Here is a 72089-nt window from a genome sequence, read left to right on the forward strand (position 1 = left end):
TTCTGTTTTACAGTGACTGTTTCCACAGTCCTCCATCGATCTGCAGCACTCAGTTTGGCTAGTTGGTCAAAAGTAAATTTTTCAAGCCATTTATGTCCTTGTAAATGGTAGCTCTGGGAGAAAAAAAGTATTTCTCTGGATAAAATACTTGAAATTAAGATACGAGGACACTAGTTTAGCACAGAGGGTTTTGTTGAGGAAAGGAATAGACTGTGAAAAGTTAACGTTATAGTTTTCAAAAAAAGATATCATTTAAGAAAATGTGTTTGTAAGTATGTACTTTACACATTCAAGTTTGGAATAAAATAAATAACAAAAGTTATGATTTTACTAGCACTAAACATTTGCTGTGGATGAATTTGAATCTAAGAAGTAATATTGAGTAGAATGTGGGTTCATTTTCTTCATCGGTTCCTGCATTTTGTAGCTCTGTTACAAGGTCTGGAAAAGCTGATGCACTCTAGGACTGGCTTCTAAAAAACCAGGGACATTAAAAACCTCAAGCCTGCAGACTGTGGTGGCACTGGATACCTCTAATCCCACCACTCTAATCCCAGGAAGAAGGGAGATTGATAATTAAAGTCATCCTGAATCAAATAACTATGTCCTGTTTCAAAGAGTTTGAAAAACACCATGTCTAATTTGGAGTTACATTCCCCCCTTTATGGAGAATATCAATATTGGAATTGTTTGTTAAAGAGATAAAAATAGAATGTTTCTATAAAATACAACTTAACTATATGGATATATAGAGAATGACTTCAAAAATGGTTGGCTGGTTAATTCTTTTTCAGATCTTCACTTAAGAAGGCTAGCATTGATAGAATTTAGAGGCAAGTCTAAGGAGGTAGAAGGTGTCAGTGACTGCCACCTCTTTTAAAGCTCGACTACTTTCTTATCCACCAACATTTGCTAAATTACCTGCTGAATTGGACAACTATGAACATTGGTCTAGCAAGAAGTAGAATGCTTGCAACAAAAATATAGAAAAGTGTTTGACAGGGATGTTGCAGTGTTGCAGTGTATATATGATGATAAAATGTCAGTGCTCATCCATTGACAAACATTTAGGTAGATACCCGAGGTCTTGTTATTGTGAGGACTGCATCTTTAAACTTGGCATCATGTGAGTTTGTATTATCTGTTGATTTCATTTCCTCAAAATAAATCCCAGCAGTGAATTTCAGGAGCAAATGGAAATGCTAGCTTTAAGTTTTTGACAAGCTTCCCTTCTGTATCTTATAATGACTGATGTAGTTTTCATTCTTATCAGTGGTAAACAAAAGTTCAGTTAACTTTACCTTTCTTGCATTATCTTCTTGTCTTCTTCATAATGACCAGCCTAGTCTAAATCAGATAAATAGCACTGCCATATTGAGTCTCTTTCCCTGTTGTTAAATATACCTATCAACTATTACATATCTTTGTCTATGCATTATCTATTTAGATCTTTTGTCTATACTAAATTTGACCATTTGTTTTTTCACTATTGAGTGCTTTGAGTCCTAATTTTATGTGAATTATATAATTCACTGTTCATCAGGTGTACAATTTTTAGATATTTTCTCCCATTTCTTAGTCGTCTATGCCATTTTTATTTTTATTTTTTACTAATGTAAGTGGTATTGGCAAGGTTAAGGGTTTGGGATATATATTCATAAATATATAGATACAACTTGGTTAGTCCTTTTAATATTACTAGTTTGTATGTTATTTAAGGCTTACCATTTGGTATTTAATACCAATTATAGCTCACCTCTTGCTAAGCCTAGTTTTCCTGCCTTCAGCATTTCTTGGTTTCCTGTAGTTCTTTTCCTAGGGGTGCATCCCTGTGAGATCCCCCCTTTTGTATTTGTATATTTGTTGATGTTGTACTAGTTGAGGCAGCCATATTGTGCTATCAGGGGAATAGCTTTCCAGGATCCACATCTTAAGTATACTTCCTGGTCCTCTGGCTCTTATAATCTTTCCATACAGTGGCCATGCTGTTCCCTAAGCCTTGGGCAAAGGAGTTTGTGTTGTGTATGTAGTCCTTTGGCCTTGATGCTCCACGACTAGTTGTTCTCTTTATTTTGATGAGGTGTGGTTTTCTGTAATGATTCCCATCCATTGCAAGGAGAAATTTCTTCGATGAGAGGTTGGAAATACACACCTGAAGGTTTGGTGCCAGGCTTCACAAATAAGAGGGAACATGTGGCATATTTCTGTTTGGGTTTGGTGTACCTTCATTAGTATATTTTTCAGTTCCATCCATTTAAATGCTCATTTCCAGTTGAGAGGAATTCTACTATATCTTTTTGCCACAGATTTATCACCCAATTATCGTAGTATGGCTTTTATGTTGCCTCCTTTCCTACCTATTAGAGTGGCAGTGGACATGGTCACGGGGGTCAAATATCAAATATGATATTTGAGTACTTTGAGCACGTGCCATGGAGTAGTATACCTGTGTCCAATGAAAGATTTATTAGTTTTTTTTTTCTTTTGAGAGTTCTCTACACTGAATTCCAGAGTGTCTTCGCCAGTTTTCATTCCTGTCAACAAAGAATAATAGTTGTTCCATCACCACATCCTCTCCAGCATTTCTCTTCATTTATTTTGTTGATCTTAGCCACTCTCAGTGGATTAAAAAGAAATCTCGAAGTTCTTTTGATTGTCATTCCCTTAATTGCTACCAAAGACAAGCAACATGCTTTGAATTATTTCTTGGCCATTTTTATTCCTTTCTGTGGAGAACAACTCTCTGCAACTTTCTGTTTAGATCTCTCTCTCTCTCTCTCTCTCTCTCTCTCTCTCTCTCTCTCTCTCATAGTGCTTTCATTCATTCTTTCTCACTTCATTTTTAGCTCTTAATACATTCTGTTTGTTACTTCTGTATCACATATACAACTAAAAATGGTTCTGTAAGCTTCCTCCTCACTCAGCTAATTGCTCAGTGGAACTTTTGATAGCTAGAGATTTCTTTTAGAGAGAATAGGACTCATTGTGGCAGAATTACATGACCTGGAGAGAGGTTAAATTTGAATATATTTTCCAAATGAAAGGGTCAAGTTTAGAGAATTAATTGGTGGTTGCGTAAGGAAAATGTTCGCTGCAGAATGAGAACAAGCTCTTTGACTTATGTATGTCCATCTGACTACGTAGGCAGCTCATATTTGCTTTTATCAAAACATGTTCCTTTGGTCCAGTAAACATTATTGTGCTTATTTGAGTAAATTTCAAGGAAATCAGCACCTACAGATCAAGTAATGTCATTTTACGGGAGTGTTTATGTAATGCACACATATTTAAAATAAACTGTCCTGTGTGAATAATCAGTGGACTTGTTGGGTTTCTCTGACAGTAAAATCTCATTTTTTCACGTGTCTGCCTACTGAGGTATTATTATAAACTGTATCAAAAGCTACCCAACTACTTGGAACTAAATTGATTCCTATGCCCCTCAAATAAGCAATCTTGAAGCAAAATCAGCAAGGTGGCAGGAAGAGCTTAAATTCTTAAATGAAAGTCTCAAACAATACAATCTGAACTGCAGACCTCCAAAGCTCTCTCAGGAGTTTTAATTAAGGATAATGCTCTTCTCTTCAGGAAAGAGACACTTTAAAACTTTATGGGGGGAAAAAAAGCAATAGATCTTAAATCCATGTGAGGACTCAGAGAGAAACAGCACATACTAATCCTGCTGCTATAATTGAAGCTATTTCAAAGATTTAATTCTCATCCCTTCCTTTTTTGCCAAAGGCTAATGCTTTGCGTGCAGTAATAAGGTTCAATACCTACACAAGCTCAGGGATGTTTTCCGTGGGGCTTAGGAAACATTGCTGTTGATGAAGATAGAATTGCCTCTTTTTTTAAGGGAAGGAATTATTTATGCACTATAGTGTTTTTTCCTTTTAATTATCCCTTTGCTTTATATTCATAAGCCAATGAGGTTTCTCTCAAAGAACTACTAATCTACCTTAGACCTGTGTATCCTCATATGCTCTAATCCATTTAGTATAGTGCCAAATTTAAAAAAAGTTCTTCTCCATATGCAGTATAAATGACTAGACCCCATTCATAGTTATATGATGTAGAATTTAGAGTACATACAGCATTATGATTTAAAAATAACTTGAAAGTCTTTAAAATGGAGCATGCTATACTTTAGAAGTCTCGATTTCTAGTGCGTCCTTGAAAAAACTTACCTGCTAATATTCAATGTGCATCCTTTTATGGCTTGTGTGACAGTAGGTCCCACATTTGGCTGCCCTGTTGTCACTTTAATTCAAACAATTCAGACAGATCTATACAAGGTTCATCTTTCAGATCTGCAATAAAAATAAGTCATGGTGATGCTCATAGTTTTCTTATCAGCAGGAAAAATTTAAGTTCTGGTACATGAAACAAAATGACACCATAGAGAACCATTCTACCATCATGTCTACTGTACGATACTGTATCAACACAGATTATTAGATGAGACTACAAACAGCCCATTCTTCTTTCAGACAAATACTTTCCTTTACCAAGCCATCCTATGTAAAATAATCCAAAACATAAAAATAAGTGAAAATAAGCAATAGATACAATGGTATTTTTTTTACTTTTAAAAATGACACCAAAAACAAATTCAAACTTAACAGAAAAGATGAGATAGAGCAAACATATCTAGAAAGTGATGTGTTTAATTATGAAAACTTACTTTCATTACTGAGTTAGATTTATGTGATAATAAAAGTACTGTGATATTTTATTTTTAAAAATGAATAGTACAACCAAAGAAAAGTGCTTCATCAAATGAAAGAGAAACTCTACCTGGGAATTTACATTCTTGGGATGTACAACACTCTCAGAAATGTAGCTACAAAGAAAGTATAATAGATTGTAAAATACTTTATCAATAAATGGGACATAAATATAACTGTTGGGACTGTATTTAAAATATAATTTATCTGCAAAATTTATGAAATGTATTCTTTGAATAATCCACTTCTGTTGCTCACAGATATTTATGGTTACTAGATGGCTAAATTTTTTCTTTGTTCTAGTGATTCTTCCACTCTTTTATGTGTTCAGGGAAGTATGAACCATGAGTCATCAATTATACCAATAATATAAATTATACTGAAACTCATTGGCTATTGGGAGATGGAGTAGAAAGATGGTGGGAACTACTTCCTGTGTTTTTTTGTGATATGATGTGAATATTATGCTTAGTAGTCATGGTTGAACAATGTTGCACATTAAAATATCTATATCCACCACCTATATCTATCTTTTAATATATGCATCTATATTATATATTTGATATCAACTATATCTTAGGAAGATGTTTGTTAGGGTGAAAAAAAGAAGACAGATTAGAGCAATCTGCAATTCACTCCAGAACTTTGGGAACTGAGACAAGAGGAATGTGAGTCTGAGGCCAGGTAAAACTTGTAACAGGGACTCTGTAACTCACACAATTGCCACAATTATAATTCTGTAGTTCAAAATTGACCCTCTGGTAATATTTACTAATTTTGTGTTGTCTGTGAGGGTCCAATTTTTCCAATTGGATTTCTGCATCACCATCATGTGCCTTGCTAAAAATGGCTGCCTGTACACTTAACACATCTGCTCTCTTAAACCGCCAAAGTCATTCATGCCTTAATAACTTCTTTCCTAGAAACCATTGCTCAAGTGCAGATGTTGGATATCCCCAAATTTCGAAGTGTAAAGGCTGTGTTCTCTATGTAATGCTAATTAGAAATAGGGGAACATTTGGAGGTGCTCTCCAGTGGGTTGTCCTTAGGTCACCTAAGAGAATATACTAATCAAGTGATCATGAAACACTCTCCTGCATCTCTCTTTGCTCCCTATCCATGCATGGAGCACTTGCACTTTTTTTCAAGCTTTCAACTCAGGACAGCTTTCCTGGCCACAAACTCAGAAAAATGTTGCTGCATGATACACAGAAAATTACAAAACTGAGCAAGAACAACGTTTTTATTTTTTGTGTATAAATGTATTATTTCTTTTTGTTATGCAGGTGGAAAAAATTACAAATATTCTTGTAATCAGATATTTCCATAATTACTCTTATCTCTCAATAATTCATTTTTTCTTTCTCTCTGCTGTCTCTGGCTCTGTCTACCTCCCTCCCTCCCTCCCTCCTTCCCTTCCTCCCTCCTTTCCTTCCTCCCTCTTTCCCTTCCTCCATCCCTCTCCTCTCTCCTCCCCGTCCCCTCCCCCCCCTTTTCCTTCCCTTCCCTTCCCTTCCCCTCCTCTCTCTCTCTCTCTCTCTCTCTCTCTCTCTCTCTCTCTCTCTCTCTCTCTCCTTCCTCTTTCCCTCTCTGACAGTGCTACATGTATCCAAGTCTGTCTTCACATTGTTTTGCCAGTCCCTCTCAGATGGTGGTATTGTAAGTATGAGCCAGAACTCAAGTTGTATGTATTTGTGCATGGGCAAGTGTAAGTATGTATGCATGTATGTATGTATGTATGTATGCATGTATTGTGTGCGCGTGTGTATGTATGGGTATGTATGCATGTACATATGTGTATGCATGTAAATGTGTGTATGTATGTGTGCGCATACATACATATGTGTATGTATATACATGCATGCATGCATGTATGTATGTATGTATGTATGTACATACCTGTGTGTAAATGCATGTATGTATGTGCCTGTGTGTATGTATGTATGTGCATATGTATGTACCTGTGTGTGTATGTATGTATGTGTATGTGTGTATGTATGTATGTATCTATGTATGTACATATGTATGTGTTTATGCATGTGTGTATGTATGTATGTGTATGTATGTACGTATGTATGTGTGTATGTACATGTGTATATGTATTATGTATGTACATACATATGTGTGTATGTATGAATGTATGTACATGTGTGTATGTATGTTTGAATATATGTATGTGTGTATGCATGTTTGAATGTATGTACGTGTGTGTATGTATGTGTGTACATATGTATGTGTGTATGCATATATTATGTACATGTGTGTATGTATGTATGTGTATGCATATATTATGTACATGTGTGTATGTATGTGTATGTATATATGTATGTACATACATGTGTGTATGTATGAGTGTATGTATGTACATGTGTGTCTGTCTATATGTATATATGTACGTGTGTGTATGTATATATGTATGTATGTACACATGTGTGTATGTATGTATATATGTATGTTTATAGTACAAATATCTGTCTCAATGCAAAAGAATTAGTGATGATGCTTGTTCTGAACACAATATAAAATACCTCTCTTGCTACTTTCAGCTACTGAACTATCTATATGATTTACAGGTCTCAGCATTTCTTAATGTTTCTTGCCAAATGCTTTGTACAACATTATACTCATTCTCCTTTAAAATAGAAACATAACCTGATATTATTTGTGTCTATTTAATTTCTCTGGATATATATTGCTATGTTGCCCATGCTTCCTTTTTCCTCAATTTTCAAAGAACTTAGACGACAGATGCACATAACCAAGTCTTTGAACATCCTACATTTTATTTATTTTTATAGTTCAGCACTTCATGGGAGTTAATGGAAAAATAAATGGGTGAAATAGAGTATATAAAATAAAATATGTTGACTGTCCCAGTTTCATTTTTTGTTGCTGGGATATAGTACTCCAATTAAGAAAAAGTTATGGGGGGTTGGGGATTTAGCTCAGTGGTAGAGCACTTGCCTAGCAAGCTCAAGGCCCTGGTTCGGTCCCCCAGCTCCAAAAAAAAAAAAAAAAAAAAAAAAAAAAAAAAGAAAAAGTTATGGGATAAAAAGTTTAGTTTCACCTCGTGATTTCCGGTAACAGCACATAATTGAAGAAGGTTAAGACAGGGACATAAAGTAGCTTGTCATATCCACAGTTAAGGGCATTTAAAGAGTGAATGTATGCATGCCCCTTAGTAGTCAGTTAGTTTTCAATACTGTTACAAACTAGCATTCCCTGCCTAGGGAATGCTGCCACCTAAAGTGGTCTGGATCTTCCACATCAATTAATACAATTAATAAAAATTTCAACATATTTGAGAATAGAGTTCCTCATTGAAAGCCCTTTCCCAGAATTGTCTAGGTTGTGTCAAGTTGACAATATAATAATCATCATTGTTATCTCCAAGCCTTAAGTATTAGTTTTGTCTTATATAAAATACAAAATATAGGGTTGAATGCAAACATGTCAAAATGCCTGTAACATTTTCTGCTTTACTCATATTGGAAGATTGAGTAAGCCAACGTAATCAGAGGTCATGGTCTTCCTTTTTCTTTCATGAACAAAATTGCACCCACCAAGAAAAGCGTGATTTAACCTCACTCTATCCTGAAAGCATTCATGCTTAAATGCTAAGAAATGAAAGGATATTAAAAAAATAAAGAGAGAAGGGGGTAGTAAGAAGAAAGCATTCGGGGTTTAAATACAAGATGCTTGGAGATCTTAAAAATGGGTATTGTGAGTGATTTCTTGAATTGCCTCACTTAATGTCACAAAAACCCCTGGAGTAATTGGAATACTTGTCCCACAGTACTAGCTAAAGGAGAAAGAAATTATTCAGCCTGCTGATTTATCCATAGAAATAATCTGCAGAAAGAAGACTTGAGTGCTGAACCAATTTTACGCTGTCAACATCTGAAAAGAGTATTGCCCAGAGGAAAGCATAAAAGCGCCGAGGATCTGGAAATTCTGCAAGTTTTCTTGCTTTTTATTAAAACGATAGCTTTGGTACTGTGCTACTTTTTCTCCACAAGAACAAAGTTTTAAAAATTATTTTGAAAACTCAATTTGCACTAAGGAACATCAAGTAGAGAAGCATGGAACATACACTTAAAAGGACTATCTGAAGTGCCCATCATCTAGTCCAGATTTGTATGATGAGTGTCTAATGGTTTCGTGGGTTTGCCTGCCCTATGAACTCCAGGAGAAAGCAGAATAAATTCATTAATGACTTCTTGGATATTAAAGTGTTATGGTGAATATATGTATTAAACAGACTAGCAACAAGTATAAAAGTGAATCTCTATCTATCTATCTATCTATCTATCTATCTATCTATCTATCTATCTATCCATCCATCCATCCATCCACTTTTCTATCTATCTATCTATCTATCTATCTATCTATCTATCTATCTATCTATCTATCTATCTATCTATCTATCTATCTATCTATCTTTTTTATCTAATATATATATATATGTATATATATTCACATGTAATAAAGGTTAGGAAGAAATGGTATGTAGAAAATCCAAAGAATACTAGTGAATTATTTTGACAGGTATTCAGATTCACAGATTGACAGGTATTCAAGAATCACAGATTCCTTTGACTGAAGGACTTGTCCTATGGATATAGTGGAAGGACTCATATCTAAGACATGTAGCATATGTACTTTCCTAAGAGGCGTTCAGCTGAGCCTACTTAAAGAGATAAAGGGGATGTGTTTTGGCAAAGGTATAAAATGGGCATGGTTTTAATGATGCTGCTAGAGGGATAAGCAACTATGGTCTTCAAGAAATGTCATTGTTTTTACTAATTGTATTACTGAAAAATAATTTTAACTGTTAAATTAAAAAAAATAAGATTCAGCTGAGAAGGATGCTTACCTAGCATGCACAGGGCCTTGGGTTCAGTTTCTAGTGCCCAAATAAAAAATTAAATGCATGAATAATCAATATACTGTGTAAATTGTGTAGCAGAGAATTCACTCAGCTGCTCAAAGCCTGTAGCACATGCTCTTCTTGTGCAGAATTTGGTTGCCAATGCCCACCTAGGCAGCTCACAACCACTCCAACTCTAGGGGATTCTTCATTCTCTTACAGTTGCCATAGGCACTGCCCTCATACAAATATAGAGGCTCACAGACATATACATATACACGCGATTAAAAATAAAAATAATATATTTTTAAAAGTGAGATTTACTTTCCTTCCTTTTCCTTCCTTCGTTCCTTCCTTCCCCCTTCTTTTCTTTATTTTCCTCTCTCTCTCTCTCTCTCTCTCTCTCTCTCTCTCTCTCTCTCTCTCTCCCTCTTTTTCACTTTTCTTTCTTTCTCTTTTCTTTCTTCCTTTCTAATTTTTTTGTTTTGGTAAAGTCTAATCTGTACCAGGCTAGTCCATAAATATATTACTTCTCATATAGCTGAACGTGACTTTGTCTTTTATTTCTCAAGTACTAGAATCAAAGATATGCTCTACCTACAATACCAGATTCTTAAGGTGCTAGGCACGAAACACAGGTGTTTGTCCTCGTTAGGCACTAACGGAGAGCTCTTTTGCTTTTCCTGAGGGTTTTATTTCTTCCTCGAAACCATTTGAAAAAATATTCCAAATTTTTAACGCCGCATTAACACAAGCCTTATCTATGGTGTTAATTAAAAAGGTACACTGTGGGGTCCCAATCCCAGTTTTTGAAAATTATAAGAATGAATTTGAGCACAGGATTATGTTGCACAAATGATTTTATACATTTATAAAGTACAAAGTCTGGTAAATCTTCTTTAGAATTAAAGGTTTGCAATCTACAATTCTGAGATATACCACATTTGACCTTAAAAGCTGCTAATCCCTTGCTGGCTTAGGATATGATGCATGTGAGCCTCTACAACTTGCATAATTTTTTCAATATTTTTCCTCTTCTAATTAAAATATAACTATATCATTCTTACCCTACTTTTTCTCCCTCCAAGTCCTTTCATGTCCATCTACTCCCTCTCTACCAATGGTCTCTTTTCCTTTAATTCTAGCTGTTTTACATATACATATGTGCATAAGTATGTAAATTACTTTTTTAACAAGTTTGGCTTGTGTTTATATGGTTTCATGGTTGAGGTCTTAATATTAGTGTCTAATATTTGTCCTCTCAGATATCTTACGTTGCCACCTCTTGTTCTCTGTCTACAGAGATGTTCTTCCTAGCATATATATTTGTGTTGTTATCTGTCAGGTCTTGTTTAGGAAGTACTATAAATGTAGCCTTTCTGTCATTTCAAGAAGGCACAATCTCACAATAGACTTACTGGTCCTCTTACTCTTAAAATACTTCTGCCTCTTCTTCGTTGATGTTTCGGGGGGGGTCTCAGGTAGAGGAGCTCATTACAGATGTATTTATCAGGAATGGGTATCCAACAATTAGTTGTTCTCACATTTTGACTATTTGTGGTTTACTCTGATGGTGGAATCTGATGCAAAGATAAGTTTCTTAAATGAAGGATGAGAGCTACATTTAGCTTGGGCAATAAAGATATGTATTTAGAGTCCAGTTAGAAATTATGCTGCTGTAGTAAAATTGCAGTAGTAGATTCTCCTTGAAGATCCACAACTTCACTAAACTTCAGGTATTTGGCTAGGTTTTAATACTAGGGAAGATTTATCTCCTGTTCAGCCAAGCCTAACTCCAATTAGACAGCTATTGGTTGCAACCACAATATGATTGTCAATGTTTCATCTTTAGTAATATCTTACCATGATAGTTATTGTTGTGGTCCATAGGCAGCATAGCTAGACAGGATAATTGATTGATTCCCTAATATAGCAACCTGAATAGCACCTTCTGGTACTATGAAAAAGTAGACCTTAGAAAGAACACTTCCAGGTAGTTGTATCCAGTTCAAATGTTCTGAGTCCTGAGTATGAAATACATAGCATCTTCAGCAACAAGAGCTTACATTAAGCTAAGGAAGGCAATCAAGCATGGCAAGAATTCTGATTTGTGAATATCTTGGGCTACACTAATGTTAACAAAGGGTTAACATTCTCATGGCTGGTACTAAAATTTTTCTACATATCTATGACTCTTTTGAAGAGCATTGACTACTCAAGTGGCATAATTATCTATCTGTCTGTCTGTCTGTCTATCTATCTATCTATCTATCTATCTATCTATCTATCTATCTATCTATCTGATTTACTTTTTAGCCTCTAATCTCAAGAATTATATCAGTCCACAAGCAACTGGGAAACTGTTAAGGCAGTATAAGATTCAGCATTCAGTTTTTACATTCATTGATTTTTCTAGAAGGTATGTTGTTGCCTGTTGAGACAGAGCTGGTTTGAAAGCAGTGGGAAGACAAGTGGAATCCCAGGACTGTGTTAGAAAGAATATCTTTCAAATAATCAATAGCTACATGAAGTAGATATGGGAAATAAATTCCACCTTTGAATACTATTGTCAGCACACTTTTCTGCTTTGAAATGTGCCCTCAACCTCACACCCAGGAGCTCTCTTTCCTGTAATTTGTGATACAATCTAGCACAATTGTAACATACACTCCTGCCATCCACTTCTCAAGCTCGATGAAACTTTTCATTTCTTTGACATATAGGTAATAAAAATGGTCGCTGGTAATAATAAATGATGTATGAAATGTTCTTACGCTGGAAACTATAATCAATAACTTTCCAGAATAGCATGAGTCAGATGACAGGCTCATTCCTCGCTTGTATCATTCCCTCACCTTAAATCCAAGGTCCCACCCGTTATTGTAATTACTAACATCTCTAGAACCATATAAGATGACAAAAAGGACAGTTTAGATTCGAGAAATATACAACTAAATATATTAATTTTCGTGAACATCTAGACTCTTTCAATGTTTTTCCATGTCTTTGATTATTTATATAACACTTAAATGCTAAAGTAGTAACTACCAAAAAAGAATAAAATGGAACATGAGTTATTATTTATGTACATATTATTATAACTTTTAACTCTCTTATCAAATAGAAAAGATCAGAGGGTTTGCTCTGAGACTGTGTCTCCTAGAGATGTCAGAAGCTAGACTTATAAAGTCTTATGAACACTCCTCTCTAAATAAATATAAACAGCATAATAACAATAATGAGAAAATTGGGGGGCAAATATATATATATATATATATATATATATATATATATATATAAAAAAACAAGTAATGAAAAAAATCATAAATTTGAAATGTAACTGTCATCTTAGTTAATGTTCTATTATTGTGAAGGGATGGTATGAGTACAGCAACTCTTAAAAAGGAAAGCATTCCATTGGCGCTTACAGTTTCAAAGGTTTAGTCCATCATTAGCATGTTTTGAAACATGGCAGCTTTCACAAAGACATGGTACTGGAGAAGGAGCTGAGACTTACTCATCTGGATCCACAGGCAGCTAGAAAAAAGACAGCCACTGAGTATGACTTGAGCTTCTGAAACCCCAAAGCACACCCCAGTGGCACACTTCCTCAAACGGGGCCACACCTACCACAATAAAATCCTACCTCCTAATTTCTCTTAAGTGGTGTCACTTCTTGATGATTAAGTATTCAAAGTCCGAGCCTATGGACGCCATTCTTATTCAACCTCCACTGCTATATTTAAAGTAGTAATACAATGCAAAATGAGATAGAACAACTAAAATAAGATACTGTAATAAAATGCTAGACAAATGGGTGTTTTTCTCCAAACAAATTATAATGCAGTATTTACTCTGTGTGGTGATATAATACCGCTGTACTGAATCTGGTAAATTTTGGAAGGACTTTGGAATAGTATTAGTCGATTACGTATAGTTGACTTAAAAAACACAGACATTAAAATTCTAGAAAAACAGAATTGATAATAAAAATAACTTCTAAAAACAAGCATATATGTAGAGTGTTCAAACTGAATGTACTGGACAAAGCAAGATTGGCATTCCATGCAGGAAGGAAAATGGTGATATGAGGTTTATCACATTTCTTAGAATGATACAATATTTAAATTTATGGGGTTTTCTGGGATTTATCATTTAACATTGCAGACTGAACTTGACTTTGGGTTCATAAAACTGTTTCATTTATACTCACAGGTATTTTGAAAGGCTTTTTATCAATTTGGTTTTCAATGATCAGGGAAGTCTTACAATGCTCATTAATCAAAATGCACAACAGGACTATGGATCATAGCCTTTACAATTGGCAAGTGCCTGTTTCAAGACAGTTTCCTCCTTTTATGTAACAAGTACTTGGAAGAAATATCTGTTACTGCAAATGTGGCTGCGAGGAACAGTTTAAACTATTAGCAATCTTATCATTTGAAGCAATGAAATTTTACTGAAAATTCTGTGCAAAAGAGAACATTATAAAAATATTAAGAAAGTTGCCTTCAGCTCTAATGACGATACATGCAGAAGTGATGCTACCAGCACCATTGTGTAAAAAGCCTGCATAATATACAACATTGACAGTCTTAGAGACTGCTAGTATTCCTGGGATATAAGCTATTCATTTATGAGCACTGACCTTTGACAGACAGTGAGTGACATTTCATTTAATAAAACCGACACTACAAGTATATCTTCAGCCTTCATGCAATTTGTCAGTGTTTCAGGCCATGGTTACGGCTATTGATACTATTCCTTCTCCTACAGTTAAGAAAAGATGCAAAACATCTCAAGCAATTTCAACTTGAAGAAGGCTAAACTTGTAAAAACCGTTATTTTTTTTTTTTGAGAGAGAGAGAGAGAGAAAAGGTCACTGGTTTTCTAAATACAAAGCCTTAGTACCACCATAAAAGAGAATTTATTTTATTAAATGAATGATGAGCCAAGAAGGTCACGGTAGCTCGAAAAGAACAATAGCAGGTCATGAGCACATAAATCCTGAAAGAAGCTTCTTTCATTTAAGAGGGCAGGATTATTATACTATTTGGTAAAAGTGCAAGAAGCAATAGGAAGTTATTCATGCGGTACAAGTACCAATTAAGACTTTTAAAAACCTGAGTGAAATCTTACTAAGTCTGGACTTGATAATGTGTATAAATAAGACAAAGTTTATCATATATATTGATTTGCAGACATAATACACAACAGAAAATAATGAATGTATAATCATCCAATAATGTGCTTGCTTTTTAACCCATATAAAAATAACTTCTATTTCACTTTGGTTGCTTTATCTATTTGCTTGTTCTGTTTGTTTGCTAGTTCTCTTGTGTAATAACTTAAACTACCCAGATTTCAATAAAACTAATGAGAAATATAAACATGTTATTAAAATAATGCCTACATATTTTCATAAAAATCGTTGATAGTATCATTGGAGGAATACTTCATTACTGCAAGTTGTATCACAAAACATGAACTTGTGCCTCTGTAATATTTCTTAAAAGTTCACCATATTTTAAACAAGTCTTTATATATATATATATATATATATATATATGTGTGTGTGTGTGTGTGTGTGTGTGTGTGTGTGTATGTGTGTGAGTGAGTGTGAATATATATACTCTATTTGCATATATGCCTGCATGACAGATGACTGTATTAGACAGAAGAGGATGAAAGATTCCATTATAGGTGTATATAGAATTCAGGACCTCTGGATAAACAGTCAGTGTTCTTATCCACTGATCCATTTCTCCACCCTGTCTCTGTAATAATTTATCGACAAATTATCTAAATTATGAAATAAAATTTTAATAAAATACAGGAGAGAGATTTCATATTAGTTAGATTTTTCACTAGCCATAGAATTAAAGGCTGTGAACATATTACCTACCACAAAATCACTTGTAAATTAGTGAATAGGAATCAACTTCGTTAGTGCGGTCATTACATAAAATACTGTTCTTTGGAGTTCACCATAGTGATGTGATTTTTCCCTGCCATGTGTATTGAAAATGATCTAATCCCAGTTCTGACACATAAAGAGTTTGATGCCCAGCATTTTTTTATCTTACACAAAATAAGCTAAGCATACAAAAACCTGACTTTTTCAACCGGTTATAAAATTCTTGTTTATGGGCAACTGAAAATGCATTATGTCTCATGATAGTTGAATTTAGACAGAATTACACAGAAACAGACTTACTGGGAGCACCACTGCTGGAGTATTAAGTGGGAGAAATAATAATTTGATTAATTGCTAGAAGTAAACAATCTTTTGTAAAAGTGAGATCCTTACCCAGATCAATTACAGAATTTGTAGTTACAAACACTCTTTCAGCTTTCAATGATTATCTATAGATGAGAATTACCTATCATACACAGGAGGAGAAAGAAGATAATCACAGTAGAGTACTTCTATGATTTACATAAATAGGAATATTGAAAATATGAGATAGGAAATATAAGATTATGTATGTATGTATTCATGCGTGCATGCATGGCTATACATATTTCAAATTAAGTGTTGTAGAGGATGAAAGTAAGCGACATGGAAAAATAACTGGACTGGACTGGACTGGACTGGACTGGACTGGACTGGACTAATAAAAACTGAGACAACTTCAATACTGAGCGGAAATGAAAACAATGAAGAAAATAAAAGGAAAGGAAAGAGAATGGAATATTTAAATATTTAGAATCATTAGAAAATCATAAAATAAAATAACAACATAATCTGACACAAGAGCACCAGAGGCAAAATCAGGAAACGCATTTGGCATAGTGAGTGTTGAGAACATACAGCATTCCCTGTAGACATAAAATGTCAGAAGACTGAGAACTCAAGGAGCATATTGTATTAAAAACATCAACATCCATACACGTACTCAGCTGTAAAAGCCATGCACATGGAGAATATGAAGTCAATAACATGAAGAGATAACACAAAGAAAACAAATTTCCTGTCTTGTCAAAGAAAAATACTAAACCAGATTCTGAGGAGAAAACACATAAGCACAGTGATAATAGACTAATCCACCAATGTGTAGAAGTACAAATCCATGAGATTTGAGCTTTTGGTGACTATATATATATATATATATATATATATATATATATATTATTGGATATTTTTTATTTACATATTAAATGTTATCCCCCTTTCTGGCTTCACCTCCAGAAAGCCACTATGATATCTCCCCTACCCCCTGCTTCTATAAGAGTGCTTTAACACCCAGCCACTACACCACTCCTCTGGCATTCCTCTACACTGGGGCATTGATCCTTGAGAGGACCAAGGGCCTCTCCTCCCATTGATGCCAGATAAGATCATCCTCTGCTACATGTGTAGATGGAGCCGTGGGTCCATCCCCATATACTCTTGGGATGGTGGTTTAGTTCCTCGTATCTCTGAAGGCTCTGGTTGGTTGATATTTTTGTTCTTGTAGGATTGCAAAACCTTTCAGCTCTTCCAGTCCTTTTTCTAACTCCTCCATTTGGGACCGAGTTCTCAGTACAATGGTTCACTACAAGCCACAGCCTCTATATTTGTAGTCTCTGGCAGAGCCTCTCAGGAGATAGCTATATCAGGCTCCTGTCAGCATGTACTTCTTGGCATCCTCAATATTGTCTGAGCTTGGTGGCCATATGTGGGATGAATCCCCAGGTGGGGCACTCTCTGTGTGCCTTTCCTTCATTCCATGCTCCACATATTGTCTCCAAATTTCCTCCTGTGAGTATTTTGTTCCCCTTTCTAAGAAGGACTGACACATCCACACTTTGGTCTTCCTTCTTCTTGAGCTCCATGTGTTCTATAAATTGTATAATGTGTTTTCCAAGCTTTTGGGCTAACATTCACTAATCAGTGAGTGCATACCATGTGTATTCTTTTCTGATTTAGTTACCTCACTCAGGATGATATTTTCTAGTTCCATCCATTTGTCTCAGCATTTCATGAAGTCATTGTTTTTAATTGCTGAGTAGCACTACATTGTGTAAGGGACCTCATAAAACTTCAAAGCTTCTGTAAGGCAAAAGACGCTTTTATTTTTTTGCATTTTATTTATTTATTTTTATTGGATATATTTCCTTATTTACATTTCAAATGCTATTCCCTTTCCTTGTTTCCTGTCCATAAGCCCAGTATCCACTCCCCTCCCCCATAATGGTGTTCTTCCTCCCTATCCACCTCTCCTTATAACCCTGCCTCTAACATTCCCCTGCACTGGGGGTTCAACCTTGACAGGACCAAGGGCTTCCCCTTCCACTGGTGCCCCAACAAGGCTATTCTCTGCTACATATGCTCCAGCCCTGGGACAGTCCATGTATAGACTTTGGGTAGTGGTTTAGTGCCCAGAAGCTCTGGTTGGTTGGCATTCTTGTTCCTATGGGGTTGCAACCCTTCAGTTCTTTCAATACTTCCTCTAATAAAACAGGAACCAATGGATTGGGAAAAAGTTTTTTTTTTTTTAACCAATCCTACATCCAATAAAGGGCTACTATGCAATATATTCAAGAACTCAAGAAGGTAAACTCCAGATAATCAAATAACCCTATTAAAAATGGGCTACAGGGCTAAACAAAGAATTATCAGCTGAGGAATATTGAATGGCTGAGAAACACCTAAAGAAATGTTCAGCATCCTTAGTCATCAGCAAAATGCAAATCAAAAGAACCCTGAGATTCCACCTCACACCAGTCAGAATGGCTAAGATCAAAAACTCAGGTGACAACAGATGCTGGCGAGGATGTGGAGAAAGAGGAACACTCCTCCATTGTGGTGGGATTGCAAGCTGCTACAACCACTTTAGAAATCAGTCTCAAGGTTCCTCAGAAAATTGGACGTATTACTCCCTGAGAACCTAGCTATACCATTCCTGGACATATACCCAAAGATGCTCCAATGTTTAATAAGAACACATGCTCAACTATGTTCATAGCAGGCTTAGTTATACTATCCAGAAGGTGGAAAGAACCCAGATGTCCTTCAGCAGAAGAATGAATACAGAAAATGTCGTACATTTACACAATGGAAGAATATATATATATTTGTAATTGCAACATTAGGGGAGACGAAACAGAGGAGCCATGAATTCATGTCCACCCTAGGCTACACACACAAATCTTGTTTAAAAACTCAAAATAAAAAAAACTACAAACCTATAAGTACTCAGCCATTCATCTAAATTAATCAGTACAAGTACAGGGGAAATTATTGTCAGAAAATCTGTTCTCAAATAAGATTCAAATAAATTCTATGACAACAATAAAAATAATTGAAATTACACTTACACCCAGCGAAAAGATCTGAAATTATGATAGTAAGAATGTATTATTTTCCTTATGAATATACCTAAATTATGTCTATATTATCAACATCAGTAAATTTGGCAAGTAAAACACTTTACAATGAGATAACACCCACACTATTACAAGAGACTATGATTGGTTTAAATTTTGTTATCTACAACAAAGACAAGTTGGTCTTCCTATAGTAGCATATATTTAAATATTTTTGGAGTACATGACAGTAATATCATGTTAAGTGAAAAAAACCCTACAGCTCTGAACCAATTTACATTAACTTTAAATTATAATATTTGAAACTTTGGAGATGCTTATTTTCATATTTATATAAACAAGCAAATAAATATGTGTATATATCTATATATTTGTATATGTTTATCATCTCTATCATGGTTTCTGTATATTCATATACATCACTTTGAATCACATTTGTCTAGCAGGTACTTATTGTACATCCTATTCACCTCTAATAGAATAGATATCCTCATCATTTTTAAATGAACATACAATCCTATATGGGCATTCTTCAGGTAACATTAAATTTGGAATATTCAAAAATATGTAAAGCATAGTCTTTATGATTTTGATTCTGAATCTAGCCTTTAACAGGTGAGCCATCTCTCCAGCCTGTTAAGTATATCCTGAAACTGCAATGCAATCCAGTTACAAAAACAAGTGAAAAGAGTAAATTAACTACAGATCAAACACATTTTTAAAATTTATTATTTTTAATATGTGCATATGTGTGGGGAAGGGAGAGCTTGTGAATCGAATGCAAGTGTTGGAAAAGACCCAAAGAGTGTCAGATCTTTTGGTTCTGGCATAATAGGAAACAGTTAGCTATCTAACATAGGTACTGTCAAACTTAGATCCCGTGGAAATACAGAAGACATTCTTAATTGCTGAACTGTCTCCTCAGCCTCCAAAATATTCTATACACATAGGACAACCAAAAATGTGTAGAGCATTGAAAATAAAACTAATAATCATGTAGATATTTTCCCATAATTGTTTTTGAGATAGCATGATCATGGGAATACATTTAAAACTGGGCAAGTCCTTGAGACTGATAATAATATATGACATCACTTAAATTCCATCTTGATGAACAAGGGATTAAATTCACCAACACAACCCCAACCAAAGGCAGCATCACTTGGAATAAGATTCTGTTTCCTAAGCACAGGAGAGGATAGAAAGCATAGGTCCTTGCTTTGAACTCCATGTGATCCTTTAGTCTAACGCATGGTAAATCCAAACAAACTCTGAGCTAGACATGATTACATATGTGGCCTAGAGAAGTACATGGGCCCAGATTATCAGATTTCTACTTTAGCCTGTATACTTGTGATTCATTGCATTGGTCATGAGTCCCAAGTCCATGTCAAAGATAGCTAGCCTATATAGCAATAGGATCCTACAATGGTCTGATCTGAAAGATATAATATGGAATTGTAATGTCTATAGTAAGGTGCTTGCAGGACCCTAGGGCTGTCCTAGTCATAAATATTTTGCCTCAAATTGGGCACCATGCTACAATACTTGACAGTAAGCCATGGACTCCAGATTAGACACTTGGGCCTGCCCCAGGCTGTGGAAGGAATTGCTCTTTTTATCTTTTCCTCCAAATCATACTGTACAACACAGCAAACACTGATTTGGGACAACTCTGGGATTGGATTTCCCTCTAGTGTTGAGACTGAGGTAACACACAAAAATGAAATAATTACATCTCTGGATTGAGAGCACCATCTAGTACTGAAATACCTGAATTAACCACATGCTCACAGAAAAAGAGTAGCCTGCTCGGAGAGTCTGGAAGGCTTGGCGTGATGCCAGATTAGGAAAACTGGAACAAATAACTGACCGTTTAAGTCCATAGAGCATTGCATATCAATTATCAAGATCTCTGGAGAACCTAGGATGCACTGAAAGCCGAAAGTCGTAGGGGAACTTTAACAGATATTAATCAGACTGGAGAGAGAGAGAGAGAGAGAAGAGAGACTGGAGAGAGAGAGAGAGAGAGAGAGAGAGAATATAAGAATATAAGCAATTAATCTAGGAGCTGTCTAAATTAAAATCTTCTCTCTTTTTGGAGCATGTCTGCAACTTTTCAAGTAATATCTAAAACCAAATAGCTATTAACTATCAGTTTAATCATAAGAATCATAACTCTCAACATTGGGGTATACTCCTATTTTGCATTGTAATAATAAAACATCATGAAGAAGGAAACTTACAGATGTGAGGGTGTATTTGTCTTATGGTTCTAAAGAGATAAAAGAGCTCACAAATAGGAAAGAAAGTAGAAGGTAGCAGACATTGGATAGAACAGCAGATTAGGGTCCCCATCTTTAATAGCAGGCACCAAATAGAGCGTAAACTTGTAATGGCCTGTGGTTTATAAATCCTCCTGTGCCATAATTCTTCCAACAAGGGCATATCCCACAAACCCATCCTAAGGGCATATCCCATAAACCTATTCTAACAGTGCCACCCACTGGGAACCAACTATTAAAGCATCTGAGCCTATGGGGACATCCTTTTCAGTCCACCATGGGGGGTAAAGTCCCCTTTTCTTTTATGTGTACACAACTGCACGTTCTAATATTAGAAAGTGTAGTCTGCTCATGTTAGCCCAAGATCCTCCATATAATTCAACCAGGTATCAGTAGAAGGGGAGAACAGAATGAGAGTGCACAGGTAACCCACTAAACTGTGATAGACAGTATGATTATGTAGGCACCCCTTAGGCAGTTCATGGAATCTATTTCTTCATCTTGAGGGAAGATAAACTGCTTCTTATGACTGTTGGTAATGAGATGTTAAAGTGGGAACTCTGTAAGCACAGAATAAGATGAGCCATGTTAAGAAAGAATGCAATATTTTCTGAGAAATTTAAGTACTACCTTTTTTCATGGTTTTATAGCTTACAGTTTATTCAACGTGCATAGAGATTTTTAAATGCACGAGAAAGCTGTTGGAGACAGATTGTAACATTCTAACCTGTCATAACTCTTAAGATTTATACAATTTCAGTATATCCAGATGGCAGCTTGTACTGGCCTGGGTTTACTACATTCAAAAGGACAAGGAAAGTAGTCAGGTTCTATTCTGTGTCTCTCCTCTGTACTCCAGTTGATACCTAAATTTTGAGTTATGTCTATTCCGTAGAGGTCTCCAATATACTGTGTAATAGAATATTCTGCCCTAACATATTAATAAGAAATGTGGAATGGTAACCTCATGGTTCCCAGGTTCAACCCGTTTTGCTCATATGGTTATTGTAATCCTGCAAATGTTACTGGCTGCTGTATAGTAGGGCACATTTATCACATGCGCCTAAAAGATACATCTTCCTTGATCTTAGGAAAGTGGTAAGCAGTCCCATAGGAGGCCACTAATTGCCTCCTTCTAACCCCAAGCTAGGCAGTGACCTTTACCCCTCCCCTAATAACAGGTATAGACAGGAATTGTTAGGCCAGAATGTCAGAGAATGTGAATGCCTTCAACCCGTTTTCTAAGTGAAAGAGAAAGCATGGGAACCAATCAGTCTTTGGATTAGTCCACAAGGTTATAGAGAGCTCATTGATCTTTCTTCTGGGGAACTGACACAAAGGAAATCATATCAGTTTCTTCTTTAGATTCATTACCTAGCTCATATTTTCTCTTCCATTCTTATTTGCCCTCCTTTCTACATATGGTTTATGATGTCCTGACCACATTTTGACTCTTTTAGATTGACAGGTTGCTATATCATAAACATTTGGCCCCTTAACCAGAGTGAAAAGGAAGTGAATGGAGTAAAGCCCTATTGAGAGCACATTTTCAAAAGTTTATTTTCATCCTGGTCATAAAGAAAAAGATTTGCCAGGTCGTGGATCTATGTGGCCTGTCTCCTGCCTGGGATAGGCCAATCTGTAACGCAATGATTTCCTGGTTCTGGCAGGATTCATATAAACAATGCCTAAGCCCTGATGGTTATAGTATTAGTCATTTATCAACTTCATTTCCCTTCAGAGAAATCAGCCTGTCTTTGAGAACCTTACCATGCAAAGAAGGACTATCTTCTTAGCAGTTTGGACAATGTCTAAAAATTGTGTTTAATATATCTCTAGTCAATTTTTCGAAGGAAAAGAACCTATTGTTCAAATGCTGTTCCTTCAATAATGTTACAGTAAGAGTACAGTAAGAAAAAAATATCATGGTTTACATATGGGGAGTCTTTATCCTTCCTTCCCATCAACCTCAAGGTGTTCCTCATGACCCCTCATTGAGAAATCCTAATATATTAGATCCACCTCTAGTCTTGAGGTACGAAGCATTTCTAGCTTGGTATTCTGGACCTCTACTACCCAAGCCAGATACAGGACTTAGAAGAGGTAGAGAGACACTCATTTCTTTTACGTTATAACTCCTCACCCAGTATCTTCAGCCTGTGTCTCCAGCCACACAACTGAACAGAGAATAGCAACACCCATCCCAGTACAGCAAGATGCTGCCTTTGTTTCACAAAGTGGGTCAAGCTGTTTCAAAAGACAAAACAAAACAACAGTTATTAATTTAAGATGTCTCAATACTCGTAAGATGAGCCAGTCACATTTAACAAATAGACCATTTTTTGGCCCATATGGAGTTTTGAAGACCAATTCAGGTTTTCCTCTGTGTAAGCTTTCTTAACTTTAAACCCACCCCTCCACCCCACCCCTATCCCCACACTTCTGACTGTTGCCAAAAAATGGCCTTAGTTTATGGGACCTAGTCCTGCTGAGGAAGCTTAGGCCAAGTTGGTGTGAGGACTTCATTACATCAGGCAACTAGTGCCAGGTTTGCAATTCACAACATGGCCTCCAACTCTGAGCTCATGTACATCCCCTAGACCCTCACTCTACACAACAAGGAGGTGAGAGTCAAGGAGGTTAGCTAGTGTCAGCTTTGAACCAGGGCTTGTTTGCAAAGGCCTTGGTCAATGTCAACACTGGGAGACTCATCTGCATTTCAGTAATTGGTGGGCCCTCTCCAGCAGCTGGAGCCCTGCCTGCTGGCAGCCCTGCTCCATACTTCACTGCTGCCCCAGATGAGGAGAAGAAATTGGAAGCAAAATGGGAAGAATCTGAGGAATCAGATGATGACATGGGCTTTGGTCTTTTTGACTGAACTGCTTTTGTTAAAAAGCCCAATAAAGGAGTTTAACCTGTTTTAAAGAGAGGGAGAGGGAGGGAGAGAAGGAGGGAGAGAGGGAGGGAGAGAGGGAGGGAGGGAGGGAGATGCCTAGACAGCTCTAGCATTTCTTGAAGTTAGTTTTACTGGGAATTTACAAAGATAAATGTTTCTTATATGACAGTTAAATATACAAATTCTTAAAATATGAGTCAGAAAGAGGTCACTTAAATGGTTAGAAAAAAGTCATTTTTATCCTACTGGAAATAGCTTTATTTATTCAGGAAATCCTCAAAGATTTTAGGCATGACAGAATAGGAGAAAAAAATTGTTAACTATATATCTGAGAGAAGCTTACTATCTAGACTATCTAAAGAAACTAGAATATTACGCATCAAGAAAACAAGCAACTCAAATGAAAACAAATGGCCTAAAGAAGTGAACCGAGAGTTCTCACAAAATCCAAGTGACTAATAAATACTTTAATAAATGTTCAACATCATTAGCCATGAGGGAAATGGAAATTAAAGCTACTTTGAGATTGGATCTCACACCAGTCAGAAAGGCTATTATCCAGAAAACAAATGGAGCAAAGGCTGCCAGATCCAGGGGAAAGTAGAGCCTTTGTTCACTGGAGTGAATTAATACAATGAACATGGGAATCATCATGGAGGTTTCTAAAAGAAAAAATCTAAAATAGATTACTATATAACCCACTCACATAACTCCAGGGCAGATAACGAGCCATTGGTACATTTTACCTGCATGTCCGTGTTCAATGCTTCTGTGTTTACAAAATCCAGGAAATTGAAACAACCTAGTTATCTATCTGTTGATGAAGGAATAATGAAAACTTGGTAGATAACCATAATTAGATATTATTCTGCACTAAAGACAAAGTCATGAAACATATACAAATTTGGATGCAATTTAAACAATAATATACTGAATAAGAAAATCTAGCCCCAGGATGATTAACAACATATATAATTTGGGGTATGTGGTTTCTTCAAAAGTGGAGATAGAAATATGTGGGAAAGTTGTAGGGGGGAAGTCAAAACAAAATTAAGACAGAATGAGAAATCAATTAGGAATCTTATAAAACAAGACAGTTGCATACAAAATGACTTACTGAATCCCATGTGTCTATTTTCATAACATTATTTTATGCATGATTACTTCTTTTTTTCCCACTTTTTCGGGGTTTTATCCTTGTGCATGCTTATGCAAGGAAAAGTCTTGTGTCGGTCATCTAAAATTAATCTTTTTTTTTCTTCTTCTTTTTTTTTTCCAGAGCTGGGGACCGAACCAAGGGCCTTGCGCTTGCTAGGCAAGCGCTCTACCACTGAGCTAAATCCCCAACCCCCTAAAATTAATCTTATTTTCTTCATTTGAATCATTTAGCCCAAGATTGTAGGGCTCTGGCACCCAGGGAATCTTCACAGCAATTTCTGGCCCTGCTAGGTGCGTGGTTTCAGAGAGGGGAGAGAGAACTCAGGCAGAGAGGGGAACAGCTTTCACAGCCCCCAGCTGCTGGTCCTTCTCCTTCGAGCTGCTGCTGCTTGGTTTGCTTAGGCCAGGTTGAGCCAGCAGGAGACTGACTAGCCAGGTAGGGGTGTAGGAGCAGATCTCTTTCCCAAGCGGCAGTGTTACAACTCTTATGACAGAAACTCTCAGACGAATGGAATTCCTGTACACCTTTAATTCTGAACATGACACTTAAATACAATTTTTTTGTGGGGTGGGTCAGTGTCTGACAGCAGGTACTTTCTACTGGTTTGGCCTGAGAGCTTGGGAAGACCCCATCTATATATTCTGGGGTGTGGTCCTGTTTCTATGTCCTCACCTGTAGAGGAGGACTTTGGGGTGTTGTCCTCTATGACTGATCTGTCTTCCGCCTATGTAACCTGTGGTCATGTCCCCATCTGTGGAGTGGGCTTGAGGCATTGCCCTAAATGACTGGTATGTCTCCACAGGGGTCCGTGGGGGAGTACACCCTGGGAGAATGGGAATGCACCTGCCATCCATTTTGGGGTCCTACAGGGATTTGATCTATCTCGACCAGGACTCAGGGTACCCTTCTTCAACCGCTGACCCACAGGAAATATATTTAGCAAGATGGAAGGTAATACATTTTTTAATCTCTTAATTTTATAAGTTTTTCTTAAAATAACTTGAAAATAAAAAATTAAAAAATCACACACCATAAGTAACAAGACACCAAAGTCTGCAAATCAACCAATTTCTATATAGAAATTGCTTCCTCTTCCTCCTCCTCCTCTTCCTCCTCCTTCTCCTCCTCTTCCTCCCCTTCTTTTCGAGAAATCCTTTCAAAAAACCAGAGTTTCCCGTAAAATTTTATACATTCTGCCTCAATGTGGAGGCACACCCCTTCAGTCACAGCATATGGAAGAGAGCAGCAGGGAGATCTCTGTAAGTTCCAGGCCGACCAGTTGTATATAGAAGAGCCAGGGCTACAGAGAAAGAAAAAACTCTTGCCAAAACAATAACCAAAGTGTAGATGCTTCAGTCCTTCTTAGAAAGGGGGGCAAAATACTCACAGGAGGTAGAGGGTGGGAGGGACTTGGGAGGAAGAAAAGAGGGAGAGGGGTAAAGGGAAGGTAGGATCAGGTATGGGAGGGAAGCTGGGTGTAGGCAGCAGAAAGTCCCAGATGCAAGGAAGCAAGAGGCTCCCTGAAATCTCCAATAAAGGGGAGGGAGAACCTGTAGATCATATACAGAGGTTAGGCAAGGCTCCCCGTTGGGGGATGGGGCCACCCACTCATCTCCAAACTTTTAACTTTGTTCCTGTCTAAAGGAAATACAGAGACAAAGTGTGGAACAGAGACTGAAGGAAAGGCCATCCAGAGACTGCCCCACCTGGGATCCATCCCACATACAGACACCAAACCCAGACACTATTGCTGATGCCAAGAAGTGCTTGATGACTGGAGCCTGATATAGCTGTCTCCTGAGAGGCCCTGACAAAGCCTGACAAATACAGAGGCAGAGGCTAACAGCCAACCATTGAACTAAGCACACAGACTCCAAAGAATGAGGTAGCAAAAGGATAGAAGGAGCTGAAGGTGTTTGCAACCCCATAGGAATAACTACAATAGCAACCAATCAGACCCCTAGAACTCCCAGGGACTAAACCACCATCCCTAGAGTACACATGGAAGGACCCATGGCTCCAACTGGATATGTAGCAGAGGATGGCCTTGTGAGGCATAAATGGGAGGAGAGGCCCTTGGTCCTATGAAGGCTGGATACCCCAGTGTAGGGGAAGGCCAGGGTGGTGAGGTGAGAGTGGGTGGGTGGGGGAGCACCCTCACAGAAGCAGGGGAAGGGGGGGGATATGGGTTTGTGGAGAGGGTAACATTTGAAATGTAAATAAATAAAATATCCCCCCCAAAACCCCAAATTTACACTTTAGATATTGAATATATTTGATGCATTAATCTACCAGAAAAATACAATCCAAGTCAGAATAAGAACTAGAAAAACAAGTGGTTGTATATTCTTTTTTACAACCCTTGTCCATTATTTGCATTTAATTTTAACTTCAATTTTCTTTAGAGGTGAGTAGTATTTCAGTTTTTATACAAACCAAATTTTAATTGTCCATTCATCTGTTGGTGAACAGCTAAATTAATACCAATTCTTTGCTATAATGATGCAGATATATCTGTAGTAGACTATGGAGAGACGTCTCTCAGTATATGCTCAGACGTGAAATAACTGGGTTATATGGTAGCTGTGGTTTTAGTAATGTATTAAATAATCAATAAATTGATTTCTAGGATGAAAATATTAGTTAGCACCCCCACAGCAATAAATAGTGCTTTTAAAATCCTCTCTAAAAGCTTTTGGCACATATACTGATGATAGCTATTCTGACTAGGGTCTGGTAGTATCTCAAAATGATTTTGAGTTACATTTTCTTGATGGCTATAACTCTTCTACCCTTTTAAAATAGTTTTTGATCATATTTTTTCAAACCACCTATTTAGTTCCTTTGATTGTGTTTTAATCATCATACTTTTTCCCTTGGTATTTAATTTCTACAATTCGCTGTAAGTTTTAGGAATAGCCCCTTGTCTGAAGTATCGCTGGTAGAAGTTTTCTTCCATTCTGTAGGCTGTTTTGATGATTGTTTCCTTTGCTATACCAAACCTTTATCTTTTTCAGGTACACACATGCATTGCTAACTGGTCTCCATATTGTGGAGTGCTTTTAAAAATTATGAGGATATGGAAGCTGCAGTATATCACAGGACGTCACAGCATTCCTTTTCCCCAATGCTTCCCTTGTGAATGTTCCTCGCAGTGAGTAATGAGTCATTGGCCTTGCTTGAGGCCTCTGACTTCTGCTATACCATTGAGTTGGGTGTGTGATGTTCAATTCACAGAGAATCAATGAAATGTTTTAAAAAGAGAATGAACTTGCCTGCCAGAATATTCCAAAAAGAACCCCTATTTTCTGTTAAAAGTTTCAGTGTTGCAGGTTTTAAATTATGGTCTTTCATCCATCTTGACTTCATTTTGATACAATAGGAAGGATATATATACATATACATATACATATATATGTATATATATTACATATAATATGTATATGTAATTTCATACTTCTAGATGTAGAAATTAAGTTGTCTCAGAGGTTTTTGCTCAAAGACTTAAAAATAAATAAAATAAAATAAAATATATTTTCCATCTTTCTAAAACATTATGTAGGAATGGTTTTGTCAATTTATTTTTGGGTCTTTTCCTGAATGTCATTATTTTACATGTCTTATTTAATACCAGTATGACACATATTTTTACATATTTAGTACAACTGCTCAACAGTATAGCTTCAGTATGATTTTGTCTTTACTCCTTAGGATTTCTCTCAGTATTTATAGTCTTTTGTAGATCTATATGAACTGTTGTGTTTCCTTTTTTTCTAAACTCATAAACTATAATATGGAAAAATTTTAATGTCTCTGTACTAATTCTGTATATCAATTTTGGTAGGATACATTATTTTCTTTTATGATATTAATTTCATCTATCCTGGAATATGCAATATATTACAACATTTATTATCTTCTTTGATTATTTTTTTGTATCTTGAAATTTTCATTGTAGAAGTCTTTTGATTTTTTGATATATATATATATATATATATATATATTCAAACTTAATTTTTGGGGGAGGTATTTGAAATGAAGTATATTTCTCCTCAAAAATTGATTGCATGTTAAATGCAAGGCAAAAAGATTTTTTTGGCTTTGTATCTTACAGCAATACTGTAAGTTTTTCTTAGATCCAAGAGGTTGCTACTAGACTCAGTAGGGTATTTTAAGGAAATAAACATGATATCTCTAAATACAGAGATTTTGACTATTTCTTTCCCTATTGTTGTGTATTTCATATCTTTCCTTTGTGTAATTTCTGTGAATAAGTCTTTGAGAACTGTATCAGATAAAAAAGGAGAGTGAACAGATTTTACTCATTCTTGGTTTTAAAGTAAATATTGTTAGTTTCCACCCAATGAGGATCATGTGTGCTATATTTTGTTCTAAATGGCATTTATATTTTTGAGGTTAGTTCTATCTATTAGTAAAATCTCCAAAATTTATATGATGAAGACATGTTGGAGTTTGTCAAATATTTTTTCAGCATCAATGAAATAGTTATGTGGTTTATGTCCCTCAGTTTGTTATATATTATAATTTTTTTATTTATGTACCTTGAACTAACTTTGCCTTTCTTGATGAGGACAACTTGGTCATAATGTACTGTCTTCAAATATGCTCATAAATTGAGTTTGGAAATATTTGATAAAAACTGCATCTATATTCATCAAAGAAATTTGTCTAAAGTTTTCTTTATTTTCACTTTTTCTCTTTCTTTTGTTTTTTTTTTTTGGGGGGGAGGGTACCAAGATAATACTGCTTTAATTAACCAATTCTTTTGAGAACAGATTTCTTGTGAGCAAGACTATGGTAAGTAGCAGGATCACATAAAACTTTACTCATCCTATTCTGGTTAAAATGACTGAAAAACAAATGAAGCAAAGAGAAATCCAAAATCCATGAACAATAAAGAGAGAGCAACTAATTTCAAGATTCAGTCTAGTATTCAACTAAAATGTCATTGTTCTGGGTCATATTTCCTAATCTTCTTTAGTGTCTTTTCCTATATTTCACTTCCTCCACAAATTTATTTCCCACTCTTGTTTTTGGACGATCAGGCTAATCAATACGAGTCTTTCATTCCGTTTGTCAATTATCCTGTGGTCATATATTAGAAGAAGAGTTTTCTCATCAGTCAATTGTCACACATAAAATTGGATCTCATACAAAGCAGATGTAATCAAAATGTAAAGTCATTTATTTTGAATTAATTGATATGTATTATATTCATAGATGTCCTGACCTAACTGAGTGAAAGCTATAAAGATTGGGACTGGACAGTGGCCCCTGGCTTTGAAGAAATGATCAGCACCTTATGAAACAGTCTGTGTAAAGGACATATGGTTAGGTGTTGAAGATAATGCCCAGGTTACAGAAAGGGAGAAGAGGAAACTCCAATTTTTTAAGACAAAGGATTCTGCCAGGAGCACACAATTTTGTAAAACAAAACACAAGACAAAAAACAAACACCCAGGCCTTCTGAGGAGGAATAGAACCCAGCAGCTTCTTAATGACAGACTTGTGAGATTCTAGGCAGAGGCCCCATTTGAGCCTAACAGAGTCTGAGGAAGGCACTACATGCTTTTTTTCAGCTTTCAATTTTCTGATAATTATTTTCGACAGGTAGCTAACTCGTACAAGTCAATTGGATTGATATTTAATAATCTAAAATGTTCAAATGTCTGTTGTTCAATCTTAGAAACATCAAAAATATTGTTTTATAATTTACTAATATAGAAATACAATTTATAAATGAACACACAACCCACATAAAATATACACCACATAATACAAATGTTACAACAATTACTTCAGTTATACCTATTATTACCAGTATACAAATGTTAACTTTGATGATCACATGAAGCTGTTGGAACTTTTTTTTTCTTTTCTCCATCTTCATTAAATTGGTTATTTCTTATTTACATTTCAATTGTTATTACCTTTTCCAGTTTCCAAGCAAACATCCACCTAACCTCTCCCACTCCCCTTCTTATGGGTGTTCCCAACCCATCCTCCTCATGTTACCGCCCTCCCCCCAACAATCCCATTCACTGGGGGTTCAGTCTTGTCAGGACCAAGGGCTTCCCCTTCCACTGGTGCCCTTACTAGGCTATTCATTGCTACCTATGCAGTTGGAGCCCAGGGTCAGTCCATGTATAGTGTTTGGGTAGTGACTTAGTCCCTGGAAGATCTGGTTGGTTGGCATTGTTGTTCATATGGGGTCTCAAGCCCCTTCAAGCTATTTCAGTCCTTTCTAAGATTCCTTCAACGTGGGTCCTGTTCTCAGTTCAATGGTTTGCTGCTGGCATTTGCCTATGAATTTGCCATATTCTTACTGTGTCTCTAAGGAGAGATCTACATCGGTTTCTGTCAGCCTGTGCTTCTTTGCTTCATCCATCTTGTCTAGTTTGGTGGCTGTATATGTATGGGCCACATGTGGGGCAGGCTCTGAATTGGCTTTCCTTCAGCCTCTGTTCTAAACTTTGCCTCCCTACTCCCTCCCAAGGATATTCTTGTCCCACTTTTAAAGAAAGAGTGAAGCATTCACATTTTGGTCATCCTTCTTGAGTTTCATGTGTTCTGTGCATCTAGGGTAATTCGAGCATTTGGGCTAATAGCCACTTATCAATGAGTGCATACCATGTGTGTTTTTCTGTGATTGGGTTACCTCACTCAGGATGATATTTTCCAGTTCCATCCATTTGCCTATGAATTTCATAAAGTCATTGTATTTCATAGCTGAGTAATATTCCATTGTGTAGATGTACCACATTTTCTGTATCCATTCCTCTGTTGAAGGGCATCTGGGTTCTTTCCAGCTTCAGGCTATTATAAATAAGGCTGCGATGAACATAGTGGAGCATGTATCTTTGTTATATGTTGGAGCATCTTTTGGGTTGCCCAAGAGAGGTATAGCTGGGTCCTCAGGTAGTGCAATGCCCAATTTTCTGAGGAACATCCAGACTGATTTCTAGAATGGTTGTACCAGTCTGCAATCCCACCAACAATGGAGGAGTGTTCCTCTTTCTCCACATCCTCGCCAGCATCTGCTATCGCCAGAATTTTTGATTTTAGCCATTCTGACTGGCTTGAAGTGGAATCTCTAGGTTGTTTTGATTTGCTTTTCCCTTATGACTAAAGATGTTGAACATTTTTTTTGGTGTTTTCTTTGTCTAGCCATTTTTTTTTTTTTTCTTTTTTTTTTTTTTTATTAACTTATATTTCTTATACATTTCAAATGTTATTCCTTTCACGGTTTCGAACCGACATCCCCCCCCTCCCTTCCTTATGGCATTCCACAGTTCACTGTTCAGTCTTTGAATTCTTTGGTGTCTAGGATATTCTCTGAATCCCATTTTTTTAATAGGGTTATTGCTGTATATATGGGGTAACGGCTCTTCCCAGTCCCTGTTCTCAGTTCAGTGGTTTCCTGGCATTGCTGTATTCTGGCTGTGTCTCTGAGCGCCATAACCGTCTTCGAGTGAGTTCTTTGTGTATTTTGTATATGAGCCCTCTGTTCAACCATTTGTTGGAGGATTGGTAAAGATCTTTTCCCCATCTGTTAGTTGCCATTTTGTCCTAACAACAGTGTCTTTTGCCTTACAGAAGCTTTGCAGTTTTATGAGATCCCATTCGTCGATTCTTGATCTTAGAGCATAAGCCATTGGTGTTTTGTTCAGGAAATTTTCTCCAGTTCCCATGTGTTCGAGATGCTTCCCCACTTTTTCTTCTATTAGTTTGAGTGTACCTGGTTTGATGTGGAGGTCCTTGATCCACTTGCTTTGTAATTCTGCTTGAGTTCAGGGATGGTGATTCCCCCCAAAAGTTCTTTTATTGTTAAGTATAGTTTTTGCTATCCTGGGTTTTTTGTTAATCCAGATGAATTTGCAAATTGTTCTGTCTAACTCTTTGAAGAAATGGACTGGTATTTTGATGGGGATTGCATTGATTTTCTAAAAGAACCAGCTTTTGTTTCTGTTGATTCTTTGTATAGTCCTTTTTGTTTCTACTTGGATGATTTCAACTCTGAGTTTGATTATTTCCTGCCTTCTACTCCTCATGGGTGTATTTACTTCTTTTTGTTCTAGAGCTTTTAGGTGTGCTGTCAAGCTGCTGATATATGCTCTCTCCTGTTTCTTTCTCCAGGCACTCTGAGATATGATTTTTCCTCTTAGCGTAGCTTTCATCATGTCCCATAAGTTTGGGTATGTTGTATCTTCATTTTCATTAAATTCTAAGAAATCTTTAACTTCTTTCTTTATTTCTTCCTTGACCAGCTTATCATTGAGTAGAGCATTGTTCAACTTCCATGTATATGTATGCTTTCTTGCCTTATTGTTTTTGAAGACCAGCTTTAACCCGTGGTGGTCTGATAAGACACACTGGATTATTTCTATCTTTCTGTATCTGTAGAGGCCTGTTTTATGACTGATTATATGGTCAATTTTGGAAAAAGTACCATGAGGTGGTGAGAATAAGGTATATCCTATTGCTTTAGGATAGAATGTTCTATAAATATATGTAAAGGCCATTTGGTTCATGACTTCTCTTAGTCTGTCCATGTCTCTGTTTAATTTCTGTTTCCATGATCTGTCCATTGATGAGAGTAGGGTGCTGAAATCCCCTACTATTATTGTGTGAGGTGCAATGTGTGCTGTGAGCTTTAGTAAAGTTTCTTTTACGTATGTAGGTGCCGTTGTATTTGAAGCATAGATATTTAGGATTGAGAGTTCATCTGGGTGGATTTTTCCTTTCATGAGTATGTAGTGTCCTTCCTTATCTTTTTTGATGACTTTTGGTTGAAAATCGATTTTATTCGATATTAGAATGGCTACTCCAGCTTGCTTCATCAGACCATTTGCTTGGAAAGTTGTTTTCCAGCCTTTCTCTCTGAGGTACTGTCTGGCTTTCTCTCTGAGGTGTGTTTTCTGTACACAGCAGAATGCTGGGTCCTCATTGAATATCCAGTTTGTTAATCTGTGTCTTTTTATTGGGGAATTGAGTCCATTGATGTTGAGAGATATTAAGGAATAGTGATTGTTTCTTCCTGTTATATTCGTATTTGGATGTGAGGTTATGTTTGTGTGCTTGTCTTCTTTTTGTTTTGTTTCAAGACGATTAGTTTCTTGCTTTTTCTAGGGTGTAGTTTGCCTTCTTGTGTTGGGCTTTACCATTCATTATCCTTTGTAGGGCTGGATTTGTAGAATGATATTGTGTAAATTTGATTTTGTCATGGAATATCTTGATTTCTTCATCTATGTTAATTGAGAGTTTTGCTGGATACAGTAACCTGGGCTGGCATTTGTATTCTCTTAGGGTCTGTATGACATCTGTCCATTATCTTCTGGCTCTCACAGTCTCTGGTGAGAAGTCTGATGTAATTCTGATAGGTCTGCGTTTATATTTTCCTTGACCTTTTTCCCTTAAGGCTTTTAATATTCTTTCTTTGTTTTGTGCATTTGGCATTTTGACTATTATGTGACGGGAGGAGTTTCTTTTCTGGTCCAATCTATTTGGAGTTGTGTAGGCTTCTTGTATGCTTATGGGCATCTCTTTCTTTAGGTGAGGGAAGATATTTACTGGTCCTTTGGGCTGGGAGTCTTCACTCTCTTCTATATCTATTATACTTAGGTTTGATCTTCTCATTGAGTTCTGGATTTCCTGTATGCTTTGGACCAGTAGCTTTTTCCATTTTACATTATCTTTAACAGTTGTGTCGATATTTTCTATGGAATCTTCTGCTCCTGAGATTCTCTTTTCTATCTCTTGTATTCTGTTGGTGATGCTTGTATCTACGGTTCCTTGTCTTTTCCTTTGGTTTTCTATATCCAGGGTTGTCTCTCTTTGTGCTTTCTGTATTGCTTCTATTTCCATTTTCAATTCCTTCACCTGTTTTATTGTGTTTTCCTGTAATTCTTTTAGGGATTTTTGTGATCCTTCTCTATATGCTTCTATTTGTTTATTTATGTTTTCCTGCATTTCTCTAAGGGAGTTCTTCAGGTCTTTATTGAAGTCCTCCATCATAATGATCAAATGTGGTTTAAAGTCTAGATCTTGCTTTTCTGGTGTGTTTGGATATTCAATGTTTGCTTTGGTGGAAGAATTGGGCTCCGATGATGCCATGTAGTCTTCTTTTCTGTTGCTTGGGTTCCTGCGCTTGGCTCTCGCCTTCAGGTTGTCTCTGGTGTTACCTTGTTCTGCTATTTCTGACCGTGGCTAGACCGTCCTATAGACCTGTGTCCGGAGTGCTGTAAACCCGTTTTCCTGTTTTCTTTCAGTGGGAACAGAGTGTTCTGCTTTCAGGGGTGTAGTTTTCCCTGTCTACTTGTCTTCAGCTGTTCCTGTGGGCATGTGTCCTGAGTCACCAGGCAGGTCACTTGGAGCAGAAACTTTGGTGTTACCTCTGGTCCCGGGCCTGAAGTTGCTCCTGTTGGGTTGAGTTTCAGCTTTTTGTGAGGGCAGCATCCAGAAGGGCCTGCCCAGCCTTTTCTCGGGTCCCTGTGCACAGGGTCCCAGATGAAGTTAGGTGTTTCCCTCTAGAGTCAGAAATGTGCGCAGAGTGTAATCTCTTTTGGCTTCCCAGCCATGTCTGCCTCTCTGAAGGTTTAGCTCTCCCTCCCAAGGATTTGGGTGCAGGGAGCTGTTGACTGGGTGTCTTCAGATCAGGGAGGTGTCTGGACCGCAGGGGACATACCACTTGAGTGCCCCTATCTTTTTTGTTTCCAGAGGCCCTATACAGTTTCCTCTTGGGCCAGGAATGTGGGCAAGGGTGGGCAGTAGTGAAGGTCTCTCCTGCCCTGCCATCTCAGGAGTGCCCTTCTGTCTGGGCAGTGAGGTCTCTCTCACGGGGTTTGGGAACAGGGAGCTGTGGGCTGTTGTAACTTTTAAAACTTACCTTAAGAGCTTTGGCTGTCATTATTTTATCTGTTTTTAAAGTTAAAAATGTCAAAATCAGTTTTTAATTGCTGACATTAGAATTCTCCAACATACCTGGATACTGATTAAAATGTTTGCTGGGAATTTTCAGACTTAGTCCAGGCTATTAGAAGCATTTCACCTGCCAGGATTTGTAAACAAGAAGTGTCTGTCCCTGTAGTAATCTGCTCTGTGATTTTTGTTGAGAACTGCTATGGAGCATCATTATGCTTTGCTGAGCATCTGCCTTGATTCTTCTATACTAGACGTCTTGTCTGGGTGCTAATGATAAGGGAAATTTTAAGATACTTTTTTTTCACTGAACACATAGAATTTTTTGACACTTAACGTCCCTGTAAGTTGTAGACCATGAATTGCTTTGTTCCAGAGGAAATTAAAATAAGTGCTGTCCCCTTTTAACTGATTGCATACACTGTTGAATATTGTTTTTGTCTCTTTTAACTGCTATGACATATAGCATATTACACTTCTCTTGTTCACCCGTGTTCTTAGCTATTTCTCTTCACTTTTATTCACAAAATGAATGGTTTTGTTACTTAATTTTAAGCTGAAGGATATAGTGGATTTAAAGTGCTAAGAGAAGCAAAAGTATCAAGTCATGTCAAAACATAAACTAAAATACATAGGTTATTTCTACTTCTGTTACAGATCAAGTCTTCTATAGTTCTTCAACTAGAGCCAGCTGCTAACAATTTACATGCTGTATAAAAGATGTCTTAGAAAGATGGACAAATTTGTATGGTTGAAAAAGATGGGAGTCAGGAAGTGGAGGTAATGGCAGGTCAGGAGACAGTTATCATTACTCTGGATTGGAAAATACATTCCAAGAATCAGTAGTTCATAATTCCCTAAATGTCACAAAAGACTTAAATGGACACATTCGAGACATCAAATTTTCAACATTTGCCACCTCATTTATTTTGCAACCAAATCCCCAGAGTTAGTCTTATGACTATTGAAGATAAATCATCAGAGTGAAAATATGGTGCTTTGTTTTGAAGGGAATGTAATGAGTAGCAAGATTTCTCTTGATTAGCTGTGTACACAAGACTGCAATGGGCATTACAACTGCTGAAAGAATTGACCAATAATCATATGTCAAAAGAACATATGTATGTTTCAAATGAAGGGGGAAATTAGCTGTTGAGAAAAACAAGAAGTCAGATGAATAAAAATTGAGTCTGAAACCAGTAGATCTAGAGTGAATTAATGCTTAACTTAATGAAATCATCCTAAAAAGGGAGGCAGGTAAATTAATAGTACCTACTTTTATCGTTTTGTATATGTGCAGCTACAATAATAGGTTCTTCTCTTGAGGTTTATAAATTATATTGGTGACCAAATTAAAATATTATGCTGCATGTTGTGCTTTCCCTATATATGTAGAAAAGCTGACAAGCATAATTTTATTTCAAGTTGTAACCAACAAAGTTAGTCAAGGGTGACTTGTGATTTTTATGCTTTTCACAAATGGTCAAATGTTGACACTAGTAATGTCTTCTATTAAAATAGGAAACCACCATATTATTAGCATAAGGAAATCAAAATCACTAACCAAAATACAAATGCAATTCTCAGATCTCCTTAGATCACCCATGAGAAAAGTAGTAAAATGAAGAAGTAGATGAAAATTACAGAAATAAAAACCTAAACTTACGTAAACCTTCACTTACCACTGAAACAGAAAAAGATTAAAAGTTATATTATTATTATTGGCTTTTTAGAAATTTGATGGATTTACCAGAACAAGAAATTTTAAATCTATTGAATGTTACTAATATTTCTAGTGAATAAAAGTTATGGTTTTATTCTCAATTATTTCCTTAATCATGATCTTTTTCCTTGGACACTTAGATAAAGTTTGTGATTTTTCTAGTAGACGCCTGACTTTGACTAGAAAAATCCATAAATGTTGGTTCATACCTAGAATGATTTATTTATTCTTTTTGAGTGGGTGGGGAGTCAGCCCTGGGCATTCTGTATATACAGTCATGAAATAAATGAGTGTAGTTATATCTCTGGCATAGCATAATTGTATATTTGATTCCTCAAAATTACATTTGCAGATAGGACAAGTAAGAAATGAAAAAAGAAGTTGAGAGAGAAAAACAGAGAGGAAACATTGCTAAAGAGGGCATGAGAAGATTCTAAGATCCAGAGTACCAAGAAGTAGAAAGAACAAGAAAGCTACATATATGGTATCTCCACAATATGGCTGCCTATCCAAGACCTGAAATATGGAAATACCAATAGATTTATTAATATAGAAGGGATACATTTCTCAGTGTCTCCCCAAGGGCAAAAAAACGTAAATGTAACTAATCACTGGTAGGAGAGGAAGGATTATTCTCCTCTGGGGATGAATCTTTTAACTAAGACAAAATAGTTAGCTCTGAAATAATATACATTGTTAAACAGACTCATAGGCAGTTTGAGTGAGAATGGGTTAGGGATACAGGAATGTTGGAGGGAGGAGACATGGAAGGGATTGGAAGAAGGAAGGGTAAGGGCACTTGTGATGCAATTATATTTTAATTAAGTTAAAAATAAGAATATTATTCAAATACTATTACTAGGTTTAAATATTATGCATTCAACATGTCTATCATAAAACTAGGAAAATATTATAATACAAACACTCTTCAGAGGACATCAGCATTAAAATTGTGTTTTGCGAATAAAACCTGTGTGATCTCTGAAGGTCTATATTTACCATACTATCTACATATCCATTGAGTCAAACACTTTCTATCAGGGAATGGTGAGTAAGCTTTAGAAGATTATAGAAAATAGAGTATGATATGAAACAGATGATATCAATAATCAATACTTTTCTAAGGATAGTAAAGTAATTTAAGTTCAAGTCTGAATTATTCTATGATAATAGATAAATTATGCCACTTAAATTAAAAATAATTGGTAACTAATATATAAAAAACTTCAGAAGTTGTTGTCTGTTCTCTTTGCCTTTTGAATCTGTCACTGAATCCTTGGGAAATTGGATGTGGATTTATATTTGAAATAGTTTGTGCCTGTTTAGCTTTTGATAATGAATAGGCTTTTATTTTTAATGGTTGCTGTTTAAGTGAAGACAGCAAAATCGATGCTCTGTTTGTAGCCTAAATTAAATGTCTAGAAGATAAAAATAAACACTAAAAATTCTATAGCAGCAGGGTAATTTAGAGAAATATTTGATGTGATAATGAACAGAGTAGTGTACAACAGGAAAACAAAGAATATTGGATTATACAGCAGTCTTTGGTATTGTTTTAGCCAGCATTAGGCATTGGTCAATATGTATTGCAAGTCCTTGGACAACATGACTAGAAAACTACAATTATTATGATTTCCATTTTTACATGAGGAAAATTAAATGATAAAAGTAGAGTAGAAGTAAATATAAAAGTAAGCGAAATGGAAAATAGGGTAAACATACACAATGGAATTCTATTAAGCTTTTAAAATGGAAATTTTATTAAACTGCATTAGAAACATGAAACAGAGTGAGGGAATACTTCAGGCCTAGAAAGGCAGACACAGTGTGCTCCTTCTCATATCCAGATTCCGCCTTGGGTTTTACACGGCTGTACTTAATTTGTCATATCTGCAGAGGCTCGGCATGCAGAAAGGCGAGGAAAAAGGTAACTAAAAGGTTCTGAACATAGTAAACACAGGAAGTAGGAGGGCAGTGAATCATTAGATGTGAAAGTTTTAAGCAGTAAATGGTAGAAATTTGGGCAAAAAATACTGTTCCCACAGTAGTGGGCTTTTAAGTAAAACCTCAAGCAGCAGGCACACTATGTGTCCTTGAGAGCTGTTATCCCCAAAAGAATGCAAGTTCTTTTCATTGCTCTGATTGCTGTGGATGCACAGGTTTTCTAAAACAACAACATTGATATAGTTAATATATATTTAAAGATAAGTTACTCAATTTGTTTATGCAATTGAGTCCAAGTGGTTCAACAATGGCTGTCACATCATAGATGCTAAGAGCCGGGTAGTTTGTCCTTTTGTGAGGTTGCATATTTCAACAGTCCTAGTCTAGCCCTGAAAGCCTGAACCATGCCTGCAGATTTTTCTCAGACCATGTTGGAATGTCAAAGAATCTGGTTCTAATAAAAGGGGTGGAATAATCCAAAGCAGCAATGGGACAGATGACCTTGCCAGTCAGAGTGCAAGGGCAAGTGGTCAAGAGCAGACTTCTTTGTCCATTGGATGCTCCCAGAAAGTGCAATCTACATTGAGGGCACATCTTTTCATGTCTAGACAGTCCTCCACAGGCGTGTCTATAAGTCAGCCAAATCAATACAATTCCTTACTAAGATTATCTCCCTAGATTGTTGGAAATTGTGTCACATTCATAAGTAAAATTCACCACAATATTTGCATATAAGAGCTAGATACTGGGCACAGTCACACAAATTATGTTGCCAGACACAGAAAATTAAAGTTGGAACACATTGGATACTTCCTTTTGTTTTTCTTTTTATTAACTTGAGTATTTCTTACTTACATTTTGATTGTTATTCCCTTTCCCGGTTTCTGGGCCAACATCCCCCTAACCTCTCCCCCTCCCCTTCTATATGGGTGTTCCCTTCCCCATCCTCCCCCCATTACTGCCCGCCCCCAACAATCACGTTCACTTGGGGTTCAGTCTTAGCAGGGCTTCCCCTTCCCCTGGTGCTCTTACTAGGCTATTCATTGCTGCCTATGAGGTCGGAGTCCAGGGTCAGTCCATGTATAGTCTTTGGGTAGTGGCTTAGTCCCTGGAAGCTCTGGTTGGTTGGCATTGTTGTTCATATGGGGTCTCAAGCCCCTTCAAGCTCTTCCAGTCCTTTCTCTGATACTTCCTATTTGCTAGAATCCATAGTAAGAGAAGACAGTATACAGAGCATTTGGGAAGAAAATGCAATAATGTCATTAAGAAGTAGACCATACATGCCAGAACGCTCACTTGACAGGCATGAAATCATTACTGAGGCAATACTGGCGTGCCTATTTTAGGTAAAAGAAACAGCTGTATGATTGGTTGTGAGGTGTCCTACGGACATAGCCCAGAATTAACTTAGGAAAGAAAACTCAGTTAAGGAAGTACCTGATTAAGATTGGCTTATGACCCTATATATGAGAATTGTCTTGGATGGGAGTTGACGCCTTCTGTGAGACGTTCCATCCCAGTGAGGTTGGTGTGGTTCTTTGGTATCTCCTCAGCTGGATAAGAAAGAAAGCAAAGCATACCATAGAATAAGGGAGAAAGAAATAACACTCCATTGTCCTGACGTGAAGTTTAGGCTAAAATAGAGGATGGATTGTGTATATAGCTAATTTATAATGGTCTGTAAGGCCTCCCTGGAGAAGAGAATGGAATTGAGGCATCAAGAATAGGCATGGTGACTTGTAGTCACCAACAACATCCAACTTCCCACTCTGCAAAACACACCAGAGACCTACCTGCAAGATATGCTGGTGTAGTAGTGACACAAGTATTATAGGAGTAGCCAAGGGTTAGAAAACTTGAAAGTGATGTAGACTCCATGAGATGGATCCCATACCTGCTCCAAGAACTTAAGACTAATACATCACAAACTTAGGAGAAATCCAAGTACTATTATATAGGAATATAATGATTCCTAACATCATTCTGCAGTATCCATAGAGCAGAGCGATGTCTTTTTCAGCCATAACCAGAGAAGCCTCTTCTTGTAGTAGATGAGAATGAACACAAAGACCTGCAATTGAATTGAATCTATCTATCTGTCATCTATCTATCTATCTATCTATCTATCTATCTATCTATCTATCTATCTATCTACCTACCTATCATCTATCTATCTATCTATCTATCTATCTATCTATCTATCTACCTACCTACCTACCTATCTACCTACCTACCTATCATCTATCTATCTACCTACCTATCTATTATCTATCTATCTATCTATCTATCTATCTATCTATCTATCTATCTATCTCAGTTGATCTATGTGGAAGAGAAGGAAGAAATATTATGAATCAAAGGTGAGGGGTGTTTGCTAGGAAACTGTGTTCCAGACACATACAATAATTCATCTTCACTCACATAGACTGAGGCACCAAACAAAGGACCCGCACGGGTTCAAGGCAGATGGAGTTTCAGCCCTGAAAAAGTCAAGTGGACACAGGATCCTAACCCCAATCAAGAAGCTATCAACAATTGATACTTGCTGGCAAAGGGCAAATCAGATTATTCCAGTGGAGCGTCACTGGAAATATCAACCATACTTCAGGGCAGGACTTATGCTTAGGAGTAGGGGACCAACACAGAATGAATTCATTTGTGTTTTATGGACTCTTTTTGGTTTTAGTTTACTTTGTTTTGTTCTTATATTTTTCTCTTGAGGATCTCTCATGTGTTTTGAGATTTTGCCTTTTGTTGTGGTTTCTTGTTTTTCTGTTATTGTTTTTGTTTATTGATTTCTTTTCTCTTTTTGAAAAAGTGCAAGAGAAAAGGAAAATAAGTTGGCTGGATGGAAAGGAAAGAAAGATATGGGAGAAACTGGGAGGTAGAGAAAACATGAACAAAATATATTTTATGAGAAAAATAACTTTTTGAGTAAAAAAACAAACCATAACTGTGCAGCATCCCTTTCCATGAGAAGCATTTATGCTTCAGTTTGCACTAGGGCTCCCCAAAATGTTCTTTCACCTGACATGAATTTCCTGGAGAAATTACCATTTCTAGGGTTCATTGTTTCTTATAGCAAAGAAAAGGGGCACAGTTGTCTCTTTAGGATATCTTCATTATTGCCAAGATGCTTATAAAAGTACTGTGGCAAAATCTGTGGAAATATTATCTTTATGATCAGTGAAAATCTTAAGAGAAAAATAATACTCAGGAACACTTGGGAATTGCTACTTCTTCAGGACTCATATTCACTCAGAAGGTGAATGAGTTTTTTAGCTTAGAAACAGAGAACCAACTGTTGAAATAACCAAATTTTTTTAAAGAAATGATTATATGTTCGCTCATAGTATTTTGAAATGTTAATCTAAACCTAAGGACAAAATATCTTTGGAAAAACTTGCCTCTTCCACTTATCTGACAGGATTCTGCCTTTAAGTTTTTAGCAGCAATAAACATACTGTCCACTGGGATAGCCAAGAAGTCAAGGAAGTTTTACAATATGCAGCATTTTGTTCTGCCTTTGGAGCCACTTTTCAATATATTATATACTTTTTGCAAATAAACTGACAGCAATATATGTATAGTCACATGAAATTAATTTCACTTGTTTACATTATGGAAAATCCATACACAGCTCAATACCCAAGAATAATGTGATTAATTATGCATCTAATTATAAAAGTGAAACTGCATGCATGTGGTGGGAAGCATAACAATCAGGTAATTTTCTACCAACGTGCTGTGTTCTGGAGGGACCATAAAAAGTAATACTCCAAAACCAAAAACCTAAACTAACTAAAGATAAAGCAAATGTTTGGAAATATTTTAAATTTTAGTTATGAAAGGTGCTAAGGAAAGTGGAAAACCCAAAACTTACACACAAGAAAATAATTAGAAATATGTACTACGTGGAAAATTCTACAATAACTTCTTATATAAAGCACCACAGTAAAATTATTTTCAAGATCTGACAAGTTTTAGGCAATGAAACAGATTAATAAATAGCCAAGTAAAAACATAGCGTGTTACAGAGGATTTAGGTACTTAAGCTTCAAACATACCTTTTCTGTAATGGCAAATAGCTTTCCTCTGATGCCACATAGTTTTTCCGTGATGTCATATAGCTCCTAGACCAGACTCTATTCTTGAAATGGAAGACTATTGAGTTTCATGTAGAAGTGTTTCCTCCTTTTTTAAAACTTTATTTGTATCTTTCTCCAAGTATATTTATTTTACATCGTTTTCCAGAAAGGTTGCATATAAAATATTCTTTATCTATTCCTCTTTGGAAGTCAGTTTTAAGCTCAACCTCTTTTGCTCATGCAAAATCCATTATGTTTCTATCTCGAAGAAATGAGCTCTTTTGTTCTTCCTGTGCAGAAAATCAACTTACAACAACTCTCAGCATTATAAAGGTATTACGAACCAAATCAGAGGATGCTTAGCAACTTACAAACCATTCGAGTTATTTCCACTGCATATATTTTTATTATAATAATTAAAGTTGAAGGCATTTCAGGAACATACATCACTTTTAATTATTTTCTTTAGAAATAAGTCTACATTTGTTCATTTTAATGAGTGACATAGTAACAGGACACACACACACACACACACACACACACACACACATATATATATCCATTAAATTTGTCTTTTAGCATCTAATGAAAATGTGTTTTTTTTCATAAAGCACATTGCATTTGTTTGAAGACATATTCCTTAAATGCCAACGTCTAATAGTTTCAACTGTTAGAGAGACATTGCCTGTAGTACAGTGTTCTTTGCTTAAAGATGACAGTCATGGCAAATTATCAATGTATGAGCATAAGTGCAGAAAAATGCCACAAGTAACACTAACTTTATAAATTCTCCTGTTATTTGCATTCTATTTCGAAGACATATATGAATGAGAAACATTCATAGGTTTAGCATACAAAGAGCCATAAAAATTAATATTGTGACATCCCAGACTGTGTGTGTGTGTGTGTGTGTGTGTGTGTGTGTGTGCGCGCGTGTGTGTGAGTACGCATGCAGGTATGTGCACATGCGTGCGTGTATGCATGTGTAGCTAAAATTAAGAGAAAATAATCTACCTCCTCCTCACCATGCCATCTTACAAAGTATATTGAAGTTAACTTATTCTTTCCTGTAGGATAGATATAAAACTCAGGTTGTCTCCACATAGATTTTATTTTATAATGTAGACAGAACAGGATTTGATAGAGTTTTTGTAAAAAAAAAAAACAAAAAAAGAATTGGGTTTATGATTTTTATTATTTCTACTATTTGAACTTCATTAAATGTGTTGTCTGTAACTATGCCTATGATAGTTAGAGACTGAAAGCATTTTTATCTTTTCTTTGGAGTTAAATTCACTTTGCAGCCTGCTGCACTCATGTTAATTATTATAAAGTTAGAATTTAAAGGAAAGAAACTTGATAGTCTGATGTGCAAAGGGAGTGCATTCTCATGTATCTTAGCAAAAGCAGCATCTAAGCCCCTGTTTTAACTTTCTTCTTGCACTTAAACTTTCCTCAGTATGGAGGGAAATATGGTCTTAGTAGTATTATTTCATAGGTTACCTGGTCTTGCAATAAACTAGTATGTGAATAGGGAACATCCTTCAGGGTGTAAATTATTTAAGGTAGCAGCCAAGTGCTTAAGCTGGAAAGTAGAAACATTGTTATAAAATATAATAGAAAACCCTAATCCAAACACCCACATAAATATGTGTTGCAATGACTAATATTTTCTGTAAAATAGCTCCGTGATTATCTATTAGTAAGAATGAATTCTAGGCAATAATATTATTTCAAATTCATGGGTATAGTTTTCATGCCAAATATAGATGGCAAAGTCTTACAGTAGATGACCTGGTCCTATGAGAATTGCCATATTTCTGCCTCCTCTTCCGTAATGATTCTGAGATGTAGGTGCATAGACTATATTGTAGATGTGTGAACTAGGGCCAGCCTCCCCAGAATCACTGGTTCTCTGAATTTTGTTCATCTGTGGCAGACCAATGGTGGTTTTGTAATTAATGGTGGACATCTACCGAAAAACAGCAGCCTTTTTGGGAAGACACTTATCTGTGTCTATAAAGCTAAGGATCAAGAATGCAGCTAGATGTCTTCCTCAGCCCTGGGTCTCTTGACGTCACAGTGTTGCCAAAATGTCATTTTCTTTTGTCTTTTGTCTTTTTTCTTTTTTCTTTTTCTTTTTCTTTTCTTTTCTTTTTTTTTTTGCTTTCATAAGGAATTATTTTTATGCTTTTAGTTCTTCTCTTTATTTCTTTTTTCATTTATTAGATATTTTAAATTTACATTTCCAATATTATCCTCTTTTCCAGTTTCCCCTCCAGAAACCCACTAACTGAGTTCTCCTCCACTCACCAACCCACTCCCTCCTGCCTCCCCACCTTGACATTCCCCTGCACTGGGGCACCTAGCCTCGGCAGGATCAAGGGTCTCTACTCCCACTGATTTCAGACAAGGCCATTCTGTGCTATATATGCAGTTGGAGCCATGGGTCCAACCATGTGTACTCTTTCATTGGGGGTTTAGTCTCCTGAAGTTCTGGGGGCTTCTGGATGTTTGACAAACCTTCATAAAAGACCTAATACCAATACTCTCCAAACTATTCCACAAAATAGAAACAGAAGCAACACTACCCAGTTCATTCATTGAAGTCACAATTATGTTTATACCTAAACCACACAAAGACCTAACAAAAAAGAGAACTTCAAACCAGTTTCCCTTATGAATATCAATGCCAAAATACTCAATAAAATTCTCGTAAAGCAAATCCACAAACACATCAAAATGATCATTCATCATGATCAATAGGCTTCATCCCAGGGATGCAGGGATTGTTCCATATATGGAAAACCATCAACATAACCTCAAAGAAAATACCACATGATCATCTCATTAGATACTGAAAATGCACTTGACAAAATTCAACATCCTCCATGGTAAAAGTATTGGAAAGATCAGGAATTCAAGACTAATACTTAACCACAGTAAAAGCAATATACAGCAAGCCAGTAGCCAACATCAAACTAAATGGAGAGAAACTTGAAGCAATTTCATTAAAATCAGGGACTAGACAAGGCTGCCCACTCTCTCATTATCTAGTCTATATAGTACTCGAAGTTCTAGCCAGAGCAATCAGACAACAAAAGGGCATCAAAGGGATGTAAATTGGAAGGGAACAAGTCAAAATATCACTATTTGCAGATGATATGATAGTATATTTAAGTGATCCCAAAAAGGCCACCAGTAAATCCTAAACCTGACAAACAACTTCAGCAAAGTGGCTTGGTATAATATTAAATCAATCAAATCAGTACCCTTCCTCTACAGAATAGAGACTGAGAAAGTAATTAGGGAAAAGACAACCTCACAACAGTCACAAATCATAAAAAAAAAAAAAACCAACAACAACAACAAAAAAAAACTCAATGTGACTCTTACCAAGCAAGTGGTTGCCTATGATTAGTGTACTAGGCATAATTTACTATAAAATGGGCCCTAAGTACAATTACAGCGTTGCTTTTTACCACCGAACTGTAAGTTCAATATTGCCCTTTTGTAGGTATCTCACCTTTCTTACCATTCTGATCATTGTTGTAGTTCATCAGCATCGCAGTTAGATTGGAATATTGATGATTTTTTTTTCTCACTTGCTTATTGGCATTGTACATTCTCACACCATTAAAGTTACTTTGCATGGAGGAGAATTTTGGGTAAACTTGATTCCTCTAAGTCCCTGGTGTGAGGTAATCTCACAAGACTGTGTGTGTGTGTGTGTGTGTGTGTGTGTGTGTGTGTGTGTGCGCATGCATATGTATTTATACATATATGTATACATATACATATATATATATACATATACATATACATATATATGGAAAACTGGATAAATTCTAGTAGGAGAAATTTAGTGTGAAGAAACCACCCATAAGATTATGTTTCTATTAGCTTTGTGCTAGGGTTAACTTTAGATAGACTGACATAAGCAGTTCCATTTTTGTTGTTGACTTTGAAACACACTGGTCCTAAAATTAATTCATAGGAGGAGACATAAGTTTATTGTTTTGTTCAAAGGTCCTGGTGATAAAAGGAGGCAAAATGCATGCAAAGTTCACTCTGGAAAAAGAATGTGTTTACCGGGCTTCCTTGTAGAACACAGGTGAGGCGTTGCTTAGAGACCTGTGGTTGTTCCTCTCCCAACAGGCTGCACCTGCAAAGGCTATGCTCAGCAGGGATGAGTGTTCCTCTGTAATTACATACAAATAAGGCATAGTTAGATAAATGAGTTTTAAGCAACACAGGCTAAATACAGAGACGAGTATCTCATGACCTTCACCTCTGTGAGGAAATCTACACAATCAACAACCCCAACTCAAATGATTTTGCAAGCAGACACAGCTAAGAAACCCAAGATGGCCGGTGCTGGAAGGACAATCACTCACAACTCAAGGTCTTTCTGTGTATCACTGGTTGGGACCAAATTCATTATCCTCCAACTTCAGCCTCTGAAGTGTGGGCATTACAGGCACATGGCATTGTTTCTAGCTTGAGTTTGAGCTTGATAATTTTTCATGATTTCTGTATAAATTTGAATGATGGTTGTATTGATTGATTGATAATATTCTAAGTTGGTATAGTTCGATACTCATCTCTGGGAAGAAGTTTGACCTATGTCTGATGTGATCCCACTAGAGTAGAAAAAGTCAGATTCCAACAGCCAAGAGCTACGGAAATAGAGACTTGTGTGATTCGAATAAGCTCAGCCTGAGCATAAAGTCTCCTCTTTTGTGGTGGGTGTGTCCTGTTATTTCAGAAATGCTATGGACATGATTTTGTTGGAAAATTTGCTTCTGCATCATATCAATAGAACAAAATTTTACAAGGGAAATACAAAAAATACAACACATAGGAGCAAATACTTAAAGAAAGTCTAGGCTAAAAGCAAGCATTTGCAATTTCCATGAGTTTAGTTTTTCCTTAGAAAAGGATGAAAATTGCAGATGTGAATGATTTATAATGGCCATGATTAAAATTCTATAGAAAGGTTAGCAACTGACAAAGTGATCCATTTTCATTGAATATAGCATTTTAAGACCATAATAATTATTGATAATATCATGTGAGAACATTGACACACTTCTAATGCCTTTTCAGGATACATTTGCATTTTTATGGGTTAAAAAGTTACATAATTTGTCAGAAATGCAATGTTGTTATAAATTTGTCTTTATTAAATCTGTCTAGGATTATATGAAAATACGTTCTAGATAAGGTAGAATGTATTTGTCTATTAATGTTATTCTTAAGGCATCAATGTCTAATAATTTTAATTATTAAATTGGTACTTAATGGAATATGCTATGATATGACATGGACATGAGGCATCGTATTTACTTTAATTGGGACACATGGAAAGACATCTATTCATCAGGGATGCAAACAATGTCAAACCAAACTGTGGTGATACCTGAGTCCAGTATGGTAAATCAGTACATTTAAAAGGCTATGTGTGGTGTATAGGTGAGTGGTTACAGGATAAGGGGTAACACTGAAATAATTTGCAGTACTATGAAGTACCATTTCATCCCTGATCTTATCTTAATGGTAGCTAGGCCATGGACACATCCAATTCACTTAGCCTTCTACTTCTTATATAATAAACAACCATAGAAGATGGCTTACAACTGGTGTGTAGGTACAATAGTTAGAATTCCACGTGAGGGTCTCCTTACTCATTTATTTTCTGATATTTTCAATATATACATCAGCATTGCCATGGGCCTGCCTAACACTGCATTACTCAGTTTAGGATATGCTGGCTACTTTGCTCAGTCCTATACAGCATCATGTTATGCCCAGAGGGAAAAGACATCATATGACATAAGCTTGGGGAGAAAAAGTAGTACTGCTAACAATTTTCACTTGAATGACACCAGCTTACTAATGTGTTTGTCTAAGCTGTGCATTTTAAGAAGGTTACCTAGGAAACATAAATACACTTAACATATAAAGAAACCCATCACAATCAGCGTCACAAACTGCACATAAACAATTGAACAGACACACAGTCTACTTTTGAAGCAAAAGTTAAAATCTATGAATTGGTAAGATGAGTGATCTACATGATTAACAAAAACAAATGTTTTAAACTTTTTATCTAATTAAAATAAATTCCATACCCTGAAATATTGTTATTTTCTGAATTTCAACTCTATCTCATGAAAATACAGTCACAAAGATCTTATTTAGGCAGTTTTAAATAACAGAACTGCCCAGATGTATGATTTTCATATAAAGTGTGCTGATTGCAAATGTTATAGATGTTAAAATGAATCCTATGTCATTTTGTATGATAAAACTCCCGTTGTAATACTGTACAGATAAGAACACTTTTTGATCATGGTAAGTATAGCATATTCACATGTCCTTATTCTAACAAATTTTACATTATTGGTATGAAGACAACTGTTGCCTCGAAAGAAATAAATGACATCATATTTGGGTCAAATATGAGTATCCATGGCCTGGGAACAGAGACTCAAGTTGTCCCACGCACTATGTTCTAACATGCTAACAGTTTTTGAGGGTTTATTTTTGCAATGTTAAATAAGAATTCCTGGAAAGAAGTGGTAACGACGAAGGCTGACTGACAGCTTAGAACTTCAATGCTATGGAGAGATTGGAATGTTATGAAGTCAACAGCCAAATTATCATGTGACATCATTAGACCCTTTACTAACCAATTACAACTTTCCTTTGCACATGAACTAGCATCTTTATGATCATTAACGAATCATTTACAATGTACAAACTGACCCCTTGTTTCCAACCACCATAGTGCTGAGAAGGTTGCTGGCCAGCATCTAAGGCCTATAGCATAATTTTCTCCATGATGCTGTGGCCAAGCTAGTTAATGTTTCCATCAATGTATTTGATCATTTTCTTTGTAATGTTACTATTGGAACTTCATAAAATTGATATTTTACTGCAAAATGATACTTTGAGAAAACCCATCTCTGCTCCTGGTGATAGTCATTCATATTTGGCTCCAAAACAAGCCATCTCTTTTATTACTTTGAGTTGAGTGCTGTTTTTTCACTGTTTATAAATCAAGGTCCTTTAAAAACATAAAGGAGGAAACCTCAGACAGATGCATTATACTTGTTGGTGTTTTGTCAAGTTGACATAATATAGGGTCACCTGTAAAGAGGAAATCACACTGAGAAAATGTTCCCATCCTTTTGGCTCTTGACCACATCTGTGGACCATTGTCTTCATTAATAATTGAGGTTGTGGGGTGTGTCATTCCTGGGCGGGTGGGTGGGGATGTATAGGAGAACTGACTGAACCATCCATTCATGAAAGTAAGCAAAGCAAACAGTTCTTTTATGCCTCTGCTTCAGTGTCTGTCTCCAGGTTCCTGCTCTCTTTGAGTTCCTGCTTTAGCTTCCCTTAGTGGCAGCTGTGACTTAGATATATAAGGCAAATGAATTCTTTCCTAAAGAATTTGGTTTTGTTCATAATTATTATTTAAACAACAAAAAGCAATCTGGGGCATAGGTTAATCCAAAGCAAAAAAATACATGTTGTAGATATGACATACTGCCTTATAGAATTCTTAGCTTTTAATTTGAGTTAAGTCAGTGGTCTACTAGTATATTCTGAAGTGAAGCAGGCAAGCATGGGATAAAGCTTAGTACCCAGTAAGGTGCTTAGTTTGTGTTACTTCCTGTTTTAAAGGATGCACTTTGCAGCCCATTTCCTCTACCTGACTGCACAATGTTCATGCACTGCTCTCCAAACATTGCTTATAGCAACTTTAAAACCCTCTCAGCTTCCCACACTTGCATCAAACTATACTTACTTCCGTATCTGAAGTATAAATTTCACTGCTCCAACTAATAATCACATTTAGAAAGTTTCTATTAGTGTATTCTCAATGTATTAGAGGAATTAATTAGTGTATTACTTAACATTAATTAAGTGTGTTAATTAGTGTATTCCCACATGTATTTCCAGTGTATTAATGAAAGAGCCAATAGAGCCTAAAGTAGCTTCAGGGGAAAAAAGCAGTATCCCAGCTATCCTACTACAGCAAGTCCTAGATATTCTAACATAGTTGAAGCACAAGAAAATGACCTTAAAATCCAATCTTATGAAGATTAGAGAGCCCTTTAAACAGACGTGAATAGATCCCTTAAAGAAATACAGGGAAATACAATCAAACTGGTGAAGAAAATGAATAATGCTGATCAAGACATAAAAATGGAAACAGAAACAAAGAAACCACAAACTAAGGGAATCCAGGAGATGAAAACATAGGTAAAAGAACAGGAACGACAGAGGTAAGCATCATCAACAGAATAAAATAGATGGAAGAGTGAGTTGCAGGCATAGAAGAAACAATGGATGAAATCAATTGCTAAATATAATAAGGTTCCTTACACAAAACATCTATGAAATCTAGGACACAATGCAAAGTCCAAACATAGGAATAATAGGAAGAGAAGAAGGAGCAGAATGTCAGCTATAAGACCAAGAAAATATTTTCAAAAAAATCATAGAAGAAAATTTCTACAACCTAAAGCAAAAGATGGCTATAAACATACAAGAAATATAAACTCCATACCAGCAAACCAAAAGAAAGGAAGCATGTGCATGAGTGTGTGTACATGCATATGTACACGTGTGTACATATAGATACCCAAACACACATAGACACACACACAAACACACACTCTCACACCTCCCACACTTCCCACACCAACACTAAACTGACAGGAAATAACAATCTTTGTTCATTAATATCTCTCAAAATCAATGGACTCAATTCCCCAATTTAAAGACACAGGCTAACAGAATGGATGTGAAAATAGGATACATCCTTCTATTGACTGCAAGAAACACATCTCAGCCACAAAGATAGACATTACCTAAAGAGTACAGGGCTGGAAATAATAGTTTCCAAGTAAACCGAGTCCAAGAAGGAAGTTGGAATAACTATTCTAATATCTCATAAAATAGATTTAATCAAAGAAATCTGGAAAGATACTTCATGTTCATCAAAAGAAATAGCCGTGAATAAGATCTTTCAACTCTGAATATTATTACCAAAATTCAAGGGTACCCACATTCATAAAATTAATTGCTAAAGCTTAAATCACACATCAAGTACCACATATAAATAGTGAGAGACTGCAAGGCCCAACTATCACTGATGGAACTTCTAGGGGTACCGCCATCCCTGATTTCAAGCTGTATGACTACAGAGCAATAGTAGTAAACAAACAAAAAAGAATGCATGTTACTGCCATAAAAACAGGCAGTTTCATCAACTGAATTGAATTGAAGACCCAGAAATAAGCCCAAACACCTATGGACACTAGATTTTTGACAAAGATGACAATGCAATACAAAGGTAAAAAGAAAGCATCTTCAGCAAATGGTGGAAACTGGGTATCTGCATCAAGAAGAATGCAAATAGATACGTATCTATCAGCCTGAACAAAACTCAAGTCGGTCTGGATCGAAGACCTCAACATAAAACTGGATACACTAAATCTAATAGAACGGAAAGTAGGGAATAGTCTTGAACCTGTTGGCTCAGGAGACAACTTCCTAAAGAGAACACAAACAACTAAGGCACTACATTCAACAATTAATAAATAAGATCTTTTGAAACTGCAAAGCTTCTGTAAGCAAAGGACACCATCAAAACAACAGAATGGCAGCCTACAAGATGATAAAAGATTTTCACCAACCTTACATCCAGCAGAGGGATGATATCCAAAATATATAAAGAATTCAAGAAATTAGGTATCAACAAAACAAATAACCCAATTAAAATTTGGGTCTAGAGATAAACAGAGTATTCTCAACTGTGGAATCCCTAATGGCAGAGAACCCATAATGAAATGTTCGACATCCTTAGTTATCAGGGAAATGCAAATCAAAATGAGTGTGAGATTCCATGTTCCACCTGTCAGAACGGCTAAGATTTAAAAAAAAATTAATTCAATAGCTCAGGCTGTCAAAAATGTGGAACAAGGAGAACATTACTTCAATGCTGGTGGAGGAGCAACCTTGTACAACCACTTTGGAATTCAATGTGGCAGTTTCTCAGAAAATTGGGAATAGTTCTACCTGAAGACTCAGATCTACCACTCCTGTGCATGCATATATATATATATATATATATATATATATATATATATATATATGCATCCAAAAGATGCACCATTATACCACAAGAACATGTGCTCACCTATGTTCATAGCAGCTTTATTTGTAATAACCGGAAACTGTAAACAACCTAGATGCCTCTTAACCAATGAATAGATGAGGAAAATGCTGTATATTTACACGATGGAATATTACTCAGCTTTTAAAATCAATGACATTATGGAATTTGCAGGCAAATTGGTGGACTTAGAAAAAATAATCCTGAAGGAGGTAGCACATATCAGGAAAAATCACTTGATATTTACTTACATATGAGTAGGTATTAGGGATAAAGTACAGGATAACCATGGTATCATCCACAGACCCAAAGAAACTCGAGAAGGGCTCAAGATGATACACCTGAATCTCACTGAGAGCATAAAATAGACTAGGCATTGGGGGTGGATGCAGGAAGGTTACTGGGTTGGGGAAGAGTCATGGAGGGGAATAGGAGGGATCAAGTTGAGGGAGGACAGAGAGGGAAACAGAAAGAGTACTGGGAAAGAGAACTGGAATCAGTGGGAGAGGGCATCTCGGGAGAAGTCAGAAACCTAGAACAGTAGAAACTCTCAGTAGCCTGAGGAAGACCCTAGCTAAGACTCCTTATAGTAGGAGATATGAAACCTTAAATGGCCATCTTCTATAGAAAAATCTTTCACTAAGGGACTGAGACACCAACACTACCACAAAACTATAAACCCACAATTTGCCCTGCCTACAAGTTGTGCATGGGTAAAGGTGCAACATAACATGAAGGAACAGGCAACCAATGCCTGACCCCACTTGAGACCCATGCCAGGAGGGGGAGACCACCTCTGGCATTGCTATTGATATTCTGCTATAATTGCACAGGAGCCTAACATGACTGCCACACCAGCAACTGATGGAAACGGATGCAGAGATCCACAGCCAAACATTAGTTGGAGCTCGTGAAACCATGTGGAATAGGTGGAGGAAGGATTGAAGGAGCCAGAGACGTCAAGGACTAACCTGTGCCTATAGGGTCCCACAGAGAATGAACTGTCAACCAAAGAGCATGCATAGGATGGATCTAGGTTCTCTACACATTCCTAACAGTGGGCAGCTTGGCAGGTATTCATGTGGGACCCCTAACAGCAGGAGAAGGAGGTATATCTGACTCTGTTGCCTGACTTTGCATTCATTTCCCCTAACTGGATGCCTTGTCTAGTCTCAATCGGAGGAGCTGGACCTAGTCCTACTGTAACTTCATACTCCAAGGCATGTTGATATCCCATATGCTTTTTTGAGGAGAAAAGTGGAGGGAAGATAGGAAGAAGGTGGGGTGAGAGGGGTTCTTAGAGGAGAGGAGGAAGAGGAAGATCTGCTGGAGATACACAGTAAATAAATTAGTTAATGCAAAATTTAAAAATGCGTTTTTAAACTAATTGTTACTAACTCAAAGACTTCCAGGAAATGACTGGATTGTGGATGATCTGATTTCCTGAATGGATTAATTCAATCATGGATTTTTCTTTCATTTATTTTTGAGATTATAGTATAGTTACATCATTTCTCCTCTTCTTTTTCAACCTCCAAATTATCCTTTATCTCTCTCCTTTAAATCAGTGGCCTCTTTTTTATTAATTGTTGTTACATTCACATGTGAATATATACATACACATATACATATGTTTCTAAAACTAACTGGCCCAGTATGTTTAATGTTACTTTTCTGAATGTTTGCAGAACTGACCAGCTGGTATTCGAGTAGGAGCACACCAATTGGCTGTCACTCCTGAAGTTATCATTTGGTGGAATCAGAATGTGGGACTGGCTTAGGGATGCAAGTCACTGGGAGTATACATCTATCTTTCTTCTTGTGCCTCTGTATAGTTCATCTGTATTTCTCCTTCTCTGGCTTCCTTCGTGTAACCTTTTGTTACATGGCATGTCATGAGTTGGACATCCTATTATTAACACATTTCCACCACAGTGATGTTCTCTTAAAGGATAACCCAACAGCTATGACTTCACGCTGCACATGAGTTTGAATTTAAAAGTGATTGACTAATATCAATCACCTAACTAACCTAGCTGAGGATATTTCAGGGAAGACCAGGATACTGGCTACAGAACAGCTATCGCTGCCTATATTGGGCCAAGTGTAGAGCAAGACACTAGTTTTCAAAAGTAGAGCACAACAAAGGCTTGAAAGATACTTAATTTGCATGACATAAGGACCATAAAGTTGAGAAAAAGGAAACTGAACACTTAAGAGATCAAGAGAATAAAAAGCAATTCAAATGGGGAATATACGTCAGCAGGTAATATATTGGCAGCACAATGCAGATGACTTGGGTTTTATTCCTAGAACCCATGGTAGAGGAAGAGAACAAAAGGTTGACCTCTGACCACCATCCATAAACATCTTGTCATTACATGGGTACACACACACACACACACACACACACACACACACACACACACACACAACGCACGCGCACACACACACACATACATACATATAACACACGGATACAACACACAAGCAATAATAATGATAATAATGATAATAATAATAACAATAATGTCATAAATTGTTTAAAAACATGGAAAAACTTTTTGGTAATAGAAAAGATTCTTTGAGTAAACTCCGGAATTGGCTATATACCACAACTGACCTCAGACTCACTTGTACTGGTTTCAGCACTATTGAAAGCATTTGCTTGGAGAACACAACTCCTGAATCCCCTGATTGCAGAAGGATGCTCAAATGAAGCAGGATGCTCAGGCAAGTGATTTTTCTCATTCAGTTACCAGCAGAATGCTAAGAAGACCTGAGTATTGCTTACACTGGTCGCAGGTATTTACTTTATCCACATTATGCTATGTTGCACCCATATATCTTGTGGCAATTACAGAATCTTTCAAGTAGATTTCAAAGGAAGCCAGACAGGGAGCAGTGACTTCCATAAAAACATACAACTGAAAATCCCTCAGCTAGTTAATATTTTAACAAATAAATGGAAAACATTTTAAAATAAGGCACTATGAACTTGACATAAGTTTGAGGAGTAATGTGCTTTGTTCATGGCAACTTAAAATATGCAATTTTATGAGAGGAAACCCAGCAATAGTTAACAAAGTTATACATGCCCCAAATCTTTATTCCCAGAAGAAGGAAAATATGTGTTCATCAGGTTTGCAATATTCAAATATTGAATACAGCTTATGTGCACTTTTTCTGAAGATTTGTCAAACGAGTCTGGTAAATCGAAATTGCAGGCTATTATGTAGCTATGAAAAGGAAAAGAAAGGTGTCTTTATTGATTTCTAGGGCATACAGTTATGAGTAATATACGTAGCATATTTTCATATGTATGTATATATGTGCACAGATATTTATATTATATTAATACTATACTACATACCTCTTTATATCTGTACCCATAATTATCCTTACCTATTTATACATGAGTATAGATGTAATAGACATGTACGTTGTAGATTTACACACTGCAATTGTTATATTTTCCAATGAAAATACGGAGATACCTTACATCGGAATGATGCCATAGATTAGGCAGTGTATAAACTACAACACAAACTGAGGCAGATGCAGTTTCTGTTGGTGGCCCTGACTCATTAATGACACTTTCAGGAGCCTTCCACAGATGGCAGACAGACAGAAGGTATCTATTTAGCCTCTTTATATGAGTACTTACCATTCATAAAGGCCACACACTCATTGTATAATTCTGTTACAGAAGTCCCACATTTTAATAATACATAGGGCTTAGATTTCAGAGTATGTGAACACACAATAATTAGTCGATGCTTCTCAGGAGATTCCATCATGAAGAACAAAGGGATAATGAGGAAATTCATGTCTGTGACCACTGCAGGATATCTGAGAAAAGGAACAATTTGATGTCCATTCCTGCTTATGTCCCAGAGATAGAATACATATGTGAGGAAATGTTATAGTTCTGCTAATGATTTTTAATAAACAGCACTCGATGGGTTCTGATAACTGCATCATTATCATTACAGATATTACCATTGAGGAAATGGGATGACATATACACATTAAATCTATTTTTGTTACTTATCTTTGATCAAGTAGGCCCTGGTGTTGTACCGCCTCCCTGGAGAATGAGTCAAAAGAATTCAGTGCCTGCCGGGGTCACAGAGTTAGCTCCGAGATAGCCAGCATCGCTTAATGAGACTTTGCCTCAGAAATCAAACGTCAAAAGATGGAGCTCCATGATGGGCACATTCCTGGCATGAACAGGGTTCTGGATTTATTGTCAGAATCACAAAAAAGATACAAAGTAAACAAACAGAAGAAGAGAACTGAAAGGAATGAGATAGCAGTGTTTACTCTGCCATCCTTTCAGGTTTGCTCGGTTACTAAGTGACAGGCACAGATCTCCTGAGCTCTAGCAGTTTTGATGAATAGACATTGGAGGGCCCTTAGCTGAGTGCCAGCAGTTTGGCCATTTGGCCTCCTGTGGTCGTGAGAGGGATGATTGCATTTGCATTGTGGGTAACATGCAAGGCTCTTAGAGGCAAGAAGCTTACGGGGCTTTGTAGAACTGGAGAGAGCCCTTGTAAAACCCAGAGAGCCGAGGAGCTCTCTCAGGGTCTTATCAAGCACCTGGAGAGATATGACTGTGGATTATACTTGCCCAGGCCTCTTTCTGCAAATAACACTATCAGTCATACAGACACAGTCATGTGAGGTGGCGAAGCTATGAGGCCCTCAGTCTCTGAGTTTTCCTTTACCATCACCAAGAAAAACCAATAGTTCGTACTCCTTCATTTGTCAATATTTCTATTTATGATAATAAAAATTAGTATCTAAGAGATTTTTGCCGGAAGGGACTTATAGAGTGGTTGCATGGGTGCTATGTAAGTGCATACGTGCTTTATCTATCACAGATTAATGCAGTACGAAGTTAGAGGGCTCAAACTGCAAAGCCGACTTAGCAAAACATTAAGAGATTCATCCAGGCATAACGTGAGCACATAGCGCATACAAACAGCGACAATAGCATCGGAGAGAAAATGTGCTGAATTCACTCTAGAGGTTCAGAAGGAGTATCAACAGATATCAGTCAGTGTCTCCTTTAAAATATAGAAAATTACCAATATGCCTACTTATTCTTAATGTGTGATGTAAGTTCAATGAAACTAATTAACATCAAGCTCTACCTAGGTAACATAGCAACACTCTCATTACATCAATACAAAAGAAAAGAGTTTCCTTTCAAACGGAGGTAGTAGAGGGAATAGAAAACTTCTAGTGGGAGTAAAAATGCCTGTAAACTTTGAAAAGCAGCCAGGTGGAATAGAAAACAATTTGATTTAGAAATTTTGAAAGTACCTATGCCTGCATGTAGAGATGTGTATGTACATTATAATATATGCATATATAATTAAATACATATGGAACATTTAAAAATAACTGTTTCTTTAGTAAGAAAATTTTCCTATGAATTATTTCAAAACTGCTCGATAGAGATTATAGATATTTATGAAAATAATCTAAAGTTAATTCTGTAATATATTTTATGCATTACAAAAAGAGAGTATAGGTAAGAAAGAGAAAAGATTCAAAATAGTAAATATTTCTTAGAGCAAAATACAATAAATCTAATAGACTTTATTAAAAGGAATATATTGCATGTGTTTAAATATGGAGAACACTTTAAAAGAAAAGAGTTATTGGCTGGAGTGAAAAATCAAATCTTCAGAAAAATGTACTACTAAAACTCTTAAGTTTACATTTAAAAGTTCTTGTTTACAATTAAAATTTACTTCAATTATTTGTTAACTAATTTTCAGGTGTGTTTGAGTATTTGTCTTTGTCTTTAATACTGTGGTGTGCATTTGCAATATAGGCTCAATTTTAGGCTATCTGGAGTAATCGTGACTTCTGCAATAATGTGAGAATTTAGGATCCAAGTATATATTTGCAACCTAAGTGTACTATTCAATTAAACAATTATTTTGCTGATATCTTAGTTGTCTAATAAAATCATATGCTCTTTTACATTCTTCAGAAATATTGATATAACGTCTATTCTGCTTCTATTTGACAAACAGTGGATAGCTTATGCTACACTAAGAAAAGTAACGTCATCTAGGGAAAGGAAAGGGTTAGAAAGCTCAAGGCTTTTTAGAAGGCACAAGATAGCAAGATAGCACCACCCATGGGGAAATTAAAAACAACCATGGGTCCACAAAATCCTTGTGTGGATTTTGTCTTTTTGGTTGTGAGCCTTAGCCTCCAATGGCTGAGCAGTTGCATTTCTCATTTCTTGATCACTGATCCTAAAATCTTTGTTGTGGAAAGTGTTTTCCGCAGTTTGAAGGTTTAGGGAGATTTGAGAGCAGAAGAAAAATCCTCTTCAAGAATCATCTACGGTAAGCTCCTGAAAAGCAGAAATGGTAGAATTCCAACACCAGAGTCTGGTTGTTTTATAATGCTTAAACTGAAAGGACATCTCAAACTCTCAGGATGAATTTTTGTGCAAAACAAAGTTAATTAGCAACTTTACCCCTAAGTAACAAATTCGATTCGAAGCATTTTATGTCTTAAGAAAAATAGCTAGATATGAAAAGATGAGCGATTAAACAGAACTCTAGGAAGTTGTGGTTTTCATTCACATCTTGGGTCCTGTGAAACAAAAGCTACAGTGCTTTCAGACATTCAGCCAGGCGGGGAGGGGAAAGCATGTGTTGCAGGCTTCATTAACCCTTGAGGGAAGCTCTGTAGGACGTGGGTATCAGCCTGTGTAAGCCTATTCTTCCTTGCTGGGATGTTATTAGGGGTGGTGGAACCTTTAAATTCTGGGGACGAGAAAATACATATGTAAATTTTTATTAAAAATATAACGCAATAAGAGAATAGAGGTTTCAAACCTCAAAGCTTACAGCGGCAGTGTGAACTAATGTCGCCTTGATTAAGTTGTTTGCTGAGCTTAGCGAGCAGAGTCCTCTTCTATTGCATTTCAGCTAATATTTCTAGATCTTTAGATTGAAATAACCAAAATCCACTCAAGAGTGGATTAGTCACCTATTGTTCCAGCAATCAGAAAACTAAGACAGTCAGAATGTGAATTTAAGAACAACTGGAAGTGTAAAACACAACTATGCTTACCTAAAAACGGAACGTGACATATCTAAAAATAGTTAAGTAATCATAACTGGAAATAAGTATGCAAAATTAACTTTTATTCTCCTGTAGTAGTTGTTCTCTGGAAGGCTGACTGCCCTTGTTCTGGAAGCGTCTAGCCTCTGTACAATATAATCTAGGTCCAGAATGTTTTCCGTCTCTGAGATTTGCTACGGAATAAGCTCACCCTTACTGATCTTTCTGAACTCTAGCTGGCTGATTCAACTCAGTCATTCTGACACAAACTCCTTTCCTGACTGACTTATTCAATCTTGCTTTTCTCTTGGCCTCTGAATTGCTCTGCTTGTCCTCAAATTAACTGTAGCGATTGTTTCTAATCTTTTGGCTCCTTCTCGTTCTCCTGCTCACTCTGTCTTTGCCCATTTGTAGCTCCTTCTCTCTTCAATCTGTGGTGTAAGCTTCTCCTAGGAAAACTGCCTCCTTCTCCCTCTCTGTGCTGCTCTACTCTCCTCAACTCTACTGCTCTCCACAATATCTACTATATTTATACAAGGTTTGTGGAGAATTCAGGTACAGAAATTGAGAAAGATGAGATCGAAGTACCTCTTGATATATGATGGGAAAAAGTAGGTTTAAAAAACACCTTTCATCACCACATTGAAGTATTCTGCAAACTCTGTGGTATAGATGGCATGAAAGTACATTTGGTTTTGTTCTTTTATGGAACAAAAGTTATATGTATATATATATATGTATATATATATACATATATATATATATACAAATATATGTAGTCTAATACAATGCTTTTAGTTGTATTCTTTTAATAAATGGCAATCTTATTTCTATAATATAAATAAGCAAACAAAGTCTACAGAACATATATTTTAAAGGTATAATGAATTACACTTTTGATTTTGCAAAATGAGTGATTTTTAATTCATACTATCACCATCTCTCAGGGAGAACTTTAAGAATATTGATGCCTAAGAATTAGCTCACTGATATTCACAGTAATTGATTAAAATATTCAAGGTAGTTATCAGTATGTATTATTTTGAATTTTAAAAGTAACATCAACATAATTACCAAGCGTTAGTGAATATTATATCTCAAACCTAGAGTTGAGTTTAGAACTTTTTAAATTTTGGTCTTGCTATGTGAGCTCTCTACCATAAATTAGGCCATTAATAACTGGGAAAATGTTGCTTAGGGGACATCCTGTTCTGAAGAGGAACTGATGAAGTACTGGAAAGTTATCATTGCTTAAAACTTTAGAAACTTTTTTCATAATATGTAATATATTTCTAAATACTGCCTACATTAGTGAAACTCACACAAGTTCAAAGTTTTTATATTTTCCTTAATTAATATTGACAATTTAAATGAATGCCTTCATTTATGTATTTCACGTGTTACCATATTCATCACTTTGATGGTATCAATATGTCTTTACCAATTCCTATGCATGCTGTTGGTTAAAACTCTTTTAATTTAAAAGTTATGTCCTGACTTCTGTAGAATTTTTCCATTCATTCACTGTTAATATGTAAATTGTCATCAGAAAACATTCCTAAGATTGTTAAAAGGGCATTGAACATTCAGAACTGATAGAGAAACAGCTCTTCCCTTAGGAATCAAACCATCTGTTTAGTATCTTATCATTTCATTCATGGCATGATAATAAATAGTAATTTTGCTTTATAAGTGATTTCTGTTGCACTTATGAACAGTAGTGCTTTCTGGAGAGAATGAAATTTAGAAGTCTAGAACATTCTTAAAATATGCTAAGTGTAGCAAACAGTAAGGTGCAGACTAATATTAATATGTGAAATCTTTTTAGAAATTTCAAATATATTTTTATCTTCCTTTTCTATGGATAATTTGAAGTAGATTCATTTGGAAGTAGAAAATACAAATGCTTTCCTTTGTTTTTCCATCCATATGCACAAATGCTTCTATTGCTAGAACAATCTACCAACATACTAGGGAAAAAAACATCTGGAATAAAGACAAGGGCATTGTTTCCATAGCAAAATTTTATATCTGTTTGTAGAAGTTTAAATAAAAATAATAGTTATGATTGATGTTAGAACAGAAATTCATTGATGATTCATCTACACTCCTGTTTTCAATTTCTGCCAGACACTGTCATAGGAAATTTGACCTGACAGACACCATCACCTCGGGTTTATCACAAATTAACAGATAGACAAGCATTAGTGAGGCAAATCGTGTTACCACACTGGCAGTTGACAGAGAGTGGTATCAGAATGATGGCATACAGACCGGATCTGTCAGGAGGCAAACTGCAACCTAATTCGATCCCACATCTCAGGAGAATCCAGAAAGTGTCCACAGGAGATTAAGTCTATGCATCTGCTCTCTTTCAAAGAATTCGGAGGCTGCCAAAAGAGAATACTTCAGATATGTAACTGAAGATTTCTGAATTATGCAACATTTACATCCAGTTATTTTATGGTCTGTACTGGTTCTCATTCAAAATTGATCCATTCATTTGGTCTGAAAACATTGGATTAAAAGTATAAATTATAGGTGTATTGAAATCACAGCAGTGAATTTTATTAGGGCTTTATACACCTATTCTGCTGGTCACTATAATAATTAAGATGTACACTGTTTCTAGAGTTGGCATTAAAGAAGAAATTCACAAGTATCACAACTGATGAAACAAAATATATGTAAAATGTTGACATGCCTTTCTAGTTGTGTATTTACTTCAGTAGAAAATGAAACAACTCGATATTCTGAAGTTTCATTAAAAAAATACAGCAAAAATTCTTCCTTATGCCTTCAAATTGCATCGTCTTTAATCTTATCATTTAATTTCAATTTATATTCTCCAATGAAAAGTTCAGTGCTGCACAGAGCACAGTTCTTAATCTTCTTATAATGAGGTTTTTGAATTTTACTATCTATATACTTCTAACTGTAATAGATGATATGGCGAAATTATTTTAAATCCTTTGATTTTCCATTTCACATTTTAAAAGAATGCCTCAAAGAATAACACCAAGTCACAAGGAGTTAATGCTAATGCCATGAATAGTATATATTTATTTATAAAAGGCATTCATAATGTATGGGTGACTCATGTTTATTTTATTAGTTTGAAATTATACATATAGTATTCAAAATCTTAATGTTGCTGTCAGTATTGTGAGCACATTAAACTTAAACAAGTTTCTCTCATGTACCTATTCAGAATGATCTTCCTTATTTATAAAATGCCATAGAATGGAAATTCTATTTTTCAAAAATACCAATTTTTAGATAATTTGTTCATGTTAGTTCTTCCTTCAAGGAATTTTTTATTACACTTTTCCAATCAAGATTAAACAAATGTTTCAATATATAAACTGAGTATGTTGAACGCACACACACACACACACACACACACACACACATATATATATATTTATATATATATTGTTCTATTTTGGTATATAAATATGTCTATTTATATACCAAATATATATACAAACACCCTTACTGAAGTTTCATTATTATCATTTATTTACATAAACAAAGATGAGTTATTAATACAAATACATGTGAGTATGTGTGTTCCTGTCTTAAAAATATTAGTATTTAGCTTCATACATATTAGTCACAGATAACTATACAAATTATACTAATATTATCTGATCCTTACAATTATACTATGTGACAAGAAGCTAGATTGAAACAGTTCTTCCTATTAATTGTGACAGATAGGCATTTTAAATTTCATTTTGCAATTAATCAAGAATATTCCAAGGTGCAATTAATTAATTCAAAGAACACTTATGTGAATTGAGAAATTATAGTTATGAGCAAAAATTAGGTTAGGTGAATTCTGTTTCCAAGCCTTGTGTATTTCCCTGCTTGATTTTGTTAGTCCTAGTGAAGTTGGTGATTGTTGTTGCAGAGTATTTCAAAATACAGATTTATATATATTTCATAACACACACACACACATACACACAAGAAAGAGACAGAGACAGAGACAGAGAGACAGAGGAGATAAATTTGAATATGTCAGCATTAGAACCTCCATTCAAACTGTGACATTTATAAGTCTCATGACTTCAGGCAAATTTTATAATTTTTATCTTCTTGCGGTCTTAACATAAAAGTTAAGCATTCCTTAGATTAATGACTATTGAAAGATTAAAAGCAATGAAATTTGAAATGCACATTAAATAATACGTGTAGAATGAAAAAATAAGTGATATATATGTTGTTCTATTTTGACAGGCACATGAATAAGTGGATGCTTATGGGCATGAATACATATAAGAAAGAATGGAGAGTAAGCAAGCCATGACGAGAGACCCAGTAAGCAACATTCCTCTGTGGCCTCTGCATAAGTTCCTGATTCAAAGTTTCTGCACTGTTTGAGTTCCTTCCATAATTTATCTCAATGATAGATTATAAAGGAATGCTTTAACTGATGTAAACCCTTCCTCCCCCACAGTAAGAAAATGTCAAATTTTAAAAGTATATTGAGACCAACAGAAATTGATATCCATTCCTTTCAAGTCTTTGTGGATGCAGAATAAATCAGATTTCAATTCTCTTTTATCTAATTATTAAATTTTCAGATTTTTTCTTATTCTATTTTTATTCTTTTATATGACTCCTTATAAATTTTTCTTTGTAATATATTGACTTTGCATATTACAATCTTATTCTCCACATAAGTGTCATCATGAAATTACTCATTGACAAGCATACTTAATTTTTTTAATTAGTTTAAAAATGAGGGCATAAAATATAAGAGCAAGAATTTGAAAGAAATCTAACAGATTTATTTAATTTTTTAAATTTAACTTTTGCAATGACTGTCCTTCCTTATTCTGATTTGTTTACATTTGACTGAATTTTGTTCATTCTACATTTATGGGGAAATGTAGAAGATTGGACTAAAAATTTGTTATTTCTAGCTATAATATACAATTTAACACATAAATATCTTTTTTAATAGTCACTCAAATTGTAAATGTGTGCATATATACATGATTATATAAATGTATATATACACATATATATTTGTATATCTAGATAGGTAGATAGATAGATACTCTTGCCCACCTAGCATAGCTGTAGCCATTTTATTTGATGCCTGTCAGTCATTGATGTAAAAATATAGCTTCTTTCAGAGCAGGATCATGCTGACTACATACCCTGTTATAACCTGAAGTTGGTTAATTTTATTAAATTCTGCAACCATAAGCTTCACTTAGGTCCAATCAAAATAAAGGTGAGTTAGAACCGTTCTGATTAACTAGCCAAATTGGTAGTCAGTGCTGACCAGTCTGACACATTCATATTTATGAGCTCATTATAAATTTTCTTTTCTTTGTAAGTTGGCCCTGAGAAACATTTGTGGTTTAGCCTCAACACCAGAGTCAAGGTTGTAACACTAATCTATGAGTCTTGGAGTGTGCATTTTGTGTGAACTTGGGCTTGTCTTTACATTCCCTTAGCTTTCTACACAAGTATTTACAGTTCTATAAAGGACAACTAAATATAGCATATCAAATAGATAGCCCCAAGTATTAGTCAACAGACAGCAGGAGGAAGAGTTGACTTGGATCTTCCTGTTGAATGTCCTCTTGCCACTTTGCTTCTGGTTTTGAGCTGAGTTTTCAGCTCAAACTCTAAATGACATCAAGACATTCAGGGATGTGGTGAGCATTGTGTAAGTGCTGTGTCCATATTTTAAGCTTTCATTTATTATGACTTTAATTACATAGCTCCTAACTAATTACTACAACTTATTATTGGATGTTCCTAATGAACTGTGTATCAAACACAGGCTTTGTGGAATCTTTACAAGGTGTGGTTTAAATGAATACCTTTAAATCATTGGGACCATGCTTGAAAAACTTAGTCAATTCTTTTCCATATATGTATACAATCTAAATATGGATATATCTTCACTGAAGCTTTACTTCATACAAAAACATCTCGATAAAGTAAGCCTACTTAGCTTGAGACCTTTAAACCTCAGCAAGATTATTAAATATTTTTATAAGAACAGGAACAAAATACATAAAAGGAAAATATCATGAGGATACAGATTCTCTTAGAAATTTTACTATACAAACATATATAAATCAAGGTAAATTTAACAAACATATATAAATCATGCAAAAATAACATTAATTATTCTGATTATCATGACTGAAAATATGGATGTTGAAGACAACTACAATATTTTGCCTTTTCTTTAATTCTATTCTTCTTGATGTCAATAAATAAGTTCATATAAAATATCATTATATGAAAGATGGAGTAATTTACATTATATTTCTGCACTATTAAAAATTATAGGCTGTGTTCAGAAAGAAAATGTCACAGTGGAAAATCATTAATATTGATCATTTAGGCAAATATTTTGTCAAATACAGTTATATTGTAAAAAGTGTGTTTTTATTGATTTTTATCATCCATAATCCTCAGACTATATTATTTTTCTATGTTTCAAGTTGAAATCAGTCTTCCCCTTATACAAGGCTTTAATAGGAATGCTAAGCAACATGTTTTACATATTCCATTTGCTAAATAATTTGACATGTGAAACATTTTAATATAGAGAACAATTAAAACATATTTTATAATATGATTTCTATGAGAAGGATAATTTCTGCAAACGTATTTTCCACAAAATTTAATAATTTAAATGGAATGGTATCAGATATCTATGCTTTTGTTTTTCAAAACACAATAAGAATACATGTTAGTATCTGGAACAAGCAAAAACTTTACCACACCATCTTAAATTCCCAACACACAAGCAATGCCAAGTAAGCAAAGACTTGACAAATAAAATGCAATATTCAAAAGAATATTCTTTAACTAATTCTGAGTCATGTGCTATTGGATTTCATCTACTGAATTTCTGAACATAGAAAAATTAAAATTCCCTATTTAATAGAACATATTTTTAGACAAGAAAATCCCCTTGGGGGGAATTAGAGGAAGGATTGAAAGAGTTGAAAGAGCTTGCAACCCCATAAAAACAACAGTGCCAACCAACCAGAGCTTCCAGGGACTAAACCACTACTGAAAGACTATACATGGACTGACCCAGGGCTCCAACTGAGAATAGCCTTGTTGGGGCACCAGTGGAAGTGGAAGCCCTTGGTCCTGCCAAGGTTGGATCCCCAGTGCAGCGGAATATGGGGGGTGATAAGGGGGATGTATAGGGAGAATACCCATATGGGGGAGGGGGAGGTGTAGGGGAGGGAATAGGTGCTTATGGACAGGAAACCAGGAAGGGGAATGACATTTGAAATGTAAGTAAAGAAATATACCTAATTAAAAAAAAAAAAAAAGAAAATCCATCACTCAAAGCGCTAACAAATAAACAAACCAATAGGAACCATACAGAGGAAAACAGATCGGCTGTCATTTTAGAGAAAGGGGAGCAATGTGGATGCAGGAGTTGGTATTGACTGAAAAAATTAAACAAATAGTCATGGATTGCAGTGATATGGAAACCTTTCTATGATGAATCAGAATTATTAACAGATGTGTCTTGGTCAAAATACTAAGTTTTAATCACCTACTGAGAAAGACAAGGTGGAATGGAGACCATTCAGAAGGCAGGACAGACACACTGACTACAAAGCCATGCATAATCCTAAGTGAGGGAAGCAGAACTTCCCAAGAAAAGACCAAACTAAATCCCAACACTCAGAATGATTAGCTAAATTCATCGCTGTTACATTATGTCTGGAATGCTATAGGAATGGGGTCTAATATAGTTGCTATATATAAACATTCATAAAGGTCAATCACCTAGGAATAAAAATATGTATCATGTTAACATAAACAAATTTTAACATTTATCCATTTTTAATTTAGTATTCAATAACACTATACAGGAAATACTGAACAACTGAGCCAATAAGATTTCAAGACTGTTAAATTTCTACCAGTGATCTTATTTCCTGCTATTTATGAGATCTTTTAGTTTCACTTTCTGTTATTCTTTATTACAAAGTCATTTTGAAAGATGATTAATAAATGAAAAAATAAAAGTGACTATAATGAAACTAGTGTAAATAATTTGAAGCATAAATCTTTATGAAAATAATGTTAAAATAAGTATACCAATTACTTGATATATTTAAGATACAGTATGCAGAGAGAATTTCAACAACAAAAATACAAGTTAACATGTGGAAGGTTTTGTTTCTTAGTATGTAATAGATGTTATTCAGGGCATGGGGAGGGGAGTTGAGAAGGTATTAGAGACAGAAAAAGGAAGAGAGAGGGAGAAGGAAAGGGAGAGGGAGAGGGAGGGGGAGGGGAGGGGCCAGAGGGAGAGGGAGAGGGAGAGGGAGTAGGGCCAGAGAGAGAGGTGCCAGAGGGAGAGGGAGAGGGAGAGGCCGGTCATGACCATTTGGAGAGGTGGAGGGAGTGGGAGGAGGGTAAGGGATCAGGAACAATGGGAAAGAGCAAGAGAGCAAAAACTAAAGTATTTATTTTGAAGAACAATATTAAGAATTACGAATCAATTTTTTATTATTAAAAACTGTGAGCTGACTCCAGTTGATAAATCAGTTGGGTTGAATAGAAGGGATCCATCTTAGAAAGATTAAAAAGGACCAGTTTAAAAACATTTCTGTTTGATTTGATTTTATGCATCCCTGGAAAACAGGATTGAATGCAGTTTCTAAAATTATCAACAGTTTTATTGATGAAGTACTTAAATAATATTCCAAATTTAAAATAATGTATAAGCTACCATTCTTTCAACTTAATGTTTAGGAAAAAAAGAATCTTACTGATGGAAGAGCAGAGGAAGATGTTAAAAATACGTGTAGAAAGAAGGACAGGAAAAGCTGTTGAGATCTTGAGGATGGTAACTAAAATAAGCTAATTAAGGGACTGTGTTCTTCTTTGAATGCCGGAAGAAGATAGATCCCACTACAGAAAAAAATAGAAGTGTGGAAAGTAGGTCAATGGCAGATTTCCATCTGTCCTGCTCAAAAGGAATTTAGTTAATTACATACTTTCTACTTTCTATCATTTCTCTCCTATTTTCACAGTCTTCTCTGTTTGCCTTCAAAATATCTCTCTTTTTCTTTTACCAAAGTTCTTGACCGGCTTGCTAGGCTCAAAAACCTATGCGTAGAAATAATCAAATAAGGCGAAGGTACTTTTTCTTTTTAAATCTGCAATAACGGATTCTGTAATGCTTCTATTCTACTCTCCCACGGGATGAGCACTTTGTAAAGTTTTGTCAGAAATGAGTGATAAACATTTGAGGAGATAAGTGTGTGGATAGTATTCAAAAATCATAGAGTAGATCAAACATTACAAACGTCCCATTACCTTCTCTCCTGTCTCCACTCGCTCAGGGCAATCCCACAGAAAAACTTACAGTTTCCACTAACCTGAACACCTTGACGCTCCAAGGGTCTGCGCACCTCCGCATATACGTAGCACTGGGCTGCCTTGTCTGACCTCACTGGAAGATGCTGTACCTAATAGTGTAGAGACTTGATGCCCCAGAGTAAAGGGCATTTATTGAATGTCAATAAATAAAACAAATAATTAAAAAATTCCTACTTTCATATCCAAATTTTGTGTTTCTCATATCGATTTAAAATACTGATGTCACAGTTTTCTTTTCCTGACCCAGTTCTTATCAGTGAGAAACACCTAACAAAATTTGGTAACTGTGAATGTATTTTTTTAATTATCTTTATTCTTTCTTTACAGTCCACTCATTATCCCCTCCAGGTCCGCCTCCTCTGACAATTGATTGTTGCAGGTCATCCCCTATCTCCAAGAGGATATCCCCATCCCCACACCCCTATCCCAGCAGTCCTCCCTACTTCCTGGGGACTTAAATCTCACCAGGGTTAGACGCATCTTCTCCCAGCGAGGCCAGACTAAGCAGTCCTCTGCTATATACGTGTCTGGAGCCTCAGGCTGTGAATTTTATTTTATATATTTACTCACGCATAAAAAGCAAGATTACCGACCAAGTGTCCGTTGTTTTTTTCCTGAGTTTCAATAAACTGAATGCAAGGTTTAAGGCAAAAAGCAATAACAGAATGTGATCAGAGGTTCATTTGATGACCTAAATATAAAATAATGATAGCTCTGTGCAGAACTGCTTGAACAATAGAATGTGTGAGCAAAGCAAATTTGAGGGTAAAAGTGATCGTTTACAATTCTAAACATTTTTTCTACTAACTAACTGATATGTAGTCGTCACTTAGGGGGACTCAGTGTAGCAGATCAGTATAATTTAATATAAGCATTGGGAAGATGAATTGACTTAATTGCCTGGTGCTTCTTAGAAGAAACTAAGGGAAATGCTTGATGGCTAGTAAGAGCTCTCTGGATCGCCATTTTGCCCCTATGAACCCATGACTTACACAATTAAATTACTATTGTCCGTAGGAGAAATTTGTGCCCAGAAATAGTAAAGGGAAAGTAGCGAAAAATGCTTAGAGAAAAAGATGGGAATTATTGTCAAAATTGCTTTTGGTTTTGTTTGTCAAAATGAGATTTTAAAAGTATTATCTGAAATCTTATTTGTTAATTGTCTATTACGGTTATAAAATTTCATTTCTAGAGAGTTATTTTGTTTCTTGCTTCTGATAGCAAATGTTAATTTTATTTTATGGGTCTAACTTGGATTACAAAATTCTAGTCAACATGCTCATGAAATGAATTTATCAAAAAATAAGTAAATTGTAAAAATAATAAGAAAAGAGCTGTGCTTCAAAGTTCAAATAACCGAGGAGACAGAATTACATTAGTAAATTCAGGCTTTCAGAAAAACAGATGTTTTAAAAAAAGAAAAGAATAAAAAGAGAAACTATACTCAAC

The sequence above is a fragment of the Rattus rattus genome, chromosome 4, assembly GCF_011064425.1.
Source record: "Rattus rattus isolate New Zealand chromosome 4, Rrattus_CSIRO_v1, whole genome shotgun sequence".
NCBI classification, from domain to species: Eukaryota; Metazoa; Chordata; class Mammalia; order Rodentia; family Muridae; genus Rattus; species Rattus rattus.